The sequence below is a fragment of the Capricornis sumatraensis genome, chromosome 1 (genome assembly GCF_032405125.1).
Source record: "Capricornis sumatraensis isolate serow.1 chromosome 1, serow.2, whole genome shotgun sequence".
Lineage (NCBI taxonomy): Eukaryota > Metazoa > Chordata > Mammalia > Artiodactyla > Bovidae > Capricornis > Capricornis sumatraensis.
The window spans coordinates 138,127,725-138,199,813 of record NC_091069.1 but is presented as its reverse complement, the minus strand read 5'-3'; the positions used below and the strand labels follow the sequence as shown (position 1 = coordinate 138,199,813).

Sequence of the window (72,089 nt, the reverse complement as noted above, 5' to 3'; positions counted from 1 at the left end):
CAATTATTTCTCAAAATAATAATTATATCAAGCACAAGCCAAATGCAAAAAAAAAAAAAAAAAAAGCTTTATACACAACAAATACCCCCTCAACCAGTAAAACTAATATAAGAAAATAAAGTGCTACTTTCTTCTAAACAAAAAATGTCACTTTAATCAATAGAAGTTTTTTAATAGTAGTCTGAAATGACATATTGCCTTGATATTCTTGTAAAGGTATTTGAAACATCACCATAATCTTTCTGCATACCTATTGTTTCTTTTTCAATTTAGAAATGAAAAGAACTGTTTAAAGGAGATTATTTAACTCTGCGTTGTTCAGGGTGAAGTTACAAAGATGACAGCATAAAACTCTAGAAAAATGGTTAATCGGTCTTGGAAATTAGAACATGCGAGAGCCTGTTTTATGGACCAAAAGGCTCAAATTCAAAACAAAAGCACATTTTCTTTGGTGTCACAGAGTATAACATGATTTTATTTCAAGGTTTTGAAGGAAAAATAATACAGTAGATATTTTTCAAATGCTATATGTCAAGTTAAAATCCTAACGTTGCAAGACCCCACACTTAAGCTGTGAGAGTGGAACTGTCTATAATTATTTTCACTATTTAGCTCTCTGAGGCTTGTCTTCCTTGAATCACACACTAAGAGATAGGGATTTAACTCAATATTTGCAGCATGAAGAGAAACTGTATTTGCCACATATAAAGTTGGAAAGCAAAGAAATGAAAATTCATCTCTATCTAATATGACTGAACTTGTGGAAAATGAAGTCCAAGAACAGGTCAATGTCAGTATTATCTTGTTCATTTTTTAAAGATGATTTTTATGACTTTCGTAATGTTGTAAAACTTGTCAAAGGCTTTGCAATAGCCTAAACTGCCTGTTTCTAGGATAAATAATCTTGTTTTCAATAAAGCTGAAACTCCAGTACTTTGGCTACCTCATGGGAAGAGTTGACTCATTGAAAAGACTCTGATTCTGGGAGGGATTGGGGACAGGAGGAGAAGGGGACGACAGAGAATGAGATGGCTGGATGGCATCACTGACTCGATGAATGTGAGTCTGAGTGAACTCTGGGAGTTGGTGATGTACAGGGAGGCCTGGTGAGCGGTGATTCATGGGGTCGCAAAAAATCAGACACGACTGAGCAACTGAACTGAACTGAACTGAACTAAGCATTTTAGAGTCAGTCTGAAAACAGGATATGAAACTAAAGAGAAATATGCTGCTTCATCTGACAATTATAAAGAAATTTTAGAGTGATCATAAATTCAAATTACAATTTTAGTGTACCAAGGAGTAGTATTTGCCAATGTGAGTGACAAAAACCTTGATGAATGATGGTTTAACCAACTTCAGAGTCAGACAACTGGAGCATTGGATGAGTTGCTCAAAATATACATCTTCATCGTTCCACTTCACTGTTTCAAGAATATAAGGTGCATCCTCATACTTGTGTTTTCATGGTTGAAAGATGATTGCTTCAGTTCCAATCATCTAATCCAAAACTGAGACTAACAGAAAGGGGAAGGCGAGAGAGAACATGCTTCTTTGTTTTGTCTCTGTTTATAAAAACAGGAAACACTTCCTGCTAAACTACTCATTTCCAGTGGATATATACTTATAGACTATTGGTAAAGACACTGTGAAATGGTTGAAAAAGAGACCTGGGATCTGAATAGTGAGGTTTGTGATTATATGTGTTAGGCATAGGAAAAAAAAGAGGGAGAGAGAAAAGGGATTTGGGCCCTGAAAATCCAATGTGAGTTATACTTAAATTTGAGAGTTTGAGTAACCCTCCAATGTACCCCAAAAGAAAACATAACCACACAATAACCTTGCTCTTAAAAGTTTTTGAGTGTGTCATCTCACTTATCTAAATGATCTAGTATCAGTCCCATTTCAATGAATATGTGTTATTCACATAGATTGTTTTATTCAGTCCAGTAGCTTATCGTGAACAATGTCAGATTTGTGATTTCCAAAGAAGATTTAGGTTTGGGACCAGGGACTAGGCTGGATCACTCAAATGCTTTTGCATAGCAGAGTTTTATTAAAGTAGAAAGGGACAGAGAAAGATTCTAACATAGACATCAGAAGGGGGCGGAGAGTGCCCCCCTCCCTAATCTTAGCAAGGGAGCTATATACGTTTTTAATTGGTTATTACAATAAATCAAAACAATGTCTCAAGACTGTAAAGACCTTTCTAGACCCACTCCCATTACATTTTAAGATGGCAGGATTAGAACTAACAATAGAAAGATCTTACCAGACCTAGTCTCATAATACACATTTTAAGATAACAGAATTAGAAGGTTTCCAAGGAGAAACTGGCTCAAGCAGGATACGTTCAGTCAATTCAGTTTAGTCACTCAGTCATGTCTGACTCTTTGTGAACACATGGACTGCAGCACACCAGTCCGTCACCAACTCTCAGAGTTTACGCAAACTCATGTCCATCGAGTCGGTGATACCATCCAAACCAGCTCATCCTCTGTGGCCCCCTTCTACTCCTGCCTTCAATATTTCCCAGAATCAGGGTCTTTTCCAATGAGTCAGTTCTTCCATCAGGTGGCCAAAGCATTGGAACTACATCTTCAGCATCAGTCCATCCAATGAGTATTCAGGACTGATTTCCTTTAGGATGGACTGGTTGGATCTCCTTGCAGTGCAAGGGACTCTCAAGAGTCTTCTCCAACACCACGGTTCAAAAGCATCAATTCTTCAGCACTTAGGTTTCTTTACAGTCCAACACTCACATCCATACATGACTACTGGAAACACCATGGCTTTGACAAGATGGACCTTTGTCAGCAAAGTAATATCTCTGCTTTTGAATATGCTGTCTAGGTTGGTGATAACTTTCCTTCCAAGGAGCAAGTGTCTTAATTTCATGGCTGCAGTCACCATCTGCAGTGATTTTCGAGCCCAGAGAAATAAAGTCTGCCACTGTTTCCACTGTTTCCCCATCTATTTGCCATGAAGTGATGGGACCAGATGCCATGATCTTCGTTTTCTGAATGTTGAGCTTTAAGCCAATTTTTCACTCTCCTTTCACTTTCATTAAGAGGCTCTTTAGTGCTTCTTCACTTTCTGCCATAAGGGTGGTGTCATCTGCACATCAGAGGTTACTGACATTTCTCCTGGCAATCTTGATTCCAGCTTCTGCTTCATCCAGCCTGGCATTTCACATGACATACTCTGCATATAAGTTAAATAAGCAGTTAAATAAGTTAAATATACAGCCCTGACATACTCCTTTCCAGATTTGAAACCAGTCTGTTGTTCTGTGTCTAGTTCTACCTGTTGCTTCTTGACCTGCATCCAAATTTCTCAGGAGGCAGGTCAGTTCAGATCAGTTCAGTTTAGTTCAGTCGCTCAGCTGTGTCCGACCCTCTGCGACTCCATGAGTCACAGCAAACCAGGCCTCCCTGTCCATGCTCAACTCCCGAAGTTCACTCAGACTCACGTCCATCGAGTCTGTAATGCCATCCAGCCATCTCATCCTCGGTCGTCCCCTTCTCCTCCTGCCTCCAATCCCTCTCAGCATCAGAGTCTTTTCCAATGAGTCAACTCTTCACATGAGGTGGCCAAAGTACTGGAGCTTCAGCATTAGCATCATTCCTTCCAAAGAAATCCCAGGGTTGATCTCCTTCAGAATGGACTGGTTGGATCTCCTTGCAGTCCAAGGGACTCTCAAGCATCTTCTCCAACACCACAGTTCATGAGCATCAATCCTTTGGTGCTCAGCCTTCTTCACAGTCCAACTCTCACATCCATACATGACCACAGGAAAAACCATAACCTTGACTAGATGGAACTTAGTCGCCAAAGTAATGTCTCTGCTTTTGAATATACTAACTAGATTGGTCATAACTTTTCTTCCAAGGAGTAAGCATTTTTTTTTTTTTAATTTTATGGCTACAGTCACCATCTGCAGTGATTTTGGAGCCCACAAAAATAAAGTCTGACACTGTTTCTACTGTTTCCCCATCTATTTCCCACAAAGTGATGGGACTAGATGCCATGATCTTCATTTTCTGAATATTGAGGTTTAAGTCAACTTTTTCACTCTCCTCTTTCACTTTCATCAAGAGCCTTTTTAGTTCCTCTTCACTTTCTGCCATAAGGGTGGTGTCATCTGCATATGTGAGGTTATTGATATTTCTCCCGGCAATCTTGATTCCAGCTTGTGTTTCTTGCAGTTCAGCGTTTCTCATGATGTACTCTGCATATAAGTTAAATAAGCAGGGTGACAATATACAGCCTTGATGTACTCCTTTTCCTATTTGGAACCACTCTGTTGTTCCATGTCCAGTTCTCACTGTTGCTTCCTGACCTGCATACAGATTTCTCAAGAAGCAGGTCAGGTGGTGTGGTATTCCCATCTCTTTCAGAATTTTCCACAGTTTATTGTGATCCACACAGTCAAAGGCTTTGGCATAGTCAATAAAGCAGAAATAGATGTTTTTCTGGAACTCTCTTGCTTTTTCCATGATCCAGTGGATGTTGGCAATTTGATCTCTGGTTCCTCTGCCTTTTTGAAAACCAGCTTGAACATCAGGGAGTTCACGGTTCACATATTGCTGAAGCCTGGCTTGGAGAATTTTGAGCATTACTTTGCTAGCCTGTGAGATGAGTGCAATTGTGCAGTACTTTGAGCATTCTTTTGCATTGCCTTTCTTTGGAATTGAAATGAAAACTGACCTTTTCCAGGCCTGTGGCCACTGCTGAGTTTTCCAAATTTACTGGCATATTGAGTGCAGCACTTTCATAGCATCATCTTTCAGGATTTGAAACAGCTCAACTGGAATTTTGTCACCTCCACTAGCTTTGTTTGTAGTAATGCTTTCTCAGGCCCACTTGACTTCACATTCCAAGATGTCTGGCTCTAGATTAGTGATCACATCATCATGATTATCTGGGTCGTGAAGATATTTTTTGTACTGTTCTTTGGTGTATTCTTGCTACCTCTTCTTAATGTCTTCTGCTTCTGTTAGGTCCATTCCATTTCTGTCTTTTATCGAGCCCATCCTTACATGAAATGTTCCCTCAGTATCTCTAATTTTCTTGAAGAGATCTCTAGTCTTTCCCATTCTATTGTTTTCCTCTATTTCTTTGCATTGATCACTGAAGAAGGCATTCTTATATCTTCTTGCTAGTCTTTGGAACTCTGCATTCAGATGCTTATATCTTTCCTTTTCTCCTTTGCTTTTCACCTCTCTTCTTTTCACAGCTGTTTGTAAGGCCTCCCCAGACAGCCATTCTGCTTCTTTGCATTTCTTTTCCATGGGGATGGTCTTGATCCCTGTCTCCTGTGCAATGTCATGAACCTCATTCCATAGTTCATCAGGCACTCTATCTATCAGATCTAGACCCTTAAATCTATTTCTCACTTCTACTGTATAATAATAAGGGATTTGATTTAGGTCATACCTGAGTGGTCTAGCTGTTTTCCCTACTTTCTTCAGGTGGTCTGCTATTCCCAATCTCTTGAATTTTCCAGCTTGTTTTGATCCATACAGTGAAAGGCTTTGGTGATCTCAATAAAGGAGAAATACATTTTTTTCTGGAACTCTCTTGTTTTTCAATAATTGAATGGATGTTGGCAATTTGATCTCCAGTTCCTCTGCCCTTTCTAAAACCAGCTTGAACATCTGGAAATTCATAGTTCACATAATGTCAAAGCCCAGCTTGGAGAATTTTGAGCATTACTTTGCTAGCGTGTGAGATGAGTGCAATTGTACGGTAGTTTGAGCATTTTTTGGCATTACCTTTCTTTGGGATTGGAAGGAAAACTGACCTTTTCCAGTCCTGTGGCCACTGCTGAGTTTTCCAAATTTGCTGACAACTTGAGTACAGCAGTTTAACAGCTTCATTATTAAAATTTGGAATAGCTCACTTGGAATTTACCTTCACTAGATTTGTTCGTAGGAATGCTTCCTAAGGCCTACTTGACTTCACAGTTCAGGATGTCTGGCTCTAGTTGAGTGATCACAACATAGTGGTTATATAATTCTTAGTACAGAGTTTAAGCTGAGTTGTTTTATTATAAAATCATCATCTCTGGGTTTAAAGAAAAAATGTTTTATGTGACTAATAAAATAAAAATAAAATAAATCACATTAAACTAAAAATGTTTTATGTGATTAATTAATGTAGGAAAAAAAAATGTCCTTTCCTCCTTCTTGAGAATTCCAGAACCCTATCTCCTCCTTGAGGGTCCCCAGAACTTCTTATCAACCTACCCAGAAATTGACTCTCTCAGTAACTTTGATTTGAATAATTTAAGTAATAGACTCAAATCCTCATTTATTAAATTTGTGTGTGTGTGTGTGTGTGTTTTAAATCAAATATTAGATGCCCGGTGATAGGGTTAATACTGTAATTAATTTGAAGATCCATTGACTTTCAACCTTTCAATCTGTCAGGGAGATTTTTAGGCAAATGAGAAATTAAACTGTCAGGCATATAAAGTAATTCATTTATTGAAGTTAGCATAAGATAAAGAAAGGTGAAACTAGCAATATAAATAGCAAACACTATGGAATTCTAAGATAATAGAGGCAAATATTTATCAATGTGATAACGCTGAGCTCTAAATGTTGGGAAATATTTGTGGAGATAGTGGGAATGGAGGAAGGATATACTGTGATTTTACAATTGATTTTGTGTCAGGTTCACTCTGCCTTAGCAAAAGATTTAACTTTGACAAACGGGAGGAGGATACTGTCTGAACCCTAATAACCTGTAAGAATTTCCAAAATGATTTATGCTCTCTTTCTTTGAGTTGAGACTCACTATTTAAAGGAGATATCATTTGTTGTGTAATTTCAGCTACCTTTCAAGTCTGTTTAAGTTCAAAGCAATAGTTATTTTTCTTGGCCATGGGATATACTGAAGTTTTTAAATAACAATCTTTTAAAATATTAGAATCGAAAGTGAAGTGTACTCTTATAGGTAGATATATACATAGGCATGGCGAACATTTGGAAAGTAATGAAAATAATGCCAGATTAAATGAATATCTGGGAAAATTGTTTAATAATCAAAAAGCAAAGGTGAAATGGGAGAAATATTTTCTTAAGACTGTGTTTTACGATTTTATAACATATAATGGTGTTTGGCATTTACAATTAGGTACTCTGTAGTAGAAACTTAAAAAAAAATTAAATTGTTTAAAATGACAAACCTGTTTCTTAGGCTGGTTCAGCTACTGCTCTGTAAATGTTTTGGTGCAATTACAATTCACATACTTTTTTTTTTTTCTTTAGTGAGTCAGATTCCTCTTTCAAACCACAATCATCTCCAGAATCCAGATGGTGTACTAACTTTTAGAATTTAGTAGTTCCTATTTTTAGAAACAAGTAGATGACAATTGGGTAGTAGAACTAATAAAAGTCAATAATGGTTTTTGGTTCATTATCAAAATTTAGATACTTTCTATTACACAGTGCAAATTTTGTGAATAATCATAACAGATTTCAAAAGATGAGTGTTGGTTTCTTCTTTTACAATATAAGACTTCTATATAGAATATATAGGCATAGAATATACTAGAAATACTGGATAATTACTGCAAAAGCGTATTTCATATGTTTAAATAGTCTTTTAATAGAGTACATCTATCCAATGCTGTTTCTGAAATAAACTGAATCCCCAAATGCTTTAAAAAATCAGACATTGACCTTTTTCTGTTGTTAATTGTGCACTAGATAATTCTAGTGATTGTGCATTTTAGAAACTTCATAATTACAGTTATAAAACAAAACAGAAAGCAGTTATTTTATCTAACACTTGTGTTTTCATCTTAACTCTGAGTAATTAAAAGTCAAGGGATTAATTACTCAAAGAATTTAGGTCATTTAAAATAAAATAGGTTTTAATAAATATGTTAAAGTATGGTCATTCAAAAGAGAACAAAAGAAACCGTTGAATGTAGAAGATTTTGGTATTTCAATTCAATCCTCTGTAAAGCATCCAGGTGTTTTTCTTTTTCTTTTTTTCATTGTATAGAAAAATAAAACATAGGAAAAAAAAATTGGGAAAATTTCTATCTTGTATTTACCTTGGTAGAACGAATGGCTAGTTTTCCACCATATCTATTTTTAATCTAGGTACTCCGTGAGTAAACATTATAAGTTTGAGGGATGTAGTAGTGAATAAAGGCAAATGCTCTTGTACTGAACAAGCTCATAATCCGAACAGGGTAATTTAATTAGTCAGCTTTTAGCCTTGCCACAGGAAATGGGAAAGCTGTATAGTCCCACTCGACTTGACAGAAAGGGTTACTTATAATTGAAGCCAAAATTTAGAATGAAAACCTTTGGGTTCAAAAATGAACAGTAGATTTGTGTGTAAGAATATTAAGCACTTTCCCTGAAACCATTCTTCAGTGAGACCTAGTGCAAAAGGTTGGATGTTTTTGGAGTCTGATACAGTGGGTTCCAGGCACAGATCCATAATCTACAAGCAGGTATATATATTTTAGGGATTAGCTAACATCTCTGTTTTCTCAGATCTGTTCTATGACATATTAAAAGGTTATTAGAAGCCTTAAATGATAAAAGGTGTGTAGAGGGTGTGACAGAGCTCTTGGCATATGATAGATTTGAAAAAAAAAAAAAGGTTGAGGTAATCTGTATTGATAAGATTTATTTACAGAGACAGTTTGAAAAAGCAAAAGGAAAAATGGGATTTAACTGCAGGCCTTCCTGATAATTTGTGCTACAACTTTGGTCATACCGCTTACAACTTCTAGATGCTAATCCCTCAACTACTAGATAGAAAGTATAACACTTATTTAACAAACTCAAATCGTTATTGTAAGATGACCCTAGAAAAGAGTGAAAATGATTTATAAACAATAAAACATACAATTTCAAAGCATCGTATATTTTATTTGCTTTTTTCTCAATGCAGAGTTTCAAAAGTACGTATTTCACAGTTATATCCATTTTCATTTCTTTCTTGATACTTTGTCTCCCTCTTAGTTTTTCTTCTTGCTAGTCTGGTCTTAATCACATTCTCACCCTTTAATTCTTCTTTGTTCTAATGTGCATTGATTTGTAATCTTTCATCTTAAACTAGAGCATACCTTCTAGGTGTTTCCCCTTATTTCCTCAAGGAACAGAACACACAACCCCATAAATGTGTAATACACCTATCAACATTCTCTTTCCCTGTTCTGTCACAGAAAATTCAGACTTCTCATATAGAGAATGACAGCTATTTATCACATTGATAACAACAGCTAACATTTCTTGAGCTCTTATTGTGTGGTAAGTAATTTGCTAAATATTTTTATGCACAAATGTAATTTGATTCTCACAATAATCTTGTAAGGTTGAAATTTAGTCATTTAAATAACTTGCATAATAATTAGACCAAGAAGTCTGAATCTAGTTATTCCAGGGTTTAGTGCTTGAATATTACATGACATTTATTTTTAATAGAGAAAATTCCGAAACCATAGTTGCCTTTCATATTGATGAATGAAATTATGAAAGAATATTTGGACAGTTTAATGGTATTTATTATTTTTAACTGATATATTTTTGCAACTGCATGTCATGCATAATGCATGTTCTACAATAAAAACAGGTAGAATATATATTTACTCTTTCATTTGCTTTTATTTATTATTTACCTGTATATTTACTCTTATTCTGTTACTCATGATGTTAATTTTTCTAAAAATAAATTTACCTTTGTGACTATCACTCTAGAAGTGATTTCTTTCACAGTTTTTATCAGCACACTAGAATAATTAACCCAGAAAACATTTTTATTTGTACTATAAATACAAATAAAGATGACATTGGATAAAATACACATAACAATCAGATTCTATCCAGAGGAGAACTGACTAGAGGTTATTAGGTAAATATAATCAAATAACAAAACTTTGTAAATATTCAATAATATCAAACATTTTCTAGGGCAAGATCAGCTTCCATGTAAGCCCTTTTTATTAATAAAACTTTCAAGGCTCTCATTTGATTTTCACTCATAGCAACCAAAATACTTTTTTTTTTTTTTTTTTAAGTTTTCATTTAAGTTACCTGCACAGCAAAATGCACGGCACTCAATTTATCTACCTAGGGAAGATGAAGGACTTAAGCCCTATGTGATTGGAAACTCTGGCTTTAGGAAGTCTCCCAGAAATACAGCCTGGTAAGCCACCACTCTGTCTCTCACATTGTTATTATATAAATGCTATGTTTTTGTTTTTGTTTTGTTTTTCTAAAGAAAGACTGAAATTGGCTACTTTTACCTTGAGACAATGCATTTTAGATGGAAACAATATTATTTTTTCTGTCAGAAAACATTTTATCTAAGCACATTGAGTACACGTAACTAAATCAGCACAAATGGCTATAAGAGCAAATCAAACATCTACAAATCTAGATTTTATTAAAAATAGGCAAACTCCGGTAGGTGGAAATGTAATGTACGCATATATGAGGTGGGAATAATTGTAAGAAAAAAATTAAAAATGCTAATTTTCCCAATATAAAAATCATTTTAATAAATGCTTAGTAATTATGGGTAATAGAGCATTGACTAGTGGGATTTTGTTTTGTTTTGTTTTACTACTCTGTGTATATCAGTTCAGTTCAGTTCAGTCTCTCAGTCGTGTCCGACTCTTTGCGACCCCATGAATCACAGCACGCCAGGCCTCCTATCCGTCACCAACTCCTGGAGTTCACTCAGATTCACATCCATCGAGTCCGTGATGCCATCAAGCCATCTCATCCTGTCGTCTCCTTCTCCTCCTGCCCCCAATCCCTCCCAGCATCAGAGTCTTTTCCAGTGAGTCAACTCTTCGCATGAGGTGGCCAAAGTACTGGAGTTTCAGCTTTAGCATCATTCCTTCCAAAGAAATCCCAGGGCTGATCTCCTTCAGAATGGACTGGTTGGATCTCCTTGTAGTCCAAGGGACTCTCAAGAGTCTTTTCCAACACCACAGTCCAAAAACATCTGTTCTTTGGCGCTCAGCCTTCTTCACAGTCCAACTCTCACATCCATACATGGCTACAGGAAAAACCATAGCCTTGACTAGATGGACCTTAGTCACCAAAATAATGTATCTGCTTTTGAATATGCTATCTAGGTTGGTCATAACTTTTCCTCCAAGGAGTAAGCATCTTTTAATTTCATGGCTGCAGTCATCATCTACAGTGATTTTGGAGCCCCCCAAAATAAAATCTGACACTGTTTCCACTGTTTCCCTATTTCCCATGAAGTGATGGGACCGGATGCCATGATCTTCATTTTCTGAATGTTGAGCTTTAAGCCAACTTTTTCACTCTCCTCTTTCACTTTCATCAAGAGGCTTTTTAGTTCTTCTTCACTTTCTGCAATAAGGGTGGTGTCATCTGCATATCTGAGGTGATTGATATTTCTCCCATGTATATATATATATATTTATATATATATAGACAAACAACATGATCACATATATTACAAAGTAATACAAACAGGTGATTCACATAAAAAGTCATATCATTAGTACATAGACTGATAGCTTAGTTGGTAAAGAATCTGCGTGCAGTGTGAGAGACCTAGGTTCTATCCCTGGGTAAGCAAGATCCCCTGGAGAAGGAAATGGCAGCCCACTCCAGTATTTTGGCCTGGAAAATCCCATGGACAGAGGAGCCTGGTGGGCTACAGCCCATACGGTCACAAGAGTCGACACTACTTAGAGACTAAATCACCACAACAATAAATAGACAGAAAGGTTTAATTTTGCTTATAATTGCAGCAATAAAAATTAAAGCTACAACAAAACACATTTAAATTAGAATGCCATAATTAACTCATTTTATATTTATCACTATTGATGAGAGAGTGTGGGGCATGAACACTCCTGATTTATTGGTAATGCATTAAAACCGTGTGATCTGTGGAGTATTTTTTTTTCACTATACTTATACTTTATTAATTCCATAGTTCATATGTGTCACATACAGTTTTGAAATCAAATTAACTCTAATTTCTCAGTGGTCCAGGTCTTAAATACACTAGGTATCCCATTACATTTAGTCCTTTGAAACCATTAAAAATCACAACCTAGATTCATGTTCTGAATTATCAGATAAATATATAAAATCTTTCACAAAGAAGTTTCATGTAGACTAGTAGATATTCTATAGGTTCATTATGTATACCACCTGCAAAATTTCACAAGTTCATAAAACTGCTTCTTTTTCCTTCCTTTGTATTTTTAAATTTTCATTATTTTTAAAATTTTCTAATTTTTTTGGGAATATGGCTGATTTACAATGTTGTATTAGTTTCAGGTATACAGGAAAGTGATTCAGTTATGTATAAACATAGTCATACTTTTTCAGATTCTTTACCAATATAGGCTATTGCAGAATATTGAGTAGAGTTCCCTGTGCTATGCAGTAGGTCCTATATCTAGTCCTATAAATAGTTGACCTATTTTATATATAGTCATGTATGTGTATTAATCCCAAGGTCCTGATTTATTTCTTCCTTCCTCTATCTTTTCCCTTCGGTAACCATAAGCTTTTTAAATGTGTGAGTCTATTTCTGTTTTGTAAAAAAAAGTTCATCTGTATCATTCTTAACCAAAATAAGATTCCACATATGAGTGCTACCATATGATATTTGTCTTTCTATGTCTGACTTCCTTCACTTAGTATGATAATCTCTAGATCCATCCATGTTGCTGCAAATGGCATTATTTCATTCTTTTTTTATGGCTGAGTAATACTCCATTGTATGTATGTAACACATCTTCTCTAGCCATTCCTCTATCAATGGACGTTTAGGTTGCTTCAGTTGTAAATACTGCTGCAATGACCATTGGGGTGCATGTATCATTTTGAAGTATGTTTTTCTCTGGATATATGCCTAGGAGTAGGATTGCTGGATCATATGGTAGCTCTATGTTTAGTTTTTTAAGGATCCTCTTTACTTATCTTCATAGTAGTTGTACTGATTTACATTCCCACCAACAATGTGGAGTATTTTTGGAGAGTGGTTTATCTCTAGCCTGCAACAGTTCAAATACAAAAAAAAAAAAAAAAAAGTTTTTTCCTCAGTGGTAGAAACTGAAGCAAAAAAAATGTTGTTTTTACATTCTTAAAATTTAAGATCTAATGTGGAACAATATAATATTTATAAAGGAAGGAATGGTTAAATACATTATTTATAATTGGAAAGTATAAATGGCCATTAAAACAATTAGATTGTAAGTTCTAGTATGGGAAGATGTTCACATATCTGGAAAAGTTCAATAAAATGCAGAGTGTTGGTAACATTAAGTCAATTTTTATGAGAAAGGAAAGAAAAAATTTCATGTGTAGATAGTCTTAAGCTATAGTCCAAAGATGGAGAAGCTCTATACAGTCAACAAAAACAAGACCAGAAGCTGACTGTTGTTCAGATCATGAACTCCTTATTACCAAATTCAGATTCAAATTTAAGAAAGTAGGGAAAACCACTAGATCCTTCAGGTATGACCTAAATCAAATCCCTTATGATTATACAGTGGAAGTGACAAATAGATTTATGGGCCTAGATCTGATAGATAGAGTGTCTGATGAACTATGGAATGTGTTCATGACATTCTGCAGGAGACAGGGATCAAGACCATCCCCACAGAAAAGAAATGAAAAAAGTCAAAATGGCTGTCTGGGGAGGCCTTACAAATAGTTGTGAAAAGAAGAGAGGTGAAAAGCAAAGGAGAAAAGAAAAGATATAAGCATCTGAATGCAGAGTTCCAAAGAATAGCAAGAAGAGATAAGAATGCCTTCTTCAGTGATCAATGCAAAGAAATAGAGGAAAACAACAGAATGGGAAAGACTAGAGATCTCTTCAAGAAAATTAGAGATACCAAGGAATATTTCATGCAAAGATGGGCTCGATAAAGGACAGAAATGGTCTGGCTCTAACAGAAGCAGAAGATAATAAGAAGAGGTGGCAAAAATACATGGAAGAACTGTACAAAAAAGATCTTCATGACCCAGATAATCATGATGATGCAATCACTAATCTAGAGCCAGACATCTTGGAATGTGAGGTGAAGTGGGCCTTAGAAAGCATCACTACGAACAAAGCTAGTGGAGGTGATGGAACTCCAGTTGAGCTGTTTCAAATCCTGAAAGATGATGCTGTGAAAGTGCTGCACTCAATATGCCAGCAAATTTGGAAAACTCAGCAGTGGCCACAGTACTGGAAAAGGTCAGTTTTCATTCCAATTCCAAAGAAACACAATGCAAAAGAATGCTCAAAGTACTGCACAATTGCACTCATCTCACACGCTAGCAAAGTAATGCTCAAAATTCTCCAAGCCAGGATTCAGCAATACATGAACCGTGAACTCCCTGATGTCCAAGCAGGTTTTCGAAAAGGCAGCAGAACCAGAGATCAAATTGCCAACATCCGCTGGATCATGGAAACAGGCAAGAGAGTTCCAGAAAAACATCTATTTCTGCTTTATTGACTATGCCAAAGCCTTTGACTGTGTGGTTCACAACACACTGTGGAAAATTCTGAAAGAGATGGGAATGCCAGACCACCTAACTTGCCTCTTGAGAAATCTGTATGCAGGTCAGGAAGCAACAGTTAGAACTGGACATGGAACAACATACTGGTTCCAAATAGGAAAAGAAGTACGTCAAGGCTGTATATTGTCACCCTGCTTATTTAACTTCTATGCAGAGTACATCATGAGAAACGCTGGACTGGAAGAAACACAAGCTGGAATCAAGATTGCCAGGAAAAATATCAATATCCTCAAATATGCAGATGACAACACCCTTATGGCAAAAAGTGAAGAGGAACTAAAAAGGCTCTTGATGAAACTGAAAGAGGAGAGTGAAAAAGTTGGCTTAAAGCTCAACCTTCAGAAAACGAAGATCATGGCATCTGGTCCAATCACTTCATGGGAAATAGATGGGTAAACAGTGGAAACAGTGTAAGCCTATTTTTTTGGGCTCCAAAATCACTGCATATGGTGACTGCAGCCATGAAATTAAAAGTTGCTTACTCCTTAGAAGAAAAGTTATGAGCAACCTAGATAGTATATTCAAAAGCAGAGACATTACTTTGCCAACTAAGTTCCATCTAGTCAAGGCTATGGTTTTACATGTGGTCATGTATGGATGTGAGAGGTGGACTGTGAAGAAGGCTGAGCCCCAAAGAATTGATGCTTTTAAACTGTGGTGTTGGAGAAGACTGTTGAGATTCCCTTGGACTGCAAGGAGATCCAACCAGTCCATTCTGAAGGAGATCATTCATGGGATTTTTTTGGAAGGAATGATGCTAAAGCTGAAGCTCCAGTACTTTGGCCACCTCATGTGAAGAGTTGACTCATTGGAAAAGACTCTGATGCTGGGAGGGATTGTGAGCAGGAGTAGAAGGGGATGACAGAGGATGAGATGGCTGGATGGCATCACGAACTTGATGGACGTGAGTCTGAGTGAACTCCGGGAGATTGTGATGGACAGGGAGGCCTGGAGTGCTGCACTTCATGGGGTCGCAAAGAGTCAGACACGACTGAGCGACTGAACTGAACTGATAGTCCATGGGTTCACAAATAGACGGACATGACTGAATGACTTCTCTTTCATTCTCAGGTACTGATAAGGAAAAAGGATGTATTCTTATATATATATGTGTGTGTGTGTGTGTGTGTGTGTGTGTGTGTGTGTGTACTTTTTGTTTTTGTTGTTGCTTTTACCGTATCAGTTCGGTTCACTTCAGTCACTCAGTCATGTCCGACTCTTTGTAACCCCTTGAATCGCAGCATGCCAGTCCTTGCTGTCCATCAACTCCCAGAGTTTACCCAAACTCATGTCCATCGAGTCGGTGATACCATCCAGCCATCTCATCCTCTGTCATCCCCTTCTCCTCCTGCCCCCAATCCCTCCTAGCGTCAGAGTTTTTTCCAATGAGTCAACTCTTCGCATGAGGTGGCCAAAGTATTGGAGCTTCAGCTTTAGCATCATTCCCTCTAATGAACACCCAGGACTGATCTCCTTTAGAATGGACTGGTTGGATCTTCTTGCAATCCAACGGATTCTCAAGAGTCTTCTCCAACACCACAGTTCAAAGACATCAATTCTTCGGTGCTCAGCTTTCTGCACATCCAACTCTCACATCCATACATGACCACTAGAAAATCATAGCCTTGACAAGAAAGACCTTTATTGCCAAAGTAATGTCTCTGCTTTTGTATACGTTGTCTAGGTTGGTCATAACTTCCTTGCGAAGGAATAAACGTCTTTTAATTTCATGGCTGCAATCACCATCTGCAGTGATTTTGGACCCCAAAAAATAATGTCTGACACTGTTTTCCCATCTATTCCCCATGAAGTGATGGGACCATATGCCATGATCTTTGTTTTCTGAATGTTGATCTTTAGGCCAACATTTTCACTCTCCTCTTTCACTTTCATCAAGAGGTTTTTTAGTTCCTCCTCACTTTCTGCCATAAGGGTTATGTCATCTGCATATCTGAGATTATTGATATTTTTCCTGGCATCTTGATTCCAGCTTGTGCTTCTTCCAGCCCAGTGTTTCTTATTATGTACTCTGCATAGAAGTTAAATAAGCAAGGTGACAATTTACAGCCTTGACGTACTCCTTTTCCTGTTTGGAACCAGTCTGTTGTTCCATGTCCAGTTCTAACTGTTGCTTCCTAACCTGCATATAGGTTTCTCAAGAGGCAAGTCAGGTGGTCTGGTATTCCCATCTCTTTCAGAATTTTCCACAGTTTCTTGTGATCCACACAGTCAAAGGCTTTGGTATTGGAGATTGCGAGTGAAATGACACAAAGATAAGACACACAAGAGAAAGACACAACTCCAGCTGGAGGAAAAAGAACTGTGCAAGCAAGCAAGCTTGCAGTTTACTTTTATATAGCCCCCCTGGGCAGAATTCCAGACTGTATTACTAAGCCTTCTCAGTATAGCGCATTTGCATAAATGTTATCGTAGAGCAAAACGGAGTGAAATTCCTGCTTACTGCGAGTCTGTGCAGAGCCCTTTCTTCCTCCTTATCACAGGAAGGGAATGATAAGGAAGGGAATATTCCCTCATTTGCAAGGGGCCATTAAACTCAAGGCTGTGTCCAGTCTCCTTGGCAGAACGCCTTGTTTGCAAGAACGTTCAGCCCGAGCAGAGAGACCCGTTTGCAGGCGCATCTCCGCTACCCTATTGTGGCTGCATTAACCCTTAATCTCCCCCTTTTTTATTTGCTTTTATAAATTGTAGCATGGTCTGGCTCTTCTCTGCTTCACGCTTTAGTTGTTTCCCTTTCCGCCATCGCCGGAAGACTAGAAAAGCAACACAACATAAAAGTAATATAAACACAGTGTTCCCAAAGGTAGTCCCAATTAGTGAGGATACACGCCCTAATGGATTTAAGTTACTCATTCCCTCTTGAAGACTTTTCAGCAAATCAGACCCCGTAATGTCAGGTAAAGTCCTGCTAAATGTAGACAAAATTTGTTGTTCCAGGTCCATAATTTCCATAGTGAGATTTTGATGCCCAGTCAAGTATCGTTTTACTTTATCCCATCCTTCACTCATGTTAAATGGTACAGGTGTTGTACAGGTGAGAAGAATTCCAATCACATTTCAACACACTTCGTGTAGATAAAACCACTAATTGATCTCCAAGCCAGGAAATTGTGTGTTGAAGATGGAGCACATCAGTAGGAAGTTGTGCATCCAAATCTCGTTGTTGTTGCCATAACAAAGGAGAGTCTTTATGCCAGTCCCGAACAAAATCAGCTGTTTGAATTCCTTGGTGTAACGCGAGGCTTGCCACCGCCGCTGTTGCAGTTACTGACGCAACTGCTAGAATCGAAGCAATGACCACACCAAGCATACGTCAAGATTGGTGTAGCAAAGTCTGTACAGCGGTTACTAGATGAGAAACAGCAAAAGAATCTGACCATGGCCTAGTCAGATTTATAGGCAACCATACTTCTGTCTGAGCTTTAACAATTACTAACGAAAAATTGGAGTTACAGCCTCGTCTTTCAAATTCTTTCCACCAAGACTGATTTGCACATTGAGTTAGATTACAATAATCACATGACATAGACCCCACAGTATCATTCCAGGTCCAATTCCCATATAGCAATGCAAAAGGATATATTACACATGCCATTGCAGAATAAGATTTATTAACGTGCAAATTAACATGAAATGGACCCAAAGAGTTGCCACTATCCAAAGTATAGTTTCCTGACCAGATAGTGAGATTACCAGAAACTGCCCATAGTTTCCAAATATCCCCTTGAGTGTGCGGATATCCCTGCTATTGTAATTGAGGAGGGATAAATGCAAATTGCTGCCATTTAACTGTTTCATTACCATGGCCCATCAAAGTGCTATTTGCACGATGCCACCTCAGAGATTTATTCGACCATTTTTCTAAGAATTGCCCCTGATCTGGACTCCAATCTACAATGATAGACCCAGAATAATTCATGACTTTAAATGGTCGATGACCTTGGCAACGTTCCCACTCCAAAGATTCTAGAGAAGGAGCAAAAAAAGTTAACAGGACATAGTGACATATGTATTCCATTATGAATGTCTATCGGTTCTGTCGAGGTGTTAAAGCCCCTGGTGGAAACAAGCACAGTAAAAGTAGAAAAATGGTAATCATTATACTTTACTCTCCATGTATTATAGGAATGATGAGAATGTTCCTTGGTAGACAGACAAAAGGGGTGTCCTCCTATGCACAAAGGAATGCCTTCCACTGCAATGGTCAAATTACTAATATTATATTGTTGTTTATGATGAGATAGTTGTTCTATTCCCCCTCAAGCTGGTGGGGGAAAGAAGGCATTCTCATTAGTGCATACCTGCACTTCTGGCTCCCCCCAGGAAACTACTCTTACTAATGGGGGATTAGGTATATATGCCCAATATGTATGACTACTTGCCGATACACCAATTACCTGACATGTCACCACCGCCATCATGGCAAGCAAAAGATTGGTAGGATTCAGATGTTGCCCTGCCTTCATTAATGTCTTCTCTGCTTCCTGGGTCAACCTCTTCATTTGACCCCACGTAGGAGGTGTTGCTTCCCTTGTATGGAAAGTAAAGCTTTTCTGCATAGTAAGCTCTTTGAATTTTTGAACAGATGGATCAGCCATTGTTGATTTTGATCAATCTTGCTGGGGTCCAAAACCTGTAATTATTAACAGAAATGAAAGCATACCCTCATCCCAAATATATTAATGATGCTGGGATCTAACCTTTCTCTTTATCTTTATACCAAATAGGCATATTCAAGATCTTCTTATCCTCTTCTTTCCCTTGAAAATGCAGCTCTGCTGCTGATAGATTTCCCTTGCTCCAAATATTCAAAAAATTCAGGGTAAGTAAGGTTTTATTCAAAATGTCTTTAGGTTTCATAAATCTCTCTTGTTCCCCCTTTTTTATTTTTTCAAGATATTCATGCAAGGTATGATTAGCTTTTTCAATGGTAGCTTGCCCTTGACTATTATAAGGAATACCAAAAGTATGAGTTATATGGTATTGAGATAAAAAGTGAGCTAATTTTGCGGATTGGTAGGCAGGTGCATTATCAGTTTTCAATTCAATTGGCAATCCCATAACTGCAAAACAAGATGACAAATGAGTAATAACAGCGTCAGCCTTTTCAGAATGTAATGCAGTGGCCCATTGAAAATGTGTGCACGTATCTATAGTATGATGCACATATTTTTGTTGTCCGAAAGAAGAAATGTAAATTACATCCATTTGCCATATCTGATTCGCTTGTTGTCCTCTTACCTTACCTGGTGAGGTAGACGGTAAAGCAAAGGGTGCACATGTGGAACAAGAACGAACAATATTTTGAGCTTGTTTTCGAGTAATAGCATGAGATTTTTGTAACCCTTTGGAGTTGGTATGCTGTAAGAGATGTTCTTGTTTTGCTGCTTCTATAGGATAAAGTAAGGCATCGATTATCACATTTCCGAATGATAAGGGTCCAGGAAGGGCAGAATGTGCACAGATGTGAGTAAAGAAAATTAACTCTGAACGCTGCAAGAGCAATTGTTGTACTTGGTAAAACAATTTATCACTAGCTGTTTTAAGGATCAGTGGAAGGGAGACATGGGGAAGCTGTAGGCAAGAGAGAACAGCATATCGAGAATCTGAAACAATGTTAATAGGAATTTGGGGAAAATCTTGCAAAACTAAATAGATAGCCCACAATTCAGCGGGCTGTACAGAAGAAAATGAGTGGGGGAGAACCTTAGAACTTTCCAGGGTCCAATATCCAGCAGTATTTTTATTTGCATCTGTAAAAATAGTGGGTCCCTTAACTGGAACATCTGAAATTGGGGAATGAGATATCATAGCGTTAGTCCGGAGAAAATCAATCAATTTAGATGACAGATAGTGATTAGAAAACGAACCAGGAAATGAAGCAAGAGAAATTTGTCAGTTTTCATTAAATTGTAAACATCGAGATATTTGAGCAGTTGTTAATTGAGTAACAATCTGGTGTGGTTAATATCCTGACAATTGTAAAATACGATGGCGACCTTTCTGTATAAGGAAGGCTAATTTATCCATATATGTAGTTAATTTTTTGGAAAAACTGTTAGGTAAGAAAACCCATTCTATTAATCCTTTTTCTTGAGCAATTACACCAGATGGAGAATAAGGGCTATTAAATATTATAAACGAAATAGGTTGAGACGCATGTAAGTCAAAAAACCGTCATTTAGTCATTGCTCAACAAATTGAAGTTCCTGTAAAGCCAATGGGGTTAAAGTTCCGGGGCTATCCAGAGCTGTATGTCCCTCTAAAGTAGAAAACAAATTTCGTAATTGATAAGTAGGAATCCCAAGTACCGGGCATAGCCAATTGATATCTCCCAATAACTTTGGAAAATCATTTAAGGTTTTGAGGTGGTCTCTTCTGATTTGCAACGTTTGGGGCCTTATTCTATGTTGTTCCAATACCATCCTGAAATATGAAATAGGAAAGTCTTTTTGAATTTTTTTCTGGGGCTATTTGCAAGTTGTGTAGTCTTAAAGCCTCCTGTACTTTTAGAAAGAATTCATCACGTTCAGCAATACTAGGAGCTGCTAATAGGAGATCATCCATATAATGATATAGAATATAATTGGGATATTCTTGACGGAGGGACTGTAAAGAGCAAGCTATGAATTCTTGACATAAAGTAGGACTATTTGTCATTCCCTGTGGTAAGACTGCCCATTGATAACGCTTAACAGGCTGAGCATGATTAAGAACAGGAACTGTAAAAGCAAATTTATCTCTATCTTGCAATTTTAGGGGAATGGGAAAAAAAAAAAAACAGTCTTTAAGCTCTAGCACCATTAAGGACCAATTCTGAGGAATAAGAGCTGGAAAGGGGAGTCCCAATTGTAATCCTCCCATAGGTTCAATCCATTTATTATCTTCTCGTAAATCGGTTAACATTCTCCATTTTCCAGATTTATTTTTTATAACAAAAACAGGATAATTCCAGGGGGAGGTAGAGGGCTCTATATGACCAAGTTGGAGTTGTTTTTGTACAAATTGTTCTAACGCCTCGAGCTTCATTTGTGGTAATGGCCACTGCTTAACCCATTTTGGAATATTAGTTAACCATTTTAATGGGAGTGCTCGAGGAATTTGACCAGTGGCTACTAGTTTTCCAGTGGAATTGTTACAAAAGTCTCCAAAGGAGAGAGAAGATCTCTTCCCCAAATATTAATAGGTATGTTTACAATATAAAAGGTAACAGACACTGATCTTCCATTATGGAATTGGCATTGCAAGGGATGGGTACTCTTCCAGACATCTGCAATGGAGCCCCGTCCCATCAGCATTAGAGGGCTTTTTTTCTTTTTTTCAATCTTGGGGGCATTGTTGAGAAGAAATGACTGAAACATCCGCCCCTGTGTCTACTAGTCCCTCAAAGTTTTTTCCTTGTATAATCAAGGAGAGAACAGGGCGAGAATCTTTGATAAGCATTTCCCAAAATATATGTCGCCCAGTACTTCCAAATCCTCCTGTTCGTTCATTAGGGAGAGCCAAAAAGGGATGATAAGGTAGGAGAAGTATTTGAGCAATATGTTCCCCAGCTAACAATGAAAGCGTGGTAGAAGTAGAAACCATAATCAAAATTTACGCAACATAGTCGGAGTCTATTACCCCAGGAATTATGGTTAGACCTCTCAAAGCCACACTGCTATGGCCTAATATTAAGCCAAAGGTGCCTTTAGGCAGTGGTCTGAATACATTTGTTTTTAATTTGTAAATGCCTCCTCCTGGCGACAAAAGAACATTCTCAGCTAGTGGCAAATCAGCAGCAGCCCTCCCTGAAGTAGCAGAGCGTAAGTCTGAAATCATTTGAGGTCCTTTTAATGAGGCATTGACTGGTAACTGTTGTTGGGAGGAAACAGGGTTGGGGTAGGCGGGATGGCAGGAAGACAGGGAGGAAAAGTCCCCGGTATTGTTCCTGGGCCCCAAGGACTTAGGCCCGCAGGATAGTTTCCCAGTATTGGGTTGCCCATTTTGTCTGTTTTAGATTTGCCTTCATTAGTCCAATGAAGCTTCTCCCTGCATTGACGGCAAGGTCCAGGAGGAGTCTTATTCTGTCTTTAGGAATTGCACCTTGATCAGCTTTTAATTTCTGACATTCTCTTTTCATATGACCAGGTTTTCCACAGTGGAAGCAGTTACCTCCCTTTTGTGGTTTCATAGCTTTGGCCAAGGCTGTAGCAAAGACATTAGCCTGATGCTCTGTTCCTCCTACTCCTGAGCAGGCTCTGATATATTCAGCTATAGATGCACCCTGTCTTTTAATGGTCCCAGTATACATTTGCATTCAGTATTTGCATTTTCAAAAGCTAAAGTTTGTAATAATATCTCTGAAATTTCATCCTTCCCTACAGCTCGTTCCATAGTTACCCTCAATCTTGCTAGAAAATCAGTATATGGCTCATTGGGACCTTGCATTGTTTTAACAAAGGAGGGCTGGGCGTGGCCAGTAGGCACCACATGGCGCCATGCTCGTAAGAAGACCTGGCGGACTTGTTGTAAGTCCTGATCAGAGTATTGAGCGTGTTCTCTTAAAGCCCAATAACGGCCCTCTCCCATTAACTTGTCCTCGAGAGGACCAGGGGGATTCTGTCCTTCATTAATTTGAGCCTGCTTTCTAGCTGCTTCTTCCCACCAGCTACGAAGTTGCAACCATTGAGAACCCTCCAAGACAGCTTGGACAATAGATTCCCAATCTAACGGAATGATTAATTTGCCTTTTCCCAATGATCCCAGCATGGCCAAAACAAAGGGAGATTGAGGACCGTACTGCGCTACTGCAGCTTTAAGATCTTTAAAAATCTTATATTCCAAAGGAGTGTATAGAACATTTATCACATTGTCATCTTGCTGTCTCTGGATGGGAAATAATTGTGGAGGATCGATAAACCCACCAGGGGGAGCAGACAAGTCATCATCATGAAGCATAAACAAAGGAAAGGAGAACCGACAATGTTCGCTGCCCACATCGGGCCGATTAACTGCAGTGGGGAAAAGAGAAGCACAAGGAGGAGCAGAAGGTGCAGATTTCCTCTCCTCCCTACGGGATCTCCACCATTCCTGGAATAGATGGGTCATTTCTTTAATCCCTTTGTCCTCCTCTGCCGAAACTGAAGAAGCCTCCAAATCTGATTCCGAACTAACAGATGTTTCATCATTTCCAGAAGGAGGCTTACTTGTATCCTTACCTTCAGGCAATGCAGATCCCCACTAACGTTTGGCACATCCTCATAAATTGCCTCTCCCTTCACTGAAGCATTAGATTTAGTTTCATTATCAGTAGATAGCAAAGTCAAAGCCTGTGTTATAGCATTACATAAAGTCCACAACTTCAAAGGGATCACATTACCCTTCTGATGTTGCTTTCTCAATTCTTTTTGAATTATTTTCCATTCCTTCAAATTTAACTGTAACTTAGTTTGATATTGAAACCAATGACAATATTGCTCCACCAAGCGAAAGAGCTCACTCAATTGACAAGTCGAGACCTATGGAGTGGAGAAGTCCTTTAACAAACTCCATGCATTGTGTCCATAATGATGATGAGGAATTCCCCATGATTTTCTGAAAGTTCCCCTGCTAGGGTGAGGAATTCCCCATGATTTTCCCAAAAGTTCCCCTGCTATGGATTTAAAATCCCCCCGGGGTTACTCACCCTTTCGGTTTCACTCGAGCCCCACGTTGGGCGCCAGATGTTGGAGACTGCGAGTGAAATGACACAAAGACAAGACACACAAGAGACAGACACAACTCCGGCCAGAGGAAAAAGAACTGCGCAAGCAAGCAAGCTTGCAGTTTACTTTTATATAGCCCCCCTGGGCAGAATTCCAGACTGTATGACTAAGCCTTCTCAGTATAGCACATGTGCATAAATGTTATCGTAGAGCAAAAGGGAGTGAAATTCCTGCTTACTGTCTGTCCAGAGCCCTTTCTTCCTCCTTATCACAGGAAAGGAATGATAAGGAAGGGAATGTTCCCTCATTTGCAAGGGACCATTAACCTCAAGGCTGTGTCCAGTCTCCTTGGCAGAACGCCTCGTTTGCAAGAACGTTCAGCCTGAGCAGAGAGACCCGTTTGCAGGCACATCTCTGCTACCCTATTGTGGCTGCATTAACCCTTCACTTTGGCATTGTCAATAAAGCAGAAATAGGTGTTTTTCTGGAACTCTCTTGCTTTTTCAATGATCCAGCGAATGTTGGCAATTTGATCTCTGATTCCTCTGCCTTTTCTAAAAACAGCTTCAACATCTGGAATTTTATGGTTCACACACACACACACACACACACATATATAACATTAAGCACAAATATTTGAAAAGTATTAACTCACTTTTAATATGTAGAATAAGAAAATGGGGATTTGAGGAGTTTAACTTTTCATATTATTAATAAAACATTTGGTATACTCTTCCAGGATGATTTTAAAGTGAACAATTTAACATTTAATTTAATGAGTATGTTTAATTATTCTTAAATAGATCAACGATTGTCCTAATTAGCCAAACTGATAAATACATTTATTTTCTTTAAATTTTTGTATGTTGGGAAAACTCAATTTTATACAATCTTCAACAAAAAAATTAATAAATATTATTTTTTAAATTGAAAAATAATTGATTTGGGGCTTCTCAGGTTTCTCTAATGGTAAAGAACCCACCTGCCAATGAAGGAGACATAATGAGATGTGTTTGATCTTGGGGTCAGGAAGATCCCTTGAAGGAGGGCATGACAACCTACTCCAGTATTCTTGCCTGGAGAATCCCATGGTCAGAAGAGACCAGCAGGCTACATTTAATAGGGTACATTTGTAGCCTAACAGGCTACATTTCACAGTCAGACATGACTGAAGTGACTTACCACACATGCACAGAGTTGATTTGCAATGTTGTGTTAATTTCTGCTGTACAGCAAAGTGATTCAGCTGTATGTGTGTGTGTGTATACTTATTTTTCATATTCTTTTTCATTATGTTTTATCATAAGATATTGAAGATAATTCCCTGTGCTATGCAGGAGGACCTTGCTGTTTGTTCACACTTTATATAATAGTTTGCTTCTGCTAACCCCAAGCTTCCATCCCACCCTTCCACATTTCCCCTCTCCCTTGGCAACCAGAAGATTGTTTTCTGCATCTGTAAGTCTGTTTCTGTTTTGTAGATAGGTTCATCTATGTAATATTTCAGATTTCAGAAGAAATGATAATAAATATTTTTAATCCTGCTCCTACAAAATAGTCACTATAAGACTTTTAAATATACAGCCTGCTGCTTAGACCATATATTTCCTGTATGAATCTTTGAGCATATGACCTGTGCATCTGACTTTTTGTCTAGCTTGTTTTTTAATTTTAAGAAGGGAGTTAAGAAGCAGTCAGTGAATAGTCATTTAAAATATTTTAGTAAAGTATATTTCAGATATTCTTCCAGCTCTGTGATGCTCAGACTGCTTATGGTAGTTGGCTTAGTATACAGAATCAGTATATGACCTCATACATACTGATTTAGTTTATCTATTATGGATCATTGAAATCTCACTTTTTAATAACTAGAGAAAGTATATAAAAGGATTCTTATGCAAAATGTAAAATACCATTGCTAAACCACGCCTGAGGTCAGACGCAGTGGCTGAGAGGAGTTACCCCACGCCCAAGGTCAGGGACGGCGGCCGAGAGGAGCAACCCCATGTAAAAGGAGCAGCCTCTGCATGGGTGCAGGAGGGCCAAGAGGAGCTACTCCACGTTTAAGATCAGGAGGGGCAGCCGTGAGGAGATACCCCTTGTCCAAGGTAAGGAGCAGCAGCTGCACTTTGCTGGAGCAGTCGTGAAGAGATACCGGACATCCAAGGTAAGAGAAAACCAAGTAAGACAGTAGGTGTTGCAAGAGGGCATCAGAGGGCAGACACACTGCAATCATAATCACAGAAAACTAGCCAATCTGATCACATGGACCATAGCCTTGTCTAATTTAATGAAACTAAGCCATGCTCTGTGGGGCCACCCAAGATAGGTGGGTCATGGTGGAGAGGTATGACAGAATGTGGTCCACTGGAGAAGGGAAAGGCAAACCACTTCAGTATTCTTGCCTTGAGAACCCCATGAACAGTATGAAAAGGCAAAGTGATAGGATACTGAAAGGAATTCTCCAGGTCAATAGGTGTCCAATATGCTGCTGGAGACCAATGGAGAAATAACTCCAGAAAGAATGAAAGAATGGAGCCAAAGCAAAAATAATACCCAGCTGTGGATGTGACTGGTGATAGAAGCAAGCTCCCATTATGCTGTAAAGAGCAATATTGCATAGGAACCTGGAATGTCAGGTCCATGAATCAAGGCAAATTGGAAGTGGTCAAACAGGAGATGGCAAGAGTGAGCATTGACATTCTAGGAATCAGTGAACTAAAATGGACTGGAATGGGTGAATTTAAATCAGAAGACCATTATATCTACTACTGTAGGCAAGAATCCCATAGAAGAAATGGAGTAGCCATCATGGTCAACAAAAGAGTCTGAAATGCAGTACTTGGATGCAATACTTGGATGCGATCTCAAAAATGACCAAATGATCTCTGTTCATTTCCAAGGCAAACCATTAAATATCACAGTAATCCAAGCCAATGCCCTAACCAGGAATGATGAAGAAGCTGAAGTTGAATGGTTCTATGAAGACCTACAAGACCTTTTAGAACTAACACCCCCAAAAGATATCCTTTTCATTATAGGGGACTGGAATGCAAAAGTAGGAAGTCATGAAACACCTGGAGTAACAGGCAAATTTGGCGTTGGAATATGGAATGAAACAGGGCAAAGGCTAATAGAGTTTTCCCAAGAGAATGCACTGGTCAAGCACTCTCTTCCAACAACACAAGAGAAGACTCTATACATGGACATCACTAGATGGTCAACTCTGAAATCAGATTGATTTTATTCTTTGCAGCCAAAGATGGAGAAGCTCTATACAGTCAGCAAAAACAAGACCAGGTGCTGACTGTGGCTCAGTTCATGAACTCCTTATTGCCACATTCAGACTTAAATTGAAAAAACTAGGGAAAAACTCTAGACCACCCCCTGCTTATTTAACTTTTATGCAAAGTACATCATGAGAAACGCTGGACTGCAAGAAACACAAGCTGGAATCAAGATTGCTGGTAGAAATATCAATAACCTCAGATATGCCGATGACACCACCCTTACGGCAGAAAGTGAAGAGGAACTAAAAAGCCTCTTGATGAAAGTGAAAGAGGAGAGTGAAAAACTTGGCTTAAAGCTCAACATTCAGAAAATGAAGATCATGGCATCTGGTCCCATCACTTCATGGGAAATAAATGAGGAAACAGTGGAAACAGTGTCAGATTTTATTTGGGGGGGGTTCCAAAATCACTGCAGATGGTGACTGCAGCCATGAAATTAAAAGACGCTTACTCCTTAGAAGAAAAGTTATGACCAACCTAGATAGCATATTCAAAAGCAGAGATATTACTTTGCCGACTAAGGCACATCTATGGTTTTTCCAGTAGTCATGTAGCGATGTGAGAGTTGGACTGTGAAGAAGGCTGAGTGCCGAAGAATTGATGCTTTTGAACTGTGGTGTTAGAGAAGACTCTTGAGAGTCCCTTGGACTGCCAGGAGATCCAACCAGTCCATGCTAAATGAGATCAGTCCTGAGTGTTCATTAGAAGTACTGATGTTAAAGCTGAAACTCCAATACTTCGGCCACCTCATGTAAAGAATTGACTCATTGGAAAAGACTCTGATGCTGGGAAGGATTGGGAGCAGGAGGAGAAGCGGACAACAGAGGATGAGACGGCTGGATGGCATCACCAGCTTGATGGACATAATTTTGAGTAAATTCTGGAGTTGGTGATGGACAGGGAGGCCTGGCGTGCTGCGATTCATGGGTTTGCAAAGAGTTGGACACGACTGTGTGACTGAACTGAACTGAACTGATTGAGGAGAAACTTAAATCATTAAATTTTGGCTAAGAAAATCAGTACCATATTTGAGGACACAGCACCAGATTCTCATTGTGTACAACTTTCAACTTAGCCTGTATATAATTTTTCTTCCATATGCTAAAATTTAACATAGTGTAGATAAAAATATATAAATTATTTTGATTTGTACCTAAGTTACAGAGTAACCCACAACAATCGCATTTAAAAATATGATCTGGTTTGTTTCATAGGATAAACTAAAATTATTTTATCTCCATGTCTATAAACCAATTAAAGTTCTTCAAAGAAGACAAAAAAATGTGAACCCCTTCAGTACTGAAAAGGTACAAGATAGTTTGCCACAACATGTCCTATGTATAATTTGATTAGTATCCTGCCACCTAAATTGCTTGAAACTGGCCAAATTACACTAACATTTTATCTTCCTTATTTACTGAGTGACATGTATATTTCAGAGAGGAGCTGAGAGTTTGCTTTTTAACCAGAGATATTTAGATTTTAATATATTTTAAATTTTCAATATATTTCCTACCAGTTCTTTATCTGTGCAAATATAGATTATTGATAGCTTAAGGTCTCTAAAGAAGAAGATTTAGCTTCGAGCCAGGGACCAGCCTTGATCACTCAAGAGGTTTTGTATAGCAGAGTTTTATTAAAGTATAAAAAGGGACAGAGAAAGCTTCTGAGATAGACATCAGAAGAGAGATGGAGGGTGACCCCCTTGCTAGTCTCAGCAAGGGAGCTATATACTTTTTTCATTGCTTATTCAGTCACTCAGTCATGTCCGACTCTTTGGGACCCCATGAATCGTAGCACGCCAGGCTTCCCTGTCCATCACCAACTCCCGGATTTCACCCAGACTCATGTGCATTGAGTCGGTGATGCCATCCAGCCATCTCATCTTCGGTGGTCCCCTTCTCCTCCTGCCCCCAATCCCTCCGGGCATCAGAATATTTTCCAATGAGTCAACTCTTCACATGAGGTGGCCAAAATATTGGAGTTTCAGCTTTAGCATCATTCCTTCCAAAGAAGTAAATCAAAAGAATGTCTCAAGGTTGTAAAGATCTTCCCAGACCTTCTCCCATAATTTACATTTTAAAACAGGATTAGAACTAATAATAGAAAGATCTTACCAGACCCACTCCCATAACCTAGTCAGAAGTTTCTTAAGAAGGAGAAATATGTCCTTGAGTAGGATACATTGTTGTTATATAATCATTGGTACAGAGTTTCAGATGAATTATTTTGTTATAACTATCAGCTCTGGGCTTAAAGACTAAGACTAAGGAATATAGAGAAAAAAGTTTGTCTTCTTTTCCTCCTTGAGAGCTCCAGACTCCTTTCTTCTCCTCAGGGACCCTGGGCTTCTTATCAACCTACATAAGAACTAGCTCTCTCGTTATAGTATCAATATTTATATATATTATTAAATTTTAACTATTAGATATCATTGCTTGGGCTTCCCTGGTGCCTCAGAGGGTAAAGAATCTGCCCAAAATGCCAGAGACTGGTGTTTGATCCCTGGATCCAGAAGATCCTCTGGAGAAGAGAATGGCAACCCACTCCTGTATTCCTCCCTGGAGAATTCCATGGACAGAGGAGCCTAGCAGTCTACAGTCCGTGGGGTCTCAAACAGTCAGATACAACTGATCAACTAACACACACACATCATTGCTTGAATAATACTGGGTAATTAAAATAAAAATTAAAGCCAATATGAGCATCTCACCTGTTTACAAGATGTTTTTGGATTTCTGAGAATCAACCACAGGCATGTATTTAAACATAAAAGTATAGGGGAACAACTTTTTGACATTAGCCTTGGCAAAAAATGTTTGTATTTAGCATTCAAAACAAAGACAACAGATACAAAAATCAACAAGTGGGATTACCTCAAATTAAAAAGCTTCAAGTTAGCAAAACAAATAATGAACAAAATGAAGAGGCAGCCTACATAAATAGGAGGGAATTTTTGCAAACATGTATCCTAGAAATAGTCAATACACAAAATATATAAGGAACACACACAACTGAATAGCAAAAATCACAAACAACTCAACTACAAAATAGGCAAAAGACCTGAATAAACTTTTTTCAAAGAAAATGTACAAATTGGCAAGATGTATAGTAAAAAAAGTTTGCATCTCTAATCAGCAAGAAAATGGAAATCAGAACCGCAGTGAGTTACCACCTCATGCTTATGATTCTTACTTTTGTTGCCTTTGCTTTTGGTGTTAAATACAAAAATTCATTGCTAAGATCAGTGTCATGGAACTTTTCGTTATATTTTCTTCTGGAAATTTTATGGTTTCAGCTTCAGTTTTTGGTGTTTAAATATTTACAATTGCTATATCTTCTTGATGGGTCCATCTATTGTATAGTAACTTTCTTTGTTTCTTGTTAGTTTTTTACGTAATATCTACTTTGATATATTGGTTTCATTTGCATGATCTATGTTATTTCCTCTTTTTATTTTCAGCCTTGTGACCTTAAACCCGAAGCAAGTTTTCTGTAGGCATCATATATTTGTCTTTATTTATTTATTTAATTCATTCAGCCATTCTGTGCCTTTTGACTGGGAAATTTAATCTATTTACCTTTAAAGTAAATATTGATAGGCATGCATTTACTATTTTTGTTTTTGTTAATTGTCTTCTATTTATTTTGTAGATCTTTTGTTCCTTTCTTCCTCTGATGACCATTCAGTTATCACTTTTGGGTAGATGGTGGGATTTAATATCTTTCAGATGAGAGATGAGGGAGAACTTTGATGATTTTTTGTTTTGTTTTGTTTTTTGGCAAATTTGATGATTTTTATATTTTAAGTCAGTGTTAATTTTCATAGATGTCTATCAAAATTCCTCAATACTCAGTAATGTAATACACACACATCTCCTAAATATTGTTCTGTAAACATCATGAAGTCAGTTGATCTTTCCCAGAAGATGTTAAAAGCTATAATCACAGAATGGATTTTTGAGGTTTTTTTTTTTTTTTTTTTCTCTTTAACCACCTATTATAATTTGAATTGTGCCACACAAAAAGGTGCTGAAGTCCTAACTTCCAACGCCTATTAATGTGACCTTTCTTAGAGGTCATATTATTTAGGCCATATAGAGGTAATCAAGTTATAATTAGCTCATTGGGGTGAACCCTGATCCAATGTGATTACATCCTTGCAAAAGGGGTACATATAGACACAGAGAAATGCATAGAGGAAAGATAATGTGAAGACACAGGGAGAATGCCATACACAAGATAGAGAATTAATGAAGCAATTAGAATCTAAGAGAGAGGCATGTAACAGATTTTCCCTCACAGCCCTCAGATGGAATCAACCTTGCTAGTACCTTGATTTTAGTCCTCTAGCCTCCAAAACTGTGAGATACTCTTTTTCCTAAGCCACCTAGTTTATGAGATTGTGTTAAAGCAGCACCAGAAACTAAGACACCACCTCTAGTTTTCTTTTTTATTTACAGACTGACACTTGGATTCTCATTTACCTTCTGCCTTGAAAGTATGCAGTACAGAGAATTAACGTGCAATTAGTCTGCAAACTGTCATCATATGAGTGATATCAATGGGAAAAAAAAGCTAATATTGTATTTTCTTACCTGTAATGCATCTTACACTTGTAGACATTTTATTTTCTTTCTTTGGCCAGCTGGGGCATGAATGAAAAAGATATTTGCCATAACAGTTTATAATCATCACATTCTAAATCACATAGCTGATTTTTTTTTAATTTGATTCAATTTGATTAACATGATGTTTTATCAGGAAGACTTGGAAACTGTAGCATTGTAGTCTAAAATAATACTCTGATCTTCTCAGAGATGAGGTATGATTTTATTTAATTTCTAAAATTCAGGTAAACTTTGCTGAGGAAAAAAAAATCTATTCTTGGGTTCTTATGAATGGCTGATTATTACAAAGTAGAATCTAACCTTGGACCATATCTTATAAATTTACATGCCACTGAATGTTGTTCAAAAGTGGCTTCCTGTGGATCTTTGAATTGCTCAGTACAAAAAAACATGTTAATTAATGCAGTCTCAGTTCAGTACACAAAAGCACATAAATTATAACTTAATACAAGGCCAGTGAAAGGCTATTTTCTTGTTTTATACAATATCTTTACCTTAAAAAACAAACAAAAAATCAAACACACAAAACTGCTCTTCAGTAATTACAAGGTATGAAAACGGCCAACAGATGTGGAACATTCAATTGGAATATAGTCGTCTGCACTGAAAAATAAGAGAATTTTATATCTTCCTCTAGGACCTAACAAAAGTTTCTCTGACACACCTTGAATCAAATGTTTATATTGAATATACACTGATTAAGGCAAGATACAAATGATGCTTCTGTAACTTGTAGTACTATTTAAAGGACAAAAGGAGAATACTCCATGGAGAAGTCTCCAATGGACTTGTAATATTTTCCCTAATAAGATACAATATATTTAAAATCAGCGTTTGCTAATCCAACCTTGAAAAACAAATGATTGGTATATATTTCTCTTTCCCCATGGAAAAGAAATGCAAAAAAGCAAAATGGCTGTCTGTGGAAGCCTTACAAATAGCTGTGAAAAGAAGAGAAGCAAAAAGCCAAGGAGAAAAGGAAAGATATAAGCATCTGAATACAGAGTTCCAGAGAATAGCAAGAAGAGATAAGAAAGCCTTCTTCAGTGATCAATGCAAAGAAATAGAGGAAAAGGACAGAATGGGAAAAGACTAGAGATCTCTTCAAGAAAATTAGAGATAACAAGGGAACATTTCATGCAAAGATGGGCTCGATAAAGGACAGAAATGGTATGGACCTAACAGAAGCAGAAGATATTAAGAAGAGGTGGCAAGAATACACAGAAGAATGGTACAAAAAGGATCTTCACGACCCAGATAATCATGATGGTGTGATCACTAGTCTAGAGCCAGACATCTTGGAATGTGAAGTCAAGTGGGTCTTAGAAAGCATCACTACAAACAAAGCTAGTGGAGGTGATGGAATTCCAGTTGAGCTATTTCAAATCCTGAAAGATGATGCTGTCAAAGTGCTGCACTCAATATGCCAGTAAATTTGGAAAACTCAGCAGTGGCCACAGGCCTGGAAAAGGTCAGTTTTCATTCCAATCCCAAAGAAAGGCAATGCCAAAGAATGCTCAAACTACCGCACAATTGCACTCATCTCACACAGTAGTAAAGTAATGCTCAAAATTCTCCAAGCCAGGCTTCAGCAATATGTGAACCGTGAACTTCCTGATGTTCAAGCTGGTTTTAGAAAAGGCAGAAGAACCAGAGATCAAATTGCCAACATCCGCTGGATCATGGAAAAAGCCAGACACTTCCAGAAAAACATCTATTTCTGCTTTATTGACTATGCCAAAGCCTTTGACTGTGTGGATCACAATAAACTGTGGAAAAATCTGAAAGAGATTGGAATACCAGACCGCCTGACTGGCCTCTTGAGAAATCTGTATGAAGGTCAGGAAGCAACAGTTAGAACTGGACATGGAACAACAGACTGGTTCCAAATAGGAAAAGGAGTATGTCAAGGCTGTATATTGTCACCCTGCTTATTTAACTTATATGCAGAGTACATCATGAGAAACGCTGGACTGCAAGAAACACAAGCTGGAATCAAGATTGCCAGGAGAAATATCAATAACCTCAGATATGCAGAGGACACCACCCTTATGGCCGAAAGTGAAGAGGAACTAAAAAGCCTCTTGGTGAAAGTGAAAGAGGAGAGTGAAAAAGTTGGCTTAAAGCTCAACATTCAGAAAACGAAGATCATGGCATCTGGTCCAATCACTTCATGGGAAATAGATGAGGAAACAGGGGAAACAGTGGAAACAGTGTCAGACTTTGTTTTTTGGGGCTCCAAAATCACTGCAGATGGTGACTGCAGCCATGAAATTGAGAGACGCTTACTCCTTGGAAGAAAAGTTATGACTAACCTAGATAGTATATTCAAAAGCAGAGACATTACTTTGCCGACTAAGGTCCGTCTAGTCAAGGCTATGGTTTCTCCCGTGGTCATGTATGGATGTGAGAGTTGGATTGTGAAGAAGGCTGAGCTCTGAAGAATTGATGCTTTTGAACTGTGGTGTTGGACAAGAACCTGAGAGTCCCTTGGACTGCAAGGAGACCCACTCAGTCCTTTCTGAAGGAGATCAGCCCTGGGATTTCTTTGGAAGGAATGATGCTAAAGCTGAAGCCCCAGTACTTTAGCTACCTCATGCGAAGAGTTGACTCATTGTAAAAGACTCTGATGCTGCGAGAGATTGTGAGCAGGAGTAGAAGGGGACTACAGAGAATGAGATGGCTGGATGGCATCACGGACTCGATGGACGTGAGTCTGAGTGAACTCCAGGAGTTGGTGATGGACATGGAGGCCTGGCGTGCTGGGATTCATGGGGTCGCAAAGAGTCAGACATGACTGAGTGACTGAACTGAACTTAACTGATTTCTCTTTCTTCAATTAAAAGTATTATTTCAATCCTTAAGTAGTATTTGTTATGCTTTTAAGTATTGTATTGTATATTATAATAAATTAAAAATGACTCAAGATACTAATGTGAGTGTGTGCTTCTGCTCAGTTGTGTCCAACTCTTTGCAACCCTCCAGACTGTACATTGCCAGGTTCTTCTGTCCATGGAATCTTCCAGGCAAGAATACTGGAATGGGTTGCTATTTTCTACTTCAGGTGTCTTATGTACCATGAAATAAAAGCACCAGGTCATTTCCATAAAATAACTTGATTTCACTCTTATGATTTGAGTATAATGAAAGGAATATATCTATTAGGCTTCCTATATTTTTCTATTATTACACCTTTGATTTAAAAAAATCTAAGTAATCATTGATATGTGCTTCAAGGAGTGCTAAAATTGAAAATTAAATGTATGTCGTTTAATTTTGGTAATTTTTCTTTATTATTATAGATGTTCTCAGAATTTAAGGCCTTGAATACATATTTGAAAATCTATAAGATTAATAGGTTCATGTCAGATCTTGAGGCATATTGATGAGAAGTAGCATTTAATTTGTAGTCCATTTGGAAAGAAGCAAAGAAAGGAGCAGACTTCAGTGACTAAATATTCTGAGTTACACATCTGCATCATGGTGGTAGTGGGCACATTTTCAGTGAAGTTAAAGTTAAATGAAAATGAAAGAAGAGGTATCTAACCATTGGACAAAATTCCATTATATCATATACAGATAAAAAGTTGACTGTCAGGCATGGGAGACTGACAGGAACAAGGCTGCCCCTGGATCTACTAAAGGATTAGGTGGGAACTATAGAATAGAAACAAGAAATAGGAACCAAAATAGAAAGCAAATAGACTAGACCATCAACTAAGTGTGAATTGGATTATGGGACTGAGGGGGAAAAAAAGTCATGATGTTAAGGGAAAAATAAAAATTATTCCTACACTTGCTAAAACAGTAATTGTTCCATATTATTGCAATAAGATTATTATAATAGGAGTGAGAATTCAGAGTCAGTTCTGAATTTATAGCCAGCAGCAGAGTAATGAGGTCAGTGGGTGTGAAATTACTTAAAGGAAGCATTAAGAGTGAAGGGATTTTGCTACACCAACATAGCAGGATTCTTGATGAAGGTAGGTCAAGGTGATCAAATATCAAGGATGGTGGGTAAAGAATTTATCTTACATTGAGTGCGACAACATATCTAGGATGGGGGGTTCTCAGTACATTGATTTAGCAAGACTTGCTGAAACTGACATTGGCTGGGATGGACAAAGAAACCAGATGTCAAGGCCTAATTGAGAAAAGGCCTCAGAAGAACCCAATCAATGTTTGCTCAAGGAGAGTCTTTGTTGTGGGTAGAGTATGTGAAAGTAAGGCCTAGATAGGTAATATAATACTAGATAATATTTATTGAAAAGTTAATCTGTCCAAATACTGTTAAAAGTACCTTAGTTATGATTCAATTATAATTAATAGCAAATTAAAGATAAATTATAAATAAAATAATAAATCATAATTACATAATTGTACAGTTTAAGATTTCAGCATTTCTAGGAGGTAAAGAGTAAGAATACACTTATTTTATCTTGAGGTATACAGAGTTTAGATAAACTTATGCTTTCAGACAACATGGAGCAACAGGATCAGAGTTAATATCCTGATTACAGCAAAAAAAAATGAAGACCAAAACAAAAAACTGCAAAGCAAAAATGAGACAAAATACGTGAAACAATGTTTTTTAAAACACTAAATAGCAGGACTTCCCTGGTGGCTCAGACGGTAAAGCGTCTGTTTACAATGTGGGAGACCCGGGTTCAATCCCTGGGTTGGGAAGATCCCCTGGAGAAGGAAATGGCAATCCACTCCAGGACTATTGCTTGGAAAATCCCATGGACAGAGGAGCCTGGTAGGCTACAGCCCATGGGGTCGCAAAGAGTCGGACACGACTGAGTGACTTCACTTCACTTCACTTCAAATAGCAGGCAAGGAAGGAAAATTAACTACGAGTACAGAAAACAACAAAAGTGAACTGCTAGTGCCCCAGCTTACTGCTTTGAGAAGTTTCTAAGCCACTACTTGAGACTATAGAAAGATCATCCATAATGATTGGAGAGTATGGAAGCTATCACCAAGGCCAGGAATAGCGTTTGTCATTAGGCTGTTTTGGTCTCACCTGTTTTGCCTCAATTGTCAAGCAGGTTCAACTATTTTCTCTTCACTGAAGGCATGGACATCCACAAGCTTCATTATGAAATTCCAGTATTTAGCACTATTTTAGGAAGAGTTAACGTGTCATGGGGTTTTATTTCTTCATCAAACACAAAAATCCATTTATCCTTTGTATTTATTATTTTTAATTTATTTTTGAACAATGTAAATAGTAAATATTCTAAAAGTAATGTATTTATATATATATATTACATGGGAGAATTCATGGAGACAAATTTGTAGTCCATGCACACCATCTGTGTAGGAGTTCATGTAGTGAATTTAGTGAACTAATATCATTCCACTAAATATCTTATTCTTAAATCTAATTAAATATTTACCTTATGTTTGATTTATATTTAATTTTACTTAGCTTAATATGATAGGCTTTTCTAATATGTTGAGCTTCCCTGGTGACTCACTGATAAAGAATCTGCCTGCCAATGCAGTAGACATAGGTTGGATCCTTGAGTTCAGAAGATCCCCTGGAGAAGGAAATGGCAACCCACTCCAGTATTCTTGTCTGGGAAATCCTGTAGACAGAGGAGCCTGGAAAGCTACAACCCATGGGGTCACAGAAAGTACGACATGACTTAGTGACTAAACAAAAATACCTTAGCCAGAAAAAAACATTTTTTCTCCCTCAGGTCAGGTCAGGTCAGGTCAGGTCAGGTCAGGTGAAGTCGCTCAGTTGTGTCGGACTCTTTGCGACCTCATGAACTGTAACCTACTAGGCTTCTCTGTCCATGGGATTCTCCAGGCAAGAATACTGGAGTGGGTTGCCATTTCTTTCTCCAGGGGATCTTCCTGACCCGGGGATCGAACCCAGGTCTCCCACATTGGAGGCAGACACTTTAACCTCTGAGCCACCAGGGAAGCCCAGAGAACTTCAATTTTTATATTCCTGAAAGACCTCCTCACAGTGGAGATTATGTCATTATCAAGGAGAATACAAAGAAAAGAGGGACACACACACACACAAAGAATATATAATAACACTGGAGAGAAAGATTATGAAAGAGATGAAGAGAAAAAAGGCACAAAGTTTTCTGGATTTCAAGAGTAATGATTTCTTCACAGGACTTTCAATTTGTTAAGATCTCAGAAAGGTTATCTGGCCCACCTTGGAAGGCAGACCTCCCAGGCCAAGCTTGACTTGAAAGAAGTAGAGTGTGCATGATATTTAGCAGTCTTGAAGCAGGCACAATGGGAATATATTTGATGAACATACCTTTAACCCAGACAGTGTTTATTTAACATTCTGTATGGTTTTAAGACTACTCATCCGGTTTTTTAACAAATAAAATTTTATTTTATGAGACTTTTTTCCTTATTATATCTCTGTGTATATGTGTGTAGATAGAGAGATGAAAGATAGATAAGTAGGTATGTAGATATATAGACAGTTTTTAGATTAGCAAAGACTGTCTCTGATGAATGGTTGGACATTTTATTCCTTTTTAAAAGTCTCTTCCAGTAATTTATAAATAATAAAAAGAGTAACATTAATCCTACTGCTCTTAGTCATAGTAGGTTAAATGGGTTGTTTGCAAGAGTATGATTTGCCATAGATATTTTTTATTTCATATTCATAGATTCATTCAAAAATTTTCCAACAGGTATTTTTGAGTATCTACTACATGCCAGACACAGTTCTAAGAATTAGCTATTGAAGAATGAGCAACAGAAGAAAACATTTTGCCTCCATGATGTTTACATTCAGGTGAGAGGTAACATATGTGTTTGTTTTTCAAAGGCTATGTGGATTTTCACAGTTTTCAAAGAAAGCCACTAAATAGCTACAGATTTTGCTTTTTATTTTCCTTTTTTAATTCACTGCATCACTCTCCAAAATTATTTTTATCACCTTAGTGTAATTAAGAATCTAATCTTATTTTCATAACCTCTAAAATTTCCCAGTAAGTGATCATCTTTTAATATCATCTTTGAATTATTTTGTACTTAATACTTTATCCTTCAGTCATTTCCTATATTGTTCCATGCCCTCCAAGTTCTGAAAATAGCTGGACTCATTTTGAAGTTCAAAATAGTTCATATACTCTAAAAACAATCCAAATGAAACAAACAACAATAAATATGTCTCAAAATATGATCCAATAGTGTCAGTATTTTTCTGACTCATGCTCTTCCAGGTTTCTGAAATTCACTGGTATCATTTATGTAGATCAATGAAAGTTGTATAAATTGATTCTAGAAATGCCTTGTAGTGTATCTTTGGTAGAGTTTCCTAAACAAAAAGAGTGTCTTCCTCATCCTGTATATATATTAATATGTATTACTTCAAAGCCCCCATAAAGATCTTTCTCAGAGAACACAGGAATGTAGTTGAATGATGAACTCTCGTTCCTGGGTACATTCTAATTTCACTTCTTGAGTTGAAGCTAAAGAATACATTTCAGTAAGTTTAGTCCCCAGACATGGTTTTCATTTTGTAAGTCCTGTGGAGCCACTGAAATCAGATGTCACAGGCTATACAGAAAATGATGTTTTCTCATACTGAAGTTTCTTTGTTATACATAGAGGGAAAAACATATTGCTGATTCCTGAAAATCCGATTTTAGAAAGGCAAGTCAGGATGATTTGGTTATTACTTTACTTTTTACAATATTCTGCAATCAGTATCAATAGATTTTTCTTTGTTATGTGTGAGCATAAATTTCAGCAATGGTGCAATGAGTGCATTGAGTTGTACACACTAATGTAGTTGATTTATTCCATCACAGAGGAAGCTTTGAAAATGGATATGTGACATGTCGTTGACACCAATGTTATTTTTGTCTGTGTGACTGAAGAGAACTAAATCATCCCAAGTCAGGAAGATTTTGGCTTTTAATTGCTTATTTGAATTCAGTGATTCCCAAAAGTTACTGCACAGTGTTAATTATTATGGAAAATGACCACAAATTCTTTGACATTTCTCCTATTGAGAAATAGAAATTATACCACTTCACTTTGAAATCAGGAAAATTTACTGACTGCTCAGTGCAACAGAATATTAAGAGGTAACCACGTATATGTATGGAGAAGGAAATGGCAACCCATTCCAGTACCCTTGCCTGGAAAATTCTATGGATGGAGGAGCCTGGTAGGCTACAGTCCATGGGGTCGCAAAGAGTCGGACATGACTGAGCGACATCGCTTTCTTTCTATAGTTCCTTTTGGAGAAGGAAACGGCAACGCACTCCAGTGTTCTTGCCTGGAGGATCCAATGGATGGAGGGGCCTGGTGGGCTGCAGTCTATGGGCTTGCAAAGAGTTGGACATGACTAAGCAACTAACACACACGTGTATATGTATCTGTGCCCAGTTTTTAAGCGAATGGCAAGTATGTGTTCCTTGGAATATTCACTTTATGACAGCCCCTTTTAGAACAGCTGCCATATTGTCAATAGACAAAATCCCATGCAGAGGTTATATAAGTGCTCTGGAAGGCAGCACTATAAATGTTTCCAAACAATAATAAGCATCAACTGCCACCATATTAGTAAGTTTCCTTTAGTGTCTGCTTCTGAGAACCTGTCAGATGACCACTGCATGAATGCAACCACTTGATGTAATTCAAAGGAGAACCACATAGTCGAGATTACTCATAGAAAGATGAAAGATAAGCTATTGTTTTAAGCACCTTGATTTAGTGTGATTTCCTTGCAGAAGATAAACAAAGCTTCCTGCTTTGTTTTTAAAATCTTTCCAGTAATAGTCTCTACTCTGTTGGTAAAAGTATTAAACTGCTACAATAAAACAAAAGAAGGAGAGTTTTTCTTCATTTCCGGTGTTTTAAAGTTTCATTTTCCAAGGTTCTAGGGTAGTACTTAATACCAAGAAGCATTTTTGCAAATATGAGAAATCTTTTATTGCTTATATGTTTCATGGGAATTTAAAAAAGGCAGTTAATTTTTCTTAAATTCTTTAGTGCTATGGCTCTAATTTTCAATGATTAATTGAATAATTAATTGCAAATAGGCAACAGCTCCAATTTAATGGAATTACACCATTTACTTGTCTGATTTCTCATGAAATTTTTCCACATTCTCAAGTACCTAACCTAGAGCACTGAATATTTGCCAGGTTGTCCTTCTTCCTTCTAGAAATTTTCTGTAGCTAGTGTTCATGGATTTTTTTTCAACATTCAATAATTGAGAGTAGGACTTTTTAATTACCTCTGAAATTTCACTATATTATCTCACCTTGTAAAAGTCTTCTAAACCATAGTCTACATGAATAAAAGCATTTACCCATTACTCATTGCTTTGGCTGTTCTGTTTTTTTCCCAAGCTGTGAACATTACTGCAGACCTTCTCACATTCATTTGGATTCAGTTCAGTTCAGTTCAGGGCTCTTTGCAATCACATGGAATGCAGCATGCCAGGCCTCCTTATTCATCACCAACTCCCAGAGTTAACACAAACTCATGTCCATTGAGTCAGTAGTGTCATCCAACCATCTCATCCTCTGTCATCCCCTTCTCCTCTCGCTTTCAACCTTTCCAGCATCAGGGTCTTTCCCAATGAGTCAGCTCTTCACATCAGGTGGCCAAAGTATTGGAGCTTCAGCTTCAGCAGGAGTCCTTCCAATGAATGCTCAGTACTGATTTCCTTTAGGATGGACTGGTTGGATCTCCTTGCAGTCCAAAGGACTCTCAAAAGTCTTCTCCAACACCACAGTTCAAAAGCATCAATGCTTTGGCACTCAGCTTTCCTTATAGTCCAAGTCTCACATCAGTATATGACTACTGGAAAAACCATAGCCTTGACTACATGGACCTTTGTTGACCAAGTAATGTCTCTGCTTTTTAATATGCTGTCTAGGTTGGTCATAACTTTCCTTCCAAGGAGTAAGCATCTTTTAATTTCATGGCTGCAGTCACATCACAATCTGCAGTGATTTTGGAGCCCAAAAAATAAAGTTAGCCACTGTTTCCCCATCTATTTGCCACGAAGTGATGGGACCGGATGCCATGATCTTAGTTTTCTGAATATTGAGCTTTAAGCCAACTTCTTTACTTTCATCAAGAGGCTCTTTCACTTTCATCAAGAGGCTCTTTAGTTCTTCTTCACTTTCTGTCATAAAGGAGAAAGCTCTATATAGTCAGCAAAAACAAGACAGGGAGCTGACTGTAGCTCATATCATGAACTTCTTATTGTGAAATTCAGACTGAAATTGAAGAAATTAGGGAAAACCACTAGACTATTCAGGTATGACCTAAATCGAATCCCTTATGATTATACAGTGGAAGTGAGAAATAGATTTAAGGGACTAGATCTGATAGACAGAGTGCCTGATGAACTACAGATGGAAGTTCATGACATTGTACAGGAGAAAGGGAGCAAGACCATACCCAAGAAAAAGAAATGCAAAAAAGCAAAATGGCTGTCTGGGGAGGCCTTACAAATAGCTGTGAAAAGAAGAGAAGTGAAGAACAAGGGAGAAAAGGAAAGCTGTACACATTTGAATGCAGGGTTCCAAAGAAGATCAAGGAGAGATAAGAAAGCCTTCTTCAGTGCAAAGAAATAGAGGAAAACAATAGAATGGGAAAGACTAGAGATCTCTTCAAGAAAATTAGAGATATCAAGGGACCATTTCATGCAAAGATGGGCTCAGTAAAGGACAGAAATGGTATGGACCTAACAGAAGTAGAAGATATTAAGAAGAGGTGTCAAGAATACACAGAAGAACTGTACAAAAAAGATATTCACGACCCATGTAATCACGATGGTGTGATCACTCACCTAGAGCCAGACATCCTTGAATGCGAAGTCAAGTAGGCCTTAGGAAGCATCGCTATGAACAAAACCAATGAAGGTAATGGAATTCTTTTTGAGCTATTTCAAATCCTAAAAGATGATGCTATGAAAGTCCTGCACTCAATATGTCAGCACATTTGGAAAATTCGGGAGTGGCCACAGGACTGGAAAATGTCAGTTTTCATTCCAATCCCAAAGAAGGGCAATGCCAAAGAATGCTCAAACTACCACACAGTTGCACTCATCTCACACGCTAGTAAAGTAATGCTCAAAATTCTCCAAGCCAGGCTTCAGCAATATGTGAACTGTGAACTTCCCAATGTTTAAGCTGGTTTTAGGAAAGGCAGAGGAACCAGAGATCAAATTGCCAACATCCCCTGGATCATCAAAAAAGCAAGAGAGTTCCAGAAAAACATCTATTTCTGCTTTATTGACTATGCCAAAGCCTTTGACAGTGTGGATCACAATAAACTGTGGAAAATTCAAGAGATAGGAATACCAGATCAAAGACCTACCTCTTGAGAAATCTGTATGAAGGTCAGGAAGCAACAGTTAGAGCTGGACATGGAACAACTGACTGGTTCCAAATAGGAAAAGGAGTACTTCAAGGCTGTGTATTGTCACTGGGCTTATTTAACTTACAAACAGAGTACATCATGAGAAACAGCGTGCTGGATTAAGCATAAGCAGGAATCAAGATTTCCAGGAGAAGCCTCATTTGGATTAGTATTTAGGAATTTGATATGGAGATCATCCATACTCTCCACTTTACCCATTCAGAAAATGAAAGCCTCAAGCTACCATGTACTGTGACCAAAGAATTATCACATCTTGAATCACAGAGCACATCAAATATATGCCCCTTGAGATCCTCCATCAGCTGCCTCTGTCCCACTGTACTGACATTGTTACAGCTGTCATATATAAGAGGATTAATTCAGTCATTTTTTTTTAAAGTTTCTCCACTGATTTGTGAGAAATAACCATACACAAATTTATTTTCAGTATTAGCATTTTATACTATTTAAATTTGTACAAAACATGAAGTTTCATCCTAGGGAATATCATACCCTTTAATAAATGTGAAACACCCTGATCCTCTATAAAAGCTCTAGAAAATGTATCATAAGTCTCCTCCATTTCTGATGAAAGAAAGGTTTTAAACTTTTTAAGTTTCAGGCAAGTGATCCAGTCTCATGATTGCTAAAATGTGTGAAGCATCATGCATTCATCTAATGAACAAATAATTTATGAGTATGTGTTGTGTGTCAGGTGCCATCTAGGACAGGACCAACAGAAGATACAACACTCATCCTATTATCAAGAGTCAGGGTATAAACAAGGAAGTACAGAAACAAAATAATTGTATGTTGTGAAAAGAATTAACCAGAAAATAAGGAATTCTACTTCTAGCAATTCAACGATAAAGGGGTGAACAGAAAATCCTAAGTGTTTAGAAGGAGGCATACACATGAGGGGTAAGAGGAAGTTATCATTTTAGGCAGGTTGGAAGCAAGCTTTACCTATTTGAACATTGACATGGTGGATAGAGTGGGTATGAAGTGAAGTGAAGTCACTCAGTCGTGTCCGACTCTTTGCGACCCCATGGACTGTAGCCTACCAGGCTCCTCTGTCCATGGGATTTTCCAGGCAATAGTACTGGAGTGGATTGCTATTTCCTTCTCCAGGGGATCTTCCCGACCTAGGGATCGAACTCAGCTCTCCTGCATTGTAGACAGATGCTTTACCGTCTGAGCCATGGTTTAGTGTAAAAACGAGGAGTGTTTTGAAAGTTGAAGTACAAAGAAACTCAATCACTTCAGGGATTATATTCTATGATGACATATTTATATTTCATTATCTAGGGGTCTTGATAATTTAAGAAAACAGATTTTTTAAAACAAGTCTCACAGTACATTTAGATCTTATTGTGTATATGTGTCAAGCTTGACCATTCCTATTGTTTTCTTTATATAGATAATGGATAGAGATGATAATAATAGATGACAGTTATTTAGATAGATAGATAGAGAACTAATGTCACCCTTTTATGCTCAATAAGATTGTAAGGTTGCTTAGGGAAGAGCCAGAATTTTATACTGCCAGTATGGCCTCTAGAATACAACACAGCACTGAATATCTGATTAGTGCTTAATATTATTGACCAACTGAGTAAATTGTATAGAATTTTACCAATTTTTTAGTCATCATAATAAAAAAAAATGTATTTGACTGCGAGGCATTTAGCTTCTTCCAGTTAAGTAAAGATCTATTTTATAGAAAATTCCTTGTTGATATATTCTTGGGAAATATTTTATTCTTCCTTTTCCCACCTAGGTAGAAAAAACTACTAGTCAAGTGATTTGGGTTCAGCCAATTGCATATTCCCTTCAGAATTTTTAAGGGCTCTAGCATATGAAACAACAAATAGGTAGTTCAGTTCAGTCGCTCAGTCATGTCGGACACTTTGCAACCCCATGAATCGCAGCACGCCAGGCCTCCCTGTCCATCACCAATGCCTGGAGTTCACTCAGACTCACTTCTATCGAGTCCATGATTCCATCCAGCCATCTCATCCTCGGTCATCCCCTTCTCCTCCTGCCCCCAATCCCTCCCAGCATCAAAGTCTTCTCCAATGAGTCAACTCTTCGCATGAGGTGGCCAAAGTACTGGAGTTTCAGCTTTAGCATTATTCCTTCCAAAGAAATCCCAGGGCTGATCTCCTTCAGAATGGACTGGTTGGATCTCCTTGCAGTCCAAGGGACTCTCAAGAGTCCTCTCCAACACCACAGTTCAAAAGCATCAATTCTTTGGTGCTCAGCCTTCTTCACAGTCCAACTCTCACATCCATACAGGACCACAGGAAAAACCATAGCCTTGACTAGAAGGACCTTAGTTGGCAAAGTAATGTCTCTGCTTTTGAATATACTATCTAGGTTAGTAATAACTTTTCTTCCAAGGAGTAAGCGTCTCTCAATTTCTTGGCTGCAATCACCATCTGCAGTGATTTTGGAGCCCCAAAAAAACAAAGTCTTACACTGTTTCCACTGTTTCCCCATCTATTTCCCATGAAGTGATGGAACCAGATGCCATGATCTTCGTTTTCTGAATATTTAGCTTTAAGCCAACTTTTTCGCTCTCCTCTTTCACTTTCATCAAGAGGCTTTTTAGTTCCTCTTCACTTTCTGCCATAAGGGTGGTGTCCTCTGCATATCTGAGGTTATTGATATTTCTCCCGGCAATCTTGATTCCAGCTTGTGTTTCTTGCAGTCCAGCGTTTCTCATGATGTACTGTGCATATCAGTTAAATAAGCAGGGTGACAATATACAGCCTTGACGTACTCCTTTTCCTATTTGGAACCAGTCTGTTGTTCCATGTCCAGTTCTAACTGTTGCTTCCTGGCCTGCATACAGATTTCTCAAGAGGCAGGTTAGGTAGTCTGGTATTCCCATCTCTTTCAGAATTTTCCACAGTTTATTGTGATCCACACAGTCAAAGGATTTGGCATAGTCAATAAAGCAGAAATAGATGTTTTCCTGGAACTCTCTTGTTTTTCCATGATCCAGCAGATGTTGGCAATTTGATCTCTGGTTCTTCTGCCTTTTCTAAAACCAGCTTTAACATCAGGGAGTTCACGGTTCATGTATTGCTGAAGCCTGGCTTGGAGAATTTTGAGCATTACTTTACTAGCGTATGAGATGAGTGCAACTGTGCGGTAGTTTGAGCATTCTTTGGCATCGCCTTTCTTTGTGATTGGAATGAAAACTGACCTTTTCCAGTCCTATGGCCACTGCTGAGTTTTCCAAATTTGCTGGCATATTGAGTGCAGCACTTTCACAGCATCATCTTTCAGGATTTGAAATAGCTCTACTGGAATTCCATCACCTCCACTAGCTTTGGTCATAATGATGCTTTCTAAGACCCACTTTACTTCGCATTACAGGGTTTCTGGATCTAGATGAGTGATCACACCAACGTTATAATCCGGGTCATAATGATCCTTTTTGTACCGTTCTTCTGTGTATTCTTGCCACCTCTTAATATCTTCTGCTTCTGTTAGGTCCATATGATTTCTGTCCTTTATTGAGCCCATCTTTGCATGAAATGTTCCCTTGTTATCTCTAATTTTCTTGAAGAGATCTCTAGTCTTTCCCATTCTGTTCTTTTCCTCTATTTCTTTGCATTGATTGCTGAGGAAGTTGAAGAAGTTATCTCTTCTTGATATTCTTTGAAACTCTGCATTCAGATGCTTATATCTTTCCTTTTCTCCTTGGCTTTTTGCTTCTCTTCTTTTCACAGCTATTTGTAAGGCCTCCCCAGACAGCCATTTTGCTTTTTTGCATTTCTTTTCCATGGGGATGGTCTTGATCCCTGTCTCCTGTACATTGTCATGAACCTCATTCCATTGCTCATCAGGCACTCTATCAGATCTAGACCCTTAAATCTGTTTCTCACTTTCACTGTATAATCATAAGGGATTTAATTGAGGTCATACCTGAATGGTCTAGTGGTTTTCCCTACTTTCTTCAATTTCAGTCTGAATTTGGCATTAAGGAGTTCATGATCTGAGCCACAGTCAGCTCCTGGTCTTGTTTTTGTTGACTGTATAGAGTTTCTCCATCTTTTGCTACAGAGAATATAATCAGTCTGATTTTGGTGTTGACCATCTGGTGGTGTCCACGTGTAGAGTCTTCTCTTGTGTTGTTGGAAGAGGGTGTTTTCTATGACCAGTGCATTTTCTTGGCAAAACTCTGTTAGTCTTTGCCCTGCTTCATTCCATATTCCAAGGCCAAATTTGCCTGTTACTCCAGATGTTTCTTGATTTCCTACTTTCACATTCCAGTTCCCTATAAATAAAAGGACATCTTTTTTTGGGTGTTAGTTCTAAAAGGTCTTGTAGATCTTCATAGAACCATTCAACTTCAGCTTCTTCAGCATCACTGGTTGGGGCATAGGCTTGAATTACTGTGATATTGAATGATTTGCCTTGGAAAAGAACAGAGATCATTCTGTTGTTTTTGAGATTGCATCCAAGTACTGCATTTTGGCCTCTTTTGTTGACCATGATGGCTACTCCATTTCTTCTATGAAATTCTTGCCCGCAGTAGTAGATACAATGGTCATCTGAGTTAAATTCATCCATTCCAGTCCATTTTAGTTCACTGATTCCTAGAATGTCGACGTTCACTCTTGCCATCTCCTGTTTGACCACTTCCAATTTGCCTTGATTCATGGACCTGACATTCCAGGTTCCTATGCAGTATTGCTCTTTACAGCATCGGAGCTTGCTTCTATCACCAGTCACATCCACATCTGGGTATTGTTTTTGTTTTGACTCCAACCCTTCATTCTTTCTAGAGTTATTTCTCCACTGAACTCCAGTAGCTTATTGGGCACCCACTGATCTGGGGAGTACCTCTTCAGTATCCTATCATTTTTCCTTTTCATACTGTTCATGGGGTTCTCAAGGCATGAATACTGAAGTGGTTTGCCATTCCCTTCTCCAGTGGACCACAATCTGTCAAACCTCTCCACCAGGTAGAGTAGGGCCCAAATTCATGACACCAACAGCTATAGCTATAGTATGCTGGCCATCTTCCTGCTTCATTTTGGTTTACATTCAGTTTCTATTTGAGCGCTACTTGTCTTTCCCTTAGCCCTGATTGTGCAGTATTGTGATTCCCCAATATCTTAACAGTAAATGCCCTTGTTACCTAAGGTAACAAATTGTTTTCTATGATATACTGGTTTACTTTAAATAATACATTAAAACAGACTAAATATATTTATATACAATATTATATATTATGATAACATTTATATTGATATATAAAATATTACACACCATATATACCCAGGGGATTTTTTTAATGTTTTCTGAGGAAAAAAAAAAAGCCAATTTTAGTGTTACAGTATATTGGCATAAGGGGTTCCTTGGTGGCTTAGTGGTAAATAATCCATTTTTCCAGTGTAAGAGACATAAGAGACACGGGTTCAATCCCTGGGTCAGGAAGATCCCTTGGAGGAGGGCACGGCAACCCGTTCAAGTATACTTACCTAGAGAATCCCAAGGACTGGTGGACTACAGTCCATAGGGTCACAGAGAGTCCGACATGACTGAAATGGCTTGGCATGCTTGCACAGTATATTTTTACTGATAGAGAATTATGTAGTTTTAAGAAGATATGTCATTCCTATGAAAGAAAAGGTAACTGTGGAATAGGCATTTAAGATAAACATTTACTTAAATCGATATTTCAGACATTTAAAGAAACAAATCTTGATCCTATACTAATAAAATATTTGAATGCATTTTCTTTTTCTTAATACTTAGTGGAGCATATAGGAGTCATCAGTTGTTAGTCAACTAAAAGACTAGATAACAGTGATGAGACAGAAAAAGTATGGATCTTTCATTCCATTCCTACTGATCTACTTCTTTTCTCTGACATATGTTTTTCACCCTGTGAATTTCTTCATGCAAATTTCTATCACTCCTGTCTATAAAGTTCCTCTTAAACCAGCTAGGAGCAGATGAATTCTCATCTTCTTCTGTAGAATTTCTTTGACAGCTAGAATTGATCACTCTAAAGTCAGAACTCATTTGGCACTTTTAATTTTTCATGTCAATTTGCAAGTATGATAAGATTGGTGTTTCTGTGTCACCAGATAGAATAAAAGCCCAGCTGGGGGATACATTATATCATATATATATATAGTTTCCATTTGCATGGGTTTTTCAAAAACTTAGTATGATCACTGGAAAAATGTCTATAGACCTAGAAGAACACTAAGACATAAGACTAGTTTGAAAATATGAAAGTTATTGGGTGACATTGTTATATAAAGCAGAGTACACTGTTCACAAGACCCATTTTCTCTGACCTTCAAGTCTACGCAAATTTGCCCATTGCTTATAATAATACCTTAGTAGAAAGAAGATCTTGTTTTGTTTGGATTTATTCTGTTCCCAGGGATTTTTATGCAGTTCTCTGCCTTCTCTGCTTTGAAAAGTGACAACCTACTTGCCCACTTCTAAGTACAGGTAACAGATTACACACAAGTCCTGCCTAGTCCTAAGCAATTACTTAAAAACTGAATGAATCAAAGGCAATTTCACCAGCTTTCCAGCCTTCAATAGGTCCAGGTTTCAGCCTTGCCTGAGGCCATTTATGGATCAGGAAAATTTAGTACAGTATCTTTTCCATATTAGGAGTGACATATTTGTAGGTTAATTCAAAGATAATATGTATTGGCAGTGATTTCTGAAAGTTTGTTTCACAGTGTATTAGTGCATACTTTCTGATTTACTTTATAATTCTCCCTTGACAATATCAAGTTGGTTGTTCCCAACATAATAGGAAGCAGACTACTCAGTTCAGTTCAGTTCAGTCGCTCAGTCGTATCCGACTCTTTGCGATCCCATGAATTGCAGCACGCCAGGCCTCCCTGTCCATCACCAACGCCCGGAGTTCACTCAGACTCACGTCCATTGAGTCAGTGATGCCATCCAGCCATCTCATCCTCGGTCATCCTCTTCTCCTCCTGCTCCCAATCCCTCCCAGCATCAGAGTCTTTTCCAATGAGTTAACTCTTCGCATGAGGTGGCCAAAGTACTGGAGCTTCAGCTTTAGCATCATTCCTTCCAAAGAAATCCCAGGGCTGATCTCCTTCAGAATGGACTGGTTGGATCTCCTTGCAGTCCAAGGGACTCTCAAGAGTCTTCTCCAAAACAACAGTTCAAAAGCATCAATTCTTCGGTGCTCAGCCTTCACAGTCCAATTCTCACATCTATACAGGACCACAGGAAAAACCATAGCCTTGACTAGATGGACCTTAGTCAGCAAAGTAATGTCTCTGCTTTTGAATATACTATCTAGGTTGGTCATAAGTTTTCTTCCAAGGAGTAAGTGTCTTTTAATTTCATGGCTGCAGTCACCATCTGCAGTGATTTTGGAGCCCCCAAAAATAAAGTCTGACACTGTTTCCCCATCTATTTCCCATGAAGTGATCGGACCAGATGCCATGATCTTCGTTTTCTGAATGTTGAGCTTTAAGCCAACTTTTTCACTCTCCACTTTCACTTTCATCAAGAGGCTTTTTAGCTCCTCTTCACTTTCTGCCATAAGGGTGGTGTCCTCTGCATATGTGAGGTTATTGATATTTCTCCCGGCAATCTTGATTCCAGCTTGTGTTTCTTCCCGTCTGGCGTTTCTCATGATATACTCTGCATATAGTTAAATAAGCAGGGTGACAGCAGACTATTAAGGTCCCCATTTTCACTGTCTATCTTTTTTAACTCCCAAGCACAATTTAACCTTTTTCTGATTAGGCTCTGGATTTTTATTATAGATAATAATAGTAAAAATGTATATATACATGCAGGTGGCAAGGACCTGACTTATGCTGTGGTGGACTTCAGATAATACATAACTTGAAAGTTGGAGAGAATATGTACGTTAATTTCCTAGGCTACTCTAACAAGTTACTATATGCCAGCTAGCTTAAAAACAATGCAGATTGATTTTCTCACAGTTCAGGAGATTCTAAAGCTGAAATTAAGATGTTGATGTGGTCATGGTCTCTCTAAAGTGTTTGCTGCTGCAGCTGCCACTAAGTTGCTTCAGTAGTGTCCAACTCTGTGCAACCCAAGAAATGGCAGCCCACCAGGCTCCCCTGTCCCTGAGATTCTCCAGGCAAGAACACTGGAGTGGGTGGCAATTTCCTTCTCCAAGGCATGAAAGTGAAAAGTGAAAGTGAAATCATTCAGTCGTGTCCGACTCTTAGATACCCTATGAACTGCAGCCACCAGGCTCCTCCATCCATGGGATTTTCCAGGCAAACATACTGGAGCTCTAAAGGTCAAGGAAATCTTTTTCCTTGTCTCTTGTTGTATTCTGATAATTGCCAATGATATGGGATTCCCTAGTTTGTAGACACATCATTCTAATCTCTGCCTAACTGTCATGTGGTTTTCCTTCATGTGTGTTTCTTTGCTTCTTTATTTAAGGACATAGTCACATTAGATTTAAGGATCACCTTAATCCAGTATGTCCTCATCTTAACTAAATCCATTTGGAAAGACTCAGTGTCCAAATAAGCTCACATTAATAAGTACAGGGGTTTGGATTTAGCATTTGCTTTCTGGGGACACAATTCAACAAGAAATGATAAGAAGGAAAGGAAGAAAGGGAGGGAGGGAGGCAGAAAGTACTGTGGAAGAAAAATGTAGAGGAAAATGCACTTTCAATTGTTGGGAATTGTTTTTAATCTGAATTGTTTTCAGTTAATGTTTTGGAGATGGGAGATGCATTTTTAAGCAGTTAGGGTGCATTACAGATTAGGAAATTGGAGGATTTAAATTCCTATCCTGCATGGGGCTCTTCTGGAGAAGAGAATAGGAGCTTGAGTTTTTAAAGCTCATTCCCTCAGGATATTGTGCATCACCAAAATCATACTTAGAATTCAGAAAATACACTTTAAATAACAAAAATTCACAAGTTAACTAATACAGTTTAGGAATGTGTGCTAGTGTTACTCAGTTACTCTGAGTAAAACTGTATTAATTTTCTCTTTTCAATTTTCATTTACTTTTAACTTCATAAAATATTGGGCTTCCCTGGTGGCTCAGCTGGTAAAGAATCTATCTGCAATGTGGGAGACCTGGGTTTGATCTCTGGGTTGGGAAGATGCCCTGGAAAAGTGAAAGGCTAACCACTCCAGTATTCTGGCCTGGAAAATTCCATGGACTGTATAGTTCATAGAGGTTGCAAAAGAGTGAGATATGACTGAGTGACTTTCAATTGCATAAAGTATTGGATTGGAAAATACCTAGAATTTTTTTTTTAAAGTTATAACAGCCAAATAGTATTAGAGAAAACTTACAAAATAAAGAATTAAAATAATACCACCTGCATTTCTATCATTTAACAACAGATAATATCTCAATTGCACTCATCTCATACTCTAGTAAAGTAATGCTCAAAATTATCCAAGCCAGGCTTCAGCAATACATGAACCATGAACTTCCAGATGTTCAAGCTGGCTTTAGAAAAGGCATAGGAACCAGAGATCAAACTGCCAACATCCACCGGATTATCGAAAAAGCAAGAGAGTTCCAGAAAAACATTTCTGGAAATTTATTGATTATATTTCTGCTTTATTGACTATGCCAAAGCCTTTGACTGTGTGATTCACAATACACTGTGGAAAATTCTGAAAGAGATGGGAATACTAAACCACCTGACCTGCCTCTTGAGAAATCTGCATGCAGGTCAGGAAGCAACAGTTAGGACTGGACATGGAACAACAAACTGTTTCCAAATAGGAAAAGGAGTACGTCAAGGCTGTATATTGTCACCCTGCTTATTTAACTGATATGCACAGTACATCATGAGAAACGCTGAGCTGGAAGAAATACAAGCTGGAATCAAGATTGCCGGGAGAAATATCACTAACCTCAGATATGCAGGTGACACCACCCTTATGGCAGAAAGCGAAGAGGAAATAAAAAGCTTCTTGATGAAAGTGAACGAGGAGATTGAAAAAGTTGGCTTAAAGCTCAACATTCAGAAAATGAAGATCATGGCATCCGGTCCCATCACTTCCTGGGAAATAGATGGGGAAACAGTGGAAACAGTGTCAGATTTTATTTTGGGGGGCTCCAAAATCACTGCAGGTGGTGATTGCAACTATGAAATTAAAAGATGCTTATTCCTTGAAAGGAAAGTTATGACCAACCTAGATAGCATATTAAAAAGCAGAGACATTAGTTTGCCAACAAAGGTCCGTCTAGCCAAGGCTATGGTTTTTCCAGTGGTCATGTATGGATGTGAGAGTTGGACTATAAAGAAAGCTGAGCGCCAAAGAATTGATGCTTTTGAACTGTGGTGCTGGAGAAGACTTTTGAGAGTCCCTTGGACTACAAGCAGATCCATCCAGTCCATCCTAAAGGAGATCAGTGCTGGCTGTTCATTGGAAGGACTGATGCTGAAGCTGAAACTCCAGTACTTCGGCCACCTCATGCGAAGAGTTGACTCATTGTAAAAGACCCTGATGCTGAGAGGGATTAGTTAGGGGCAGGAGGAGAAGGGGACTACAGAGGATGAGATTGCTAGATGGCATCACCGACTCAATGGACATGAGTTTCGGCAAACACTGCAAGTTGGTGATGGACAGGGAGGCCTGGCATGCTGCGATTCATGGGGTTGCAAAGAGTCGGACACAACTAAGAGACTGAACTGAACTGAATTATCTCCATTACTTGATATTTGATATCACCTTTTAAAATATATATATATATTCTAAAGTACTGGTCTCAAGGTTATTTTATTTATTTCTAAGTGTAACTGTAGATTTCTTTTATTTAATTTTATTTATTATTATTATTATTATTTACTTTACAATATTGTATTGGTTTTGCCTATAGTGTAACTATAGATTTCAAACTCCAGATTATTTTATGGCCTTAAGTAAAATTTTGTGTTTATACTGTTAAAATTTAGGGAAAAAAAGCAAATTAGACTTCACATTTATTCATTTCACTTTTATTCTAGTTTTTAAAGTTTCCAGTTTTTAGGACTTTTATATAATAAACAAACATATTTATATTTTAGTTATCAAATGAAGGAATGACATTTGTAAGTAATTTGAAAATCTGATATTTTGTTCTCCCTTATAGGACGTTTCTACAAAAAGACATTTAATTTCTTTAGCCATATGCTTTTCTATTTTTTATCTTCTTACATAAAACAAGTGAGGATGCTCAGTTGATCTTAGTTTCATGTTTAAAAAATATTTTTAGTTTTATGGTTTCCAATAGATGATATCTTACTCAAAATATGAGATTGTTCTTTAAATTAAACTGTTTATTTGAGATAATAGATCATCATGCAATTTTAAGAAATAATACAGAGTGATCCTGTACACTCTTTACCTTGTTCACTCCAGTGGTATTAACTTGTAAAACTGCAAAACTACAGTGCAATATCACAACCAGGAAAAGGATGTTGGGATAATCAGTGTACAAAATACTTTATCTCCAGAAGGATCTTTCATGTTGCCCCTTGTAATGACACTCACTTCTCACCTACCCTCACTCTCTCTTTGAACTCTGGAACCACTAATAAGTCTTCTATTTTTATCGTTTTTTCAAGTCAACAAAATTATATGAGTAGACCTATACACAATGAAACCTGTAAGGATCCCCTTTTTTCAGTCAGTAAAATGATCTGACACTCTGTCAAGTTATCAGAACACAAACTATTTTTCCCATGAATGGGAAAAGTATTTCTAAATAATTTATTTGGTAAGGATTGATATCCAGAAAATATTAAGGACTCCTGTGACTAAAAAAAAAAAGAAAAAAGAAAAAAACAATAAAAATATAGGCAAAGAATTTGCATAGGCATTTCTACATTTAACATCACTAATTAAGGGGATGCAGATCAAAAGAGATACCACTTAACATTCATGAGGATCATTATTATTTTTAAAAAAGAAAGAAAAATAACACCTTGGCAAATATATGAAGAAATTGGAACTCAAGTATTGTTGATAGGAAGATAAAATGGTGCAGCTCCTATTGAAAAAAAATACGAGTATTTCTCAGAAAGTTAACATGAATGCTACCGAATGATCCAGCAGTTCCATACCCGGGTATATATCCAAAAGAATTGAAATCAGGGACTCAGGCAGCTGTATACACCCATCCCTATAGCAGCTTTATTTACATTTGCCAAAATAGGGGAAGCAACTCAAGTTGCTTCTATTCGCTGATGGATGAATAGATAAAACGTGTTTCATATGTGTAATAGCGTACCAATGCCTCAAGAAGGAAGGAAATTCTGCCATACCCTACAACCTTGAACTTAAGCTTGAGAATTAAGGCAGACACAAAAGGACAAATTTTATATTATTCTACTTAGATTTAGTCAGGGTTTTCCAGAAACAGAATATTGTGTGTCCAGTAGTCTGAAGAGTCAGGCAAGAGCTGATATTGCAGCTTGAATCAAAAGGCAGTCTGGAAGGCACAATTCCCTCTCCCTGGGGGGAGCACAGTTGTTTTACTCTCAAGGCCTTTGACTGATTGGATGAGTTCCATCTACATTATGAAGAGTAATCAGCTTTACTCAGAGTCTTATAATTTAAATATTAATCTCATTTTTTAACATTTTAAATTTATGTTGGAGTATAACCAATTAACAGTATTGTGATAGTTTCACATTAAGACTTTCCTCAGAAGATAATGCAGTGATTTTTTTCACTCTTTATTTTAATGTTTGATTTGTAAATTATGTGAAATAAAATTAACAATATTTAACATTATGATGTAAAGTACTGGTTCTTTACCTGATGATATGATCCAAATATACATTCCTAAAGGGTCTGGGCCATTAGTCAGTTCAGTTCAGTCACTCATTCGTGTCCAACTCTTTGTGACCCCATGGACTGCAGCATGCCAGGCCTCCCTGTCCATCACCAACTCCAGAGGTTACTCAAACTTATGTCCATTGAGTCGGTGATGCCATCCAACCATCTCATCCTCTGTCATCCCCTTCTCCCACCTTCAATCTTTCCCAGCATCAGGGTATTTTCAAATGAGTCAGTTCTTTGTATCAGGTGGCCAAAGTATTGGTGTGTCAGCTTCAGCATCAGTCCTTCCAATAAATATTGGGCCATTAGTAGTTCTGAACATTTTCTGTAGCAACTAATAACCATCAACAATAGAATGAAAGATTTATTCAGTCTACTAGTTACCCTACATTGCACACATTTATTCTGCTTAAAGTTATCAAAGATAACAACCAGATAGGTATATCTCTTAAAAATAGCAGTAAATACAAAATAAAGAATAAATGTATAATGCAAACTGGGCTCAGTAGTAAAGATTCCAACTGCTAATGCAGGAGACGTGAAGACACGGGTTCAATCTCTTGGTCGAGAAGATCTCCTGGATCTGGAGGCGGGCATAGCAACCCATTGCAGTATCCTTGCCTGAATAATCTCATGGACAGAGGAGCATGGTGGGAAACAGTCCATAGGGTTGCAAAGTGTCAAACACAACTGAAAGACTGAGCACAGACACACATACACACACACAATGCAGACTAGAGTCGATAATTTTATATTTGTCTCGTTACAGCAAATATCAGAAAAATACCTTGTTCTAAAACTATTAGATGACATTTCATTTAAGCAGAAACATCATGTTCATCATCTCACATATTTATTATTATTTTTTTGTGGGCAAAAAGGACACAATTGTTTTGTAATAAACTCTGATACTTATATTTTTTGAAAGGGCTTTTATAAAATTTGCAGTACTTCTCCTTAAAATTTTGATATAGTTTATAACCATCTGAATCTGTTATTTTCTTTGTGGGAAATTTTTTTATGAATTCATTTTTTAATGTAGATAGCTATACAGATGTTCTATTTTAAAATATTGATAAATTATGTTTCAGTAGAAATTATCTAATTTATTGGAGTTATTGAATTTATTTACAAGAAGATGTTTGTACTCTTTCTCATTGTGTCTTTATAATATCATAAAGCCTAATTATCTTCCCCCTCATACATTTTCTATTTCTCTGTTTCTTTTTTGCTGAGTCTCCTTAACAGGTGATTTATTTTTGTTAAACTTTCAAGATACTACAGTTTTTGTTCTAATACATTCTCTTCAATATTCAGTATCATCAGATTTAAAAAAATTTTAGCCCATACTAATGAGTAGTGATAACTATATTGAATAATTTTTATATGTTTGCAATATATTTCTTTTACTGGCAACAAGTGATGTTCAGTGAGAAGATAACAAGTGTACATAAGCATGCTGAATTATGTAATCTGAAGAAATTGTTTATTTTAAAGTAGAAAGATATATATTTAATACAGAAATATTACTTTTTAAAAATTACCAACAGTAAAACAACAATGAACTATGACTTAAAAACACTGATGTTTGTGCATGTGTGAAAGACAAGGTTAATTAAGGCATTCTCCCCTCTTTGGCCAGGATTAATTTCAGCTCCACTACTTTTAAAATTTTATCTTAGAATAAAACATATTCAGGACCACTGACAGTTGCATTCCCTGTAGAGGTGAGAAAATCTCAGAATCTAGAAAATATGGCTTAATATGTGAAAAGTGCTTCGGAACAAAGGTAAGGAAGATAAGCAACTGATTGGCCATACACCTTGCTTCTAGTAGGACTCACTTGTTCTCCACTGAGAGAACAATTTCTCCATTGTTCTTCACTGAGGTCTTAAATTTCATTTATTATTAAGGAATTAAGAGAAGGGAGCAAGCCTAAGGCAAAAGAGAAATGTCATGTCCTCTTGCATTATTGGCACTTATTTCCTGAAATATTAATTAATTGACTCAAATTAATAACTAATAAAAATATGTTCTTATGTCTTTAAGCCCTTATACCATCCTGATACATTTTCTCATTTGGCTCACTGTCTGCTTATTTCCTAGGCTGTCCATAGATCTAATTAGATCTTACATAATAGGCTATCCCCTCATTCCTCTTAAATGTGAGGAATAAATTAATATAAATTGTATATTGATACTAATGATTTATCTATTAATATTACCTCCTGAAACAAAATAAAATAAATCCAGTCCCTTATTCATGTTTAACACCCTAAATTATATCAATGCAATGATCTAATTGGGCTCTAGGTTTGCTTTTCAGACTAGGTGTGACCCGTTCCTTCAGGTCTGCTTACTTGGATATAATTTCCTACAATCATGGTTACCTTGAACACTGTCTCAAAGTATTTTTGAAAAATCTCTTTTCACCACATCTTTGCTAACACCTGTTATCTCTCACTTTTTTTTTTTTTGATGATAGCCACTTTATCAAGTGTAAGCTAACAACATCTCATTATTGTTTTGATTTGCATTTTCACAATGACTAATGAGGCTGAGCATCTTTTCATGGGCTTCTTGGTCATTTGTATGTCTACTTTGAAAAAATGTTTAATCAGTTCCTCTGCCTATTTTTTATTTATCAAATTGTTTGAGTGTTTTTGTTTATTTGTATGAGTTCTTTATATATTTTGGATCTTAGCCCTTTATCAAAATATGCACTTTACAAACACTTCTGCTTGTCTATAGTTTTCACTTTGTTGATTGTTTCTTTTGCTCTATAGAAGTATTTAAACTTGATTTTTCCCAAGTACTGAGTTTTGCATATTTTGCTTGTACTTCTGGTGTCATATTCAAAAAATCATTGCCAAGACCAATGTCAAGATTTTTCTCTACATTTCTTCTAGAAGTTTTACAGTTTCACATTTTAAGTCTTTAATCCACTTTGTGTTAATTTTTGTGACTGGTATAAGGTAGGGCTTCAATATAGTTTTTCTGCATGTGATTACCCAGTTTTCCTAATATTGTATATTGATAAGGATGTCCTTTCCTTGGGATACTCTTAGTCCATTGTCAAATATGTTAATTGCATATGTGGGGAATTATTTATGAGCTCCCTATTCTGTTCCATTGATCACTGTGTCTGTTTCTATGCCAGTCCCATACTATTTTGATTATTATAAATTTGTAATATAGTTAGAAATCAGTAAGTGTGGTACTTCCAATTTTATTATTTTTTTCTCAAGGTCTTCTGTGGTTTCATATAAATTTTAGTTGTTGGGGATGTTCATTGCTATAGCCACAATGGAAAACAGTAGATGTTTCTCCAAATATTAAAAATAGAGCTACCATATGATGCATTAATTCCACTTTTGGGTACATACACAAAGGAATTGAAAAGAGCATATCAAAGAGGTATCTGCACTTCTGTGTTTATTGCTTCATTATTCCCTGATAGCCAACATATGGAAATAACCTAAGTGACTATCAACAAGTGAATGGATAAAGACATGAGATATAGATAAATGTATATTTACATAGAATTATATAAAATGAAATATTCAACCATGATAAACATGGAAATTTTGTATTTTGAAAGAACATGAAGGAAATTTGAGGGCATTGTGTTAAGTCAGGAGAAGAAAAATAGTATGATACCACCTTTGAGTAACATCTTTAAAAAGATGAATTTGTAGGAACAAGAGAGTAGAATGATGGTTACCAGGTGCTGTGGGGTGGGGCAAATGAAGAGATATTAGTCAAAATTTATGCACTTCTGATAATTCATCTTAATAAATTTGGGGGATCTAATTAACAGGTAGATCATGGTGAAGAAGTCTGACAGAATGTGGTCCACTGGAGAAGGAAATTGCAAACCACTTTAATATTCTTGCCTTGAGAACCCCATGAACAGTACGAAAAAGAAAAATGATAGGATACTGAAAGAGGAACTCCCCAGCTCAGTAGGTGCCCAATATGCTACTGGAGATAAGGGGAGAAATAACTCCAGAAAGAATAAAAGGATGGAGCCAAAGCAAAAACAATACCCAGCTGTGGATGTGACTGGTGATAGAAGCCAGGTCCGATGCTATAAACAGCAATATTGCATAGGAACCTGGAATGTCAGGTCCATGAATCAAGGCAAATTGGAAGTGGTCAAAAAAGAGGTGGCAACAGTGAACGTCGACATTCTAGGAATCAGCAAACTACAAAGGAGTGGAATGGATGAATTTAACTCAGACCATTATATCTATGACTGTGGGCAGGAATCCCTTAGAAGAAATGGAGTAGCCATCATGGTCAACAAAAGAGGCCAAAATGCAGTATTTGGATGCAATCTCAAAAACGACAGAAAGATCTCTGTTCATTTCCAAGGCAAACCATTCAATATTACAGTAATCCAAGCCTATGCCCCAACCAGTGATGCTGACGAAGCTGAAGGTGAACAGTTATAGAACTAACACCCAAAAAATATGTTCTTTTAACTATAGGGGACTGGAATGCAAAAGTAGGAAGTCGAGAAACACCTGGGGTAACAGGCAAATTTGGTCTTGGAGTACGGAATGAAGCAGGGCAAAGGCTAATAGAGTTTTCCTTAGAGAATGCACAGGTCATAGCAAACGCCCTCTTCCAACAACACGAGAGAAGACTCTACACATGGACATCACCAGATGGTCAACACCAAAATCAGATTGCATATATTCTTTGCAGCCAAAGATGGAGAAGCTCTATACTGTCAGCATAAACAAGACTGGGAGCAGACTGTGGCTCAGATCATGAACTCCTTATTGGCAACTTCAGAGTTAAATTGAAGAAAGTAGGGAAAACCACTAGACCATTCAGGTAACCTAAATCAAATCACTTATGATTATACAGTGGAAGTGAGCAATCGATTTAAGGGACTAGATCTGATAGATAGAGTGTCTGATGAACTATGGACGGAGGTTCATGACACTGTACAGGAAAAAGGGAGCAAGACCATCCCCATGGAAAAGAAATGCAAAAAAGCAAAATGGCTGTCTGGGGAGGCCTTACACATACCTGTGAAAAGAAGAGAAGTGAAAAGCAAAGGAGAAAAGGAAAGATGTAAGCATCTGAATGCAGAGTTCTAAAGATTAGCAAGGAGAGATAAGAAAGCCTTCCTCAGGGAACAGTGCAAAGAAATAGAGGAAAAGAACAGAATGGGAAAGACTAGAGATCTCTTCAAGAAAATCAGAGATGCCAAGGGAACATTTCATGCAAAGATGGGCTCAGCAAACGACAGAAATGGTATGGACCTAACAGAAGCAGACCATATTAAGAAGAGGTGGCAGAATACACAGCAGAACTGTACAAAAAAGATCTTCATGACCCAGATAATCATGATGGTGTGATCACCTAGAGCCAGACATCCTAGAATGTGAAGTCAAGTGGGCCTTAGAAAGCATCACTATGAACAAAGCAGGTGAAGGTGATGGAATTCCAGTTGAGCTATTTCAAATCCTGAAAGATGATGCTGTGAAAGTGCTGCACTCAATATGCCAGCACATTTGGAAAACTCAGCAGTGGCCATAGGACTGGAAATGGACAGATTTCACTGCAATCCCAAAGAAAGGCGATGCCAAAGAATGCTCAAACTACCACACAATTGCACTCATCTCACATGCCAGTAAAGTAATGCTCAAAATTCTCCAAGCCAGGCTTCAGCAATATATGAACCCTGAACTTCCAGATGTTCAAGCTGGCTTTAGAAAAGACAGAGGAACCATAGATCAAATTTCCAACATCTGCTGGATCATGGAAAAAGCAAGGGAGTTCCAGAAAAACATCTATTTCTGCTTTATTGACTATACCAAAGCCTTTGCATATGTGGATTACAGTAAACTTTGAAAAATTCTGAAAGAGAATACCAAACCACCTGACCTGCCTCTTGAGAAACCTATATGCAAGTCAGGAAACAACAGTTCGAACTAGACATGGAACAACAGACTTGTTCCAAGTGGGAATAGAAGTACATCAAGGCTGTATATTGTCATCCTGCTTATTTAACTTTTATGCAGAGTACATCATGAGAAATGCTGGGCTGGAAGAAGCACAACATGGAATCAAAATTTCTGGTAAAAATATCAATCACCTCAGATATGCAGATGACACCACCCTTATGGCAGAAAGTGAAGAGGAACTCAAAAGCCTCTTGATAAAAGTGAAAGTGGAGAGTGAAAAAGTCGGTTTAAAGCTCAACATTCAGAAAACGAAGATCATGGCATCTGGTCCCATAACTTCATGGGAAATAGATTTGAAAACAGTGGAAACAGTGTCAGACTGTATATTTTGGGTTCCAAAAACACTGAAGATGCTGATTGCAGCCATGAAACTAAAAGACGCTTACTCCTTGGAAGAAAAGTTATGACCAACCTAGAAAGCATATTCAAAAGCAGAGACATTACTTTGCCAATAAAGGTTCATCTAGTCAAGGCTATGGTTTTTCAGTGGTCATGTATGGATGTGAGAGTTGGACTGTGAAGAAATCTGAGTGCCAAAGAACTGATGCTTTTGAACTGTGGTGTTGGAGAAGACTCTTGAGAATCCCTTGGACAGAAAGGAGATCCAACCAGTCCATTCTAAAGGAGATCAGTCCTGGGTGTTCATTGGAAGGACTCATGCTAAATCTGAAATTCTAGGACTTTGGTTATCTCATGCAAAAAGTTGACTCATTGGAAAAGACTCTGATGCTGGGAGGAATTGTGGGCAGGAGAAGAAGGGGACGACAAAGCATGAGATGGCTGGATGGCATCACGGACTCGTTGGACGTGAGTCTGAGTGAACTTCTGGAGTTGGCGATGGACAGGGAGGCCTGGCATACTGCTATTCATGGGGTTGCAAAGAGTCGGACACGACTGAGCAATTGAACTGAACTTAATTAATGGGCTTCCCTGGTGGCTCAGATATAAAGAATCTGCCTGCAATGCAGGAGTTCCAGGTTTGATACCTGGGTTTCCCAACCCAGACCCAGGGTTTGATCTCTGGGTCGGGAAGATCCCTGGGTAAAGAAGGGAATGACTGCCCCTTCCAGTGGAGAATTCTTGCCTGGAGAATTACATGGACAGAGGAGCTGGGAAGGGTACAACAGGCCATTGATTCACAAAAAGTCAGACAGAACTGAGTGACTAACACGTTTTCAATTTTACTTTTTCAATTAATGCATAGTATGGTGACTATAGTTAACAATATTCTATTATATACTTGAAAGTTATTGAGAGTATATTTTAAATATTTTCACCACAAATGTAAAATGGTAATTGTGTGAAGAATGAAGATGTTAGGTTAGCCCACTTCATGGGAAATAGATGGGGAAACAGTGGAAACATTGTCAGACTTTATTTTGGGGGGCTCCAAAATCACTGCAGATGGTGACTGCAGCCACTAAATTAAAAAACACTTACTCCTTGGAAAAAAAGTTATGACCAACCTAGATAGCATATTTAAAAGCAGAGACATTACTTTGCCAACAAAGGTCCATCTAGTCAAGGCTATGGTTTTTCCTGTGGTCATGTATGGATGTGAGAGTTGGACTGTGAAGAAGGCTGAGTGCCAAAGAATTGATGCTTTTGAACTGTGGTGTTGACGAAGACTCTTGAGAGTCCCTTGGACTGCAAGGAGATCCAACCAATCCATTCTGAAGGAGATCAGCCCTGGGATTTCTTTGGAGGGAATGATGCTAAAGCTGAAACTCCAGTACTTTGGCCACATCATGGGAAGAGCTGACACATTGGAAAAGACTCTGATGCTGAGGGGCAGGAGGAGAAGGGGACAACAGAGGATGAGATGGCTGGATGGCATCATGGACTCAATGGATGTGAGTCTGAGTGAACTCCAGGCGTTCGTGATGAACAGGCAGGCCTGGCGTGCTGCGATTCATGGGGTCGCAAAGAGTCGGACACGACTGAGCGACTGAACTGAACTGAAGGTGATGATAATTTTGCTATATATATATGTATACATATATATATATAAAGACAACACACCATACACCTTGAACTTGCACATATATTTCAATTATATCTCAATAAAGCTGTGAAAAAGCATATGTGAAGTAGGAAAGAAATACTTCAGCTAAGTTATTCAAAATACCAGGAAAAAAAAAAGAGAGAGATATGAGAATGTAGCACTACCAAAGAATCAACCTTTTAGAATTAAACAATCAAATAAGACACCTAAGTAAAATTGAGGGTTGACACATTTGGAGGGCTTGCTGATTTAAAAGCATTGCATTGTTGAGAAAGGAAATCTGAATAAAGATTGTCAATATCTGGGAATGTTCCATCAAGAGTGTGGGAGATGAGCTAGAGCTAGAAATATGAGTAGGTTTTATTGGATTGGCCAAAAGGTTCATTTGGTTTCTTTTTATTTTGTTTTGTTTTGGGTAAGACGTATCTAGGAGTGCTTAGTCTTTATTTGAAACAATTTTGTTAGAATGTATTGTGACAGCTGCCATATCAGCATGCACTAAAATATAATTATCAAAAATGGTGAATTTTGTGTAGCTATTTTACTATTTAAGCAACATAGAAAAGCAACATTCTTTGCATATTATGCTTTATTATTTCAAGAAAAGTGAAAATGCAGCTGAAATGCAAAAAAAAAAAAAAAAACAAGAAGAAAAAATTTGTGCAATATAGGGAGAAGGTGCTGTGACTGAGCAAACATGTCAGAAGTTTCATGCTGGAGATTTCATACTGAACAATGCCCCATGATCTGGTAGACAACTTGATAGTGATCAAATCAAGACATTAATTGACAAAATCAATGTTTTACCACATGGAAGATGGCTGACATGCTCAAAATATCCAAATTAAATGTTGAAAATCATTTACACCAGCTTGGTTATGTTTATCACATTGATATTTGGGTTCCACATAAGCAAAAAGAATCTTATTGACTATATTTCCACATGTGATTTTCTATTTAAATATAGTGAAATGTTCTATTTTTAAAACTGTGAGAGGTGATGAAAAGTAGATACAACACACTATATGATAATGTGGAATGGAAGAGATGGTGGGATAAGTGAAATGAACCACCACCAACCACACATTCTGGAAAACCAAGCAATTGATTCTAACAAGTACTGCTTCCAATTAGACCAACTGAAAGCATCATATGACCCCCCCCCCAAAAAAAAAAATCCAGAATTAATCTACAGAAAATGCATTCTCTTCTATCAGGATAATCAAGAGGGCATGTTTCTTTGATGACCAGGCAAAAGGTTAAAGTTTAATTGGGAAGTTCTGATTCATCCACTCTATTTACCAGATATTGCAGCTTCAGATTTCCTTTTTATTTTTTTTTTTTTTGTGGTCTTTACAAAATTCTCTTAATGGAAAAAATGTCAGTTCCCTGGAATACTATAAAAGGCACCTGGAATAGTATTTTGTTCAAAAAGATAAAGCATTTAGGGAAGATGGAGTTATGAACTGTCTGAAAAATGGCCGAAGGTAGTGGAACAAATGGTGAATACATAGTTTGGTAATGTTCTTGGTGAAAATGAAAAATTTGTCTTTTATTTTTACTTTAAAAATGAAGGAACTTTTTGGCTAATCCAATACAAATAACTTAAAATACTGTTAAAGTCACATGAAAGTTTGTTTTTTCCAAATGAAAGTATCCTACTCAATGGCCCTTCTGTTTGATGTTTGTGCAAATGAAGAGTGATGAGGAGAGCATGGATTGGCATGTGGCAGCACAGCAAATGCTAAACTAACACAACACATTGTACTCTTACACTAAATATCATGAAAAAACACCTCCTACTTTCCATGTGCATGCAAATGTGTTAAATTATAGATTACCTCCTTAAACAATGTAATAAATGAAGTCTTCATTTACAAGTGTAAGTATATATATATATATATATATATATATATATATATAAACACATGTATAGGTATATATTTTTAAGAAAATTGTCTGTGGAATTGTACAGGCTTGTAGGAAATTTTATAGTAGTTAGGCAATTAGACAAATCTACAAAATTATTTTAAAAATATATTATAAAAAAACTGAAAGATATATTAGTGAATACTTTTATAATTTTAAATTATACTATATTATACTAAATAAATTATACTAAATGCTTTTAATAACTTTCAAAGAGTAGATGCAGGATATACAATATACAAAAGTGCTAGCATTTCACTTGGAAAAAAATCAGTTAACCTAAGGAAACCAAATGATAAAATATAAAAATAGTCTTCAGTATTCTAGAATTAGGACAAACGTTTCAGAGACATAACATATTGGTTAAGTGGTAAGGTAACTTTTAGGCTCTTTTGGGAAAATGTGTAATACAAGGAGTATACTACACATAATACAAGAAGTCATCTTTTGTCTACATAGGTGCTAACTCATGTTCACGTAGAAACTATCAGACTGATCCAAGAAAACTCTAAATTAAAACGAGTTTATTTTAAGACACTGTTTGCAGCACACCAAGGATTTCATATCTTTGAAATGTAAAGAAACCTCTTACATTTTAGTCTTCTATTGCTATTTCATGTGTGCACACATTTTCAGGAGAAAAATGACAAAACCTAATCAAATCTCTGAAAATGATAGGGACAAGAGTGTAAGTGCATGATCACTATCCCAAAGACAGTTAAGTTTCTTCCTCACTGACATTTAGGCAATATGAATTTCAATCTACTCTATGGAAAAAAATGACAATTTCTAGATTGATGAGGAATGTGGTGATGAGGAAATAACTGTAGCAAGCTGTGGTCAATAATCCCAATATATTTCTTTCACAGTTAATAAAACTTCAAAACCTGAAATCTTGTAGTAAAGTAATTGTAGCATGCTTCTTGGATGATGGAAGGAACGTAAGTGAATATCTTTTAATAAGTTCATTTTCTTGCGAAATTTCTTTGTCTTTTAATTTACGTATATTTGCCAATAAGTGAAATGCTATATCCCTTCATTCTTTAACATTTATGGATTGACTTATCCTCCTCACTAGTTACATTTTAGTAATATTTTCAGTAAATTAAATCTATACATCATAGAAAAAATTTGATTAAAATGTTTCAGGGTTTCATATTTCATGCTTTAATATTTTAGCTAATACTCATACAATAATATTTGACATATTTCACTCTTCTGTGTGTTTAAAACAACAGGGGGCTAATCAGAAATTAAAGCAGTTGTAAACACTCAGGCTCAATAATTTTCTCTGTCACTAAATTCAGTGTAGTTAAAGCTAACAAATAGTTTACTGTGTTGTGGTCAATATTATGGTAAAAGCTTCTAATTATTAGATGTAAATTTAGAAGTATTCCCTGACTTAACATTTTTTAGAGCTTTAAAATGCAGAATGTTTTTTAATTCCTCTTAAAAACCACACCATAAAGGTGATTAGTTGTTGAGGTTAGTTCACAAATACTATTTACCATGATGTTAAAAAGAATAAAAAATAAATTTTAATATATTAAATTTCATTTACACATTTACATTTATTTAGTTAAATATAATCAATAATATATTGAATTTGAAAGTGAAAAGAAAGTGAAAGTGATGTCCCTCAGTCGTGTCCTACTTTTTGCAACCCCATGGACTGTAGTCTACCAGGCTCCTCCCTCCATGGGATTCTCCAGGCAAGAGTACTGAAGCGGGTTGCCATTTCCTTCTCCAGGGGATCTTCCCAACCCAAGGATTGAACCTGGGTCTCCTGCATTCCAGGCAGATGCTTTAACCTCTGAGCCACCAGGGAAGCCCCATATTGAATTTATGTATATTAAAATATACAATATGTTTTATTACATATATATAATGATTTATTTAATTGAATATATTAAAATTTATTCTTTATTCTTTTTCACATCATAATAAATAGTATTTGTGAGCTAATCTCAACAACTAATCACCTATATATCAACCACTAATTGTATATATATATAAATATATGTAATATATTTATAATATATGTAAGTTTTAATCTATATTAAAATTATATATAGATAGAATAAAATAAAATAATTTTAACAACATCATGTTTTCACCATTATTAACCACAGCTTATAAGCTGGTTTCTAAGGCACGCGTGTGTGCTCAGTCGCTTCCATTGTGTCTGACTCTTTGGGACCCTATGGACTGTAGCCCATCAAGCTCCTCTATCCGTGGGATTCTCCAGACAATGATACTGGAGTGGGTTTCCATGCCCGCCTCTGGGGAATCTTCCCTACCCAGGGATTGAACCAGAGCCTCCTGTGTCTCCTGCATTGCAGGCAGACTTTTTACCACTGAGCCACCTAGGAAGACTGGTTTCTATGGAAAGTATATTATGATTCCTAACTGAGAACAGTTAAAACCGGACATGGAACAATGAAAGGACTGGTTCAAAATTAAGGGAGTATGTCAAGGCTATATATTTTCACCCTGCTTATTTACCTTATATGCAGAGCACATCATGTAAAATGTCAAGCTGGCTGAATGACATGCTAGAATCAAGATTGCTGGGAGAAATATCAACAACTTCAGACATTCAGATAATTCCACTCATGACAGGAGCAAAGGGGAACTAATGAGCCACTTGATGAAGGTGAAAGAAAAGAGTGAAAAAGCTGCCTTAAAACTCAACATACAAAAAACTAAGATTATGGCATCTGGTCCCATCACTTCATGATGAGTAGATGGGAAAAACTGCAAAGAGTGGCAGATTTTATTTTCTTGGACTCCAAAATCACTGTGGAGGGTGACTGCAGCTATGAAATTTAAAAAATGCTTGCTCCTTGGAAGGAATTCTCTGAAAAACCTAGACAGCTACTAAAAAGCAGAGACATCACTTTGCCGACAGAGGTCCATGCAGTCAAAAACTATGGTTTTTTCCAGTAGTCATGTATGGTTGTGAGAGTTGGACCATAAAAAAGATTGAGCAGCAAGGAACTGATGCTTTTAAATTATGCTGGAGAAGACTGTTGAGAGTCCTTTGGAGAGCAAGCAGACAAACCAGTCAATCCTAAAGGAAATAAACCCTGATGATTCATTGGAAGGACTGATGCTGAAGCTGAAACTCCAATCCTTTGATAACCTAATGCAAAGAGCTGACTCATTGGAAATATCCTGATGCTAGGAAAGAAAGAGGGCAGGAGAAGAAGGGAGTGAGAGCAGATGAGATGGTTGGATGGCATCACCAACTCAATGGGCATGAGTTTGAGCAAACTTCAAGAGATATTGAAGGACAGGGAAACCTGGCATGGTGCAGTCCATTGGGTCACAAAGAGCTGGACACAGCTTAGCAATTGCACAACTGAGAATGTAAACCTATTTTACCCAATGACACACTGGGAATGAGAACCCCATGGTTTGCTTTGGCAGTAGGAAGGGATTCCAAAATGAGCTCTTCAAGATGATATCTTTAGGTAGACAGCAAGTGGCCAGTATAGTATTGGGGCTTGAAGAAACTAATACAGCTTATTCATTAATTCCACTTGTAAAAAGGAAAATAAATCTCTAAATGAGATATTCATAAATACTAAAATGAATCTATACCTCCTGCTGTTCTCTGGCTAGCTATGGGACCCAGACTATTCTAGACAGTGCCTCGCATTAAAAATATTTACCCCTTGTCCACCTTATTATAATAAAAGGTGGCATTATTTTACAGAAGACACTTTAGGGCAGTATTTTGAGAAAAGACTGGTAAAATAAAATAAAATAAATGTTTGAATGCCACTATTTATAACTTTATATTCCATATATTTTTGGCTCTGTCTGCATTAAAATTTTTTTCACAGTAGTCTTATTTGTAGAAGGATCACTAAAATTATATCATTAATATATGTGGCTTAGTTATGCACAGTCTGTATCTGATTCCAAAGTAGTATAGGGTTATGCCTTATAAAATAAAGAATAAAAAATAATTCAGCACCAATTATTATTTTAATGATGATAGAAATCTCTATATCTTGAAATGTAATGCCTTTAGTTACAGAATAGCATTGTAGTTTGGTTATAAGATAACAATGCAACCGATCATAATAATGATAGAAATATATTGCTTTTTGCCAAGGAACATTTAACAAGAGGATTCTTGCATGCTGTTTTCTATTTCTCAAGGATTCTCTGTTCCTTATCAGTTCCTGTTCCGAGAACGAGTAGAGCTGCATGCAGTTCTCAGGACTGAGGTCATAGGATGAGACATGCAATGACTCTTTTCAGCATCAGGGACATTGTATGTATTAGACTATCCATATTGTGGCTATTGATAAAATTTCATCCTGTGTAATAGCTGAGTAATCATCTTACTAAGGATATATAAGCCTGCATTTCTGCTAATAAAGCACCCTTTCTCCATCAGAGCTTGGGTCCCTGTTTGTCTGTCTTTCTTTCTTTCTCTCTCTCTCTTTTTCTCTTTCACTTTCTTATCATTGACTCCAGACCACCAGGTTCTGGTCCATTAAAGCACCGCAACAAGTGGCACCCAGAACAGGGACTTGACATACGTGGCATTTCAGATGGAGTGATTCAGGGCCTATTGAAGTCAGGACCTATTGAGGTCAGTAAGTACTAAGACATGGGTCAAATGCCTGGAAAGCCCCATTATTTCTCTACTTTACTTCACCATTTGTTTAAAGCTCAGGGACTTTTGGCTTTGTGCCAAAGAACAGAGGCTTACTTTCAAACAGTGGTTAAATGTAATCCTTGGTTCCCTGATAAAGGCAGTTTTGATTTAGAAATTTGGCACCGGGTCAAAGAAAATGTTGAACGAGCCGCCAGGCAAGGAAAAAAATATTCCAGTTGATTTCTGGCCCCTAAGGGCTCTCATTAAAACTGTAATTCTGCCATTTCAAGGTAAATTCTAGCCCTCCCAATATTCAACAACAGAGAGAACACTTATTACATGAATATAAATTAAATGATAAAACTTTACAAAAGGCCCAATTAAAACCACATAAAATATTTCAAAATTTTCCTACTAATCCTACCGTGGCTACTCCAAATGCTCCTCCTCTGCCAACAGGCGCAATTCCAAAAGTCTCTCCTTTGCTCCACCAGAGCTTGGGTCCCCATGCCTTTCTTTCTTTCTTTCTCTCTCTCTCTCTCTCTCTCTCTCTACCTTTGTCTCTTTCACTTTCTTATTGTTGACTCCGGACCACCCAGTTCCAGTCAATTAAAGGACCTCAACACTTTATGTATATTTTCTAAGTAAGATGATAAAATTGATGAAAAATTAAAGATTATTTTATTTAGTATAGTGTATTTATAGCATGTAATCATTATAGATTGTATATTTAACTCTTTTTGATAACTATTCTGCATACAGAATTTCATCATATCCTCCACTTTTAGGTGAACAGTAGTATCTATTGATTCATTTAACAATCATTTTGAGTTTATTCATGAATTGCTGCTAAGTCACTTCAGTCGTGTCCAACTCTGTGCGACCCCACAGATGGCAGCCTACCAGGCTCCTCTGTCCCTGGGATTCTCCAGGCAGGAATACTGGAGTGGGTTGCCATTTCCTTCTCCAATGAATGAAAGTGAAAAGGGAAAGTGAAGTCGCTGAGTCATGCCCGACTCTCAGCGACCCCATGGACTACAGCGCGCCAGGCTCCTCCATTCATGGGATTTTTCAGGCAAGAGTATTGGAGTAGGGTGCCATTGCTTTCTCTATTCATGAATTAGCTAACTTAAATATTGTGGATATATTTCTTGACATATAATAATTTAGCATAAACTTTAA

The 72,089-nt window shown here is 37.4% G+C and overlaps 1 long non-coding RNA gene and 1 other non-coding gene across 2 annotated transcripts; both read right to left on the bottom strand.

Moving 5' to 3' along the window:
• Positions 1-16,959: 16,959 nt before the first annotated feature.
• On the bottom strand, positions 16,960-24,325 carry LOC138074950 (uncharacterized). The gene is made up of 3 exons (XR_011144636.1): positions 24,232-24,325; positions 18,962-19,197; positions 16,960-17,317 (listed from the first exon to the last, which is right to left on the bottom strand). It is a non-coding gene; the product is annotated as an uncharacterized lncRNA (long non-coding RNA).
• Positions 24,326-68,045: 43,720 nt separating this feature from the next.
• TRNAS-GGA (transfer RNA serine (anticodon GGA)) lies at positions 68,046-68,117 on the bottom strand. The gene has a single exon. It is a non-coding gene; the product is annotated as a tRNA-Ser (tRNA).
• Between the last annotated feature and the right edge of the window lie 3,972 nt (positions 68,118-72,089).